Source organism: Aegilops tauschii, chromosome 4 (genome assembly GCF_002575655.3).
Source record: "Aegilops tauschii subsp. strangulata cultivar AL8/78 chromosome 4, Aet v6.0, whole genome shotgun sequence".
In the NCBI taxonomy this organism is placed as follows: Eukaryota; Viridiplantae; Streptophyta; class Magnoliopsida; order Poales; family Poaceae; genus Aegilops; species Aegilops tauschii.
In genome coordinates this window covers 510001110-510071416 of record NC_053038.3, presented here as the reverse complement: position 1 = coordinate 510071416, position 70307 = coordinate 510001110, and the positions used below count along the sequence as shown (strand labels likewise).

Here is a 70307-nt window from a genome sequence, read left to right as displayed (position 1 = left end):
TTAGCTTGCCCTTCCAGCAGCTAAGTTTTCTTTTCAAATCGATCGTCGATACATTTCCATTCTTTATTAGTCAGCTTTCGATGATGAATGGGAATGCCCAGATAACTAAAAGGCATAGATCCCAATTCACATCCAAACAATTGTTTATATGTCTCTTGTTCTTCTTTGGCTCTCCCAAAACAGAACAATTCGCTCTTATGGAAATTAATTTTTAATCCCGACAATTGTTCAAAAAGACATAGCACTAGTTTCATGTTTCTGGCCTTTGAGAGATCATGATCCATGAAAAGGATAGTATCGTCGGCATATTGTAAGATGGAAACTCCCCCATCAACGAGATGTGGTACTAGTCCACCTACGCGACCTTTCTCTTTGGCCCTTCCAATGAGAATGGCTAACATATCTGCTACTATATTGAATAGGAGCGGAGACATCGAATAACCTTGTCTCAGACCCTTATGAGTCTGAAAGTAGTGACCTATATCATCGTTAACCCTAACTCCGACACTACCTTTTTGGACTAGGGAATCCACCTAATTCCTCCACATGTCGTTGAAACCCTTCATGCGCATTGCCTGCTGAAGGAACGACCACTTGACTTTATCGTATGCCTTTTCAAAATCTACTTTGAAGATAACCCCATCTAGTTTCTTCGAGTGGATTTCGTTTAGAGTTTCGTGTAAGACAACCACCCCTTATAGGATATGTCGTCCTGGCATGAAAGCCGTCTGACTTGGTTGCACCACCGAGTGTGCGATCCGTGTCAATATATTAGTCCCCACTTTGGTGAAAATTTTGAAACTCACATTTAATAGGCATATCGGTCTGAACTGCTCAATGTGAATTGCTTCCGCTTTCTTCGGTAAGAGTGTAATTGATACGTCTCCAACGTATCTATAATTTTTGATTGCTCCATGCTATATTATCTTCTGTTTTGGACATTATTGGGCTTTGTTATCCACTTTTATATTATTTTTGGGACTAACCTATTAACTGGAGGCCCAGCCCAGAATTGCTGTTTTTTTGCCTACTTCAGAGTTTCGCAGAAAAAGAATATCAAACGGAGTCCAAACGGAATGAAACCTTCGGGAACGTAATTTCCGGAACGAATATGATCCAGGAGACTTGGACCCTACATCAAGGAATCTTCCAGGAAGCCACAAGGTAGGGGGCGCGCCTACCCCCCCTGGGCGCGACCTCCACCCTCGTGGGCCCCACGTTGCTCCACCGATGTACTTCTTCCTCCTATATATACCTACGTACCACCAAACGATCAGATACGGAGCCAAAAACCTAATTCCACCACCGCAACCTTCTGTACCCACGAGATCCCATCTTCGGGCCTGTTCCGGAGCTCCGCCGAAAGGGGCATCGATCACGGAGGGCTTCTACATCAACACCATAGCCTCTCCGATGAAGTGTGAGTAGTTTACCTCAGACCTTCGGGTCCATAATTATTAGCTAGATGGCTTCTTCTCTCTTTTTGGATCTCAATACAATGTTCTCCCCCTCTCTCGTGGAGATCTATTCGATGTAATCTTCTTTTGCAGTGTGTTTGTTGAGACCGATGAATTGTGGGTTTATGATCAAGTTTATCTATGAACAATATTTGAATCTTTTGAATTCTTTTATGTATGATTGGTTATCTTTGCAAGTCTCTTCGAATTATCAGTTTGGTTTGGCCTACTAGATTGATCTTTCTTGCAATGGGAGAAGTGCTTAGCTTTGGGTTCAATCTTGCGGTGTCCTTTCCCAGTGATAGTAGGGGCGGCACGTATTGTATTGTTGCCATCGAGGATAACAAGATGTTTTTTTATCATATTGCATGAATTTATCCCTCTACATCATGTCATCTTGCTTAAGGCGTTACTCTGTTCCTATGAACTTAATACTCTAGATGCATGCTGGATAGCGGTCGATGTGTGGAGTAATAGTAGTAGATGCAGGCAGGAGTCGGTCTACTTGTCTCGGACGTGATGCCTATATACATGATCATACCTAGATATTCTCATAACTATGCTCAATTGTGTCAATTGCTCAACAGTAATTTGTTCACCCACCGTAAAATACTTATGCTCTTGAGAGAAGCCACTAGTGAAACCTATGGCCCCCGGGTCTATCTTCATCATATTAATCTTCCAACACTTAGTTATTTCCGTTGCTTTTTACTTTGCTATTATTTTACTTTGCATCTTTATCATAAAAATACCAAAAATATTATCCTATCATATCTATCAGATCTCACTCTCGTAAGTGACCGTGTAGGGATTGACAACCCCTTATCGCGTTGGTTGCGAGGATTTATTTGTTTTGTGTAGGTGCGAGAGACTCGCGCGTAGCCTCCTACTGGACTGATACCTTGGTTCTCAAAAACTGAGGGAAATACTTATGCTACTTTGCTACATCACCCTTTCCTCTTCAAGGGAAAACCAATGCAGTGCTCAAGAGGTAGCAAGAAGGATTTCTGGCGCCGTTGCCGGGGAGGTCTACGCAAAAGTCAACATACCAAGTACCCATCACAAACCCTTATCTCCCGCATTACATTATTTGCCATTTGCCTCTCGTTTTCCTCTCTCCCACTTCACCTTTGCCGTTTTATTCACCCCTCTTCCGTTCGTCCTTCTGTTTGCTCGTGTTACCATGTGCCTTCTATTTGCTTGCATCTTTGCTTGCTAAAAATCTATTGACATGGATCCACTTAAAGTGTTCTACTTGGATCATCTTCGATCCTTATGCGCTCTTGCTGAAACCCCAACTAGCCTAGTTGATGTGAAATCTTTTGATGAGCATGCTCATTTTGTGCGTCACCGTTTGTCTGTAAGGGAGACTCTTATGGAATCAAATAAACAGATTGCTGTGTTATGCTTGGAATCTTTGTGAAATTTGTGATTTTACTTGTTGCTCTAAGAACCCTAAAAAACACCTTCCCTACCTATGTGAGTTTAATGAAAATGAAATCTTATCTTCTTATGCAAAGGGTGTTTATAGTTACTATGATATCGAACAAATTGAAGAATTTGTTGCTTTTAAGGGTGCTTATGAAGTTGCTTCTTTGATTGAAAAGTATGATATTACTCTCTACGAATCTGAAAATTTTGACATACTTAAATATTGCTACGAAAACTATGCTCATAATGTCTATGTCAAAGAATTTATTGAGAGAATGACCGTTGCTTTGGAAGAAAATAATGATATGCATGAATCTATAGATAATGATGATTAAGATGATTTGATTGAAATATCCCTTGATGAACGTGATGCTTGCTATTCTTGTGGCCATGATGCCAATATTTATGAAGATGAATTTGCTATAGTTCCTTATGTTAAAAATAAGATTGTTGCTATTGCACCCATGCTTGATAGTTCCCTCGATGAAAAGCATGATTTCAATGATTTTACTATAAATTCTCTTGATGTCAATTGTGCTAATAATATGCAAAACCCTAAGCTTGGGGATGCTAGTTTTGCTATGTCTACTACTTGTTGCAATGATCATGATTGGGGTGATTCTTCTTATGATCTTGAAAATTTATTTAATCCCCATGATGAATATGAGATTGATAATATTGTTTGCAATAGTATTGAAAGTGGGTTTCGAAGAGTGTCAACTTTAGATCCCACATATTTGGAGAATATTCAATCTTATGAAATTTTAGATAAAAGTGGGTTTGGAGAGGTCATGACTTTAGTTAATGTTAATCCCACTATTTCGGAAGAGTGCCAACTTTGCATGCATGTGGATCGTGTTGAAAATATTTTATGTGATAGCTATTTTGTTGAATTTGCTTATGATCCCACATGTAATTATTATGAGAGAGGAAAATATGGTCATAGAAATTTTCATGATAATAAATTACCTCTCGTTATGTTGAGATCGCTATTGTTTCTTTCTACTTCCTTGCATACGCTAGTTTTTGCTTGTTATGATCATTTGTTTGCCTATAAGATTCCTATGCATAGGAAGTATGTTAGACTTAGATGTGTTTGTCACGTGTTTCATGATGCTCTCTTTGTGCTTCAATTCTTGTCTTTCATGTGAGCATCGTTGAAATCTTATGCCTAGCTAGGGGCGTTAAACGATAGCGCTTGTTGGGAGGCAACCCAACTTTATTTTTAGTTTTTTGATTTTTGCTTCTGTTTAGGAATAAATATTTGTCATAGCCTCTGGTTAGATGTGTTTTTATGTTTTAATTAGTGTTTGTGCCAAGTTAAACCTATAGGATCTTCTTGGATGATAGTTATTTGATCTTGCAGAAAATTCCAGAAACTTTCTGTTCACGAAAACAATTGTTAAAAATCACCAGAACGTGATAAAATATTGATTCCAATTGCCACTGCTCAATAAACAAATTTTCTAGGTCTTCCTATTTTGGCTGATTTTTTGGAGTTCCAGAAGTTTGCGTTAGTTACAGATTACTACAGACTGTTCTGTTTTTGACAGATTCTGTTTTTCGTGTGTTGTTTGCTTATTTTGATGAATCTATAGCTAGTAAAAGAGTTTATAAACCATAGATAAGTTGGAATACAGTAGGTTTAACACCATTATAAATAAACAATGAGCTCATTACAGTACCTTGAAGTGGTGTTTTGTTTTCTTTCGCTAACGGAGCTCACGAGATTTTCTGCTAAGTTTTGTGTTGTGAAGTTTTCAAGTTTTGGGTGAAAGATTTGATGGATTATGGAACAAGGAGTGGCAAGAGCCTAAGCTTGGGGATGCCCATGACACCCCCAATATAATCTAAGGACACCAAAAAGCCAAAGCTTGGGGATGCCCCGGAAGGCATCCCCTCTTTCGTCTACTTCCATCTGTAACTTTACTTGGAGCTATATTTTTATTCACCACATGATATGTGTTTTGCTTGGAGCGTCTTGTATGATTTGAGTCTTTGTTTTTAGTTTACCACAATCATCCTTGATGTACACACCTTTTGAGAGACACACACATGATTCGGAAATTATTAGGATACTCTATGTGCTTCACTTATATCTTTTGAGTTATATAGTTTTTGCTCTAGTACTTCACTTATATCTTTTAGAGCACGGTGGTGGATTTGTTTTATAGAAGCTATTGATCTCTCATGCTTCACTTAGATTATTTTTAGAGTCTTAAATAGCATGGTAATTTGCTTAAATAATCCTAATGTGCTAGGTATTCAAGATTAGTAAAAACTTTCTTATGAGTGTGTTGAATACTAAGAGGAAGTTTGATGCTTGATGATTGTTTTGAGACATGGAGGTAGTGATATTAAAGTTGTGCTAGTTGAGTAGTTGTGAATTTGAGAAATACTTGTGTTGAAGTTTGCAAGTCCCGTAGCATGCACGTATGGTAAACGTTATGTAACAAATTTGAAACATGAGGTGTTCTTTGATTGTCCTCCTTATGAGTGGCGGTCGGGGACGAGCGATGGTCTTTTCCTACCAATCTATCCCCCTAGGAGCATGCGCGTAGTGCTTGGTTTTTGATGACTTGTAGATTTTTGCAATAAGTATGTGAGTTCTTTATGACTAATGTTGAGTCCATGGATTATACGCACTCTCACCTTTCCACCATTGCTAGCCTCTTCGATACCGTGCATTGCCCTTTCTCACATTGAGAGTTGGTGCAAACTTCGCCGGTGCATCCAAACCCCGTGATATGATACGCTCTTTCACACATAAACCTCCTTATATCTTCCTCAAAACAGCCACCATACCTACCTATTATAGCATTTCCATAGCCATTCCGAGATATATTGCCATGCAACTTTCCACCATCCCGTTTATCATGACACGCTCATCATTGTCATATTGCTTTGCATGATCATGTAGTTGACATAGTATTTGTGGCAAAGCCACCGTTCATAATTCTTTCATACATGTCACTCTTGGTTCATTGCATATCCCGGTACACCGCCGGAGGCATTCATATAGAGTCATACTTTGTTCTAGTATCGAGTTGTAATCATTGAGTTGTAAATAAATAGAAATGTGATGATCATCATTTTCTAGAGCATTGTCCCAAGTGAGGAATAAAAAAAGAGAGAGAGAAAGGCCATAAAAAAGAGAAGGCCCAAAAAAATGAGAGAAAAAGAGAGAAGGGACAATGTTACTATCCTTTTACCACACTTGTGCTTCAAAGTAGCACCATAATCTTCATGATAGAGAGTCTCTTGTTTTGTCACTTTCATACACTAGTGGGAATTTTTCATTATAGAACTTGGCTTGTATATTCCAACAATGGGCCTCCTCAAGTGCCCTAGGTCTTCGTGAGCAAGCAAGTTGGATGCACACCCACTTAGTTTCTTTTGTTGAGCTTTCATATATTTATAGCTCTAGTGCATCCGTTGCATGGCAATCCCTACTCCTTGCATTAACATCAATCGATGGGCATCTCCATAGCTCATTGATTAGCCTCGTTGATGTGAGACTTTCTCCTTTTTTGTCTTCTCCACATAACCCCCATCATCATATTCTATTCCACCCATAGTGATATGTCCATGGCTCGCGCTCATGTATTGCGTGAAGGTTTATAAAGTTTGAGATTACTAAAGTATGAAACAATTGCTTGGCTTGTCATCGGGGTTGTGCATGATGAGAGCATTCTTGTGTGACGAAAATGGAGCATGACTAAACTATGTGATTTTGTAGGGATGAACTTTCTTTGGCCATGTTATTTTGAGCGGACATAATTGCTTAGTTAGTATGCTTGAAGTATTATTATTTTTATGTCAATATGAACTTTTATCTTGAATCTTTCGGATCTGAATATTCATACCACAATTAAGAAGAATTATATTGAAATTATGCCAAGTAGCACTCCGCATCAAAAATTCTGTTTTTATCATTTACCTACTCGAGGACGAGCAGGAATTAAGCTTGGGGATGCTTGATACGTCTCCAATATAACTATAATTTTTGATTGCTCCATGCTATATTATCTTCTGTTTTGGACATTATTGGGCTTTATTATCTAATTTTATATTATTTTTGGGACTAACCTATTAACCGGAGGCCTAGCCCAGAATTGTTGTTTTTTGCCTATTTCAGAGTTTCGCAGAAAAAGAATATCAAACGGAGTCCAAACGGAATGAAACCTTCGGGAACGTGATTTTCGGAACGAACATGATCCAGGAGACTTGGACCCTACGTCAAGGAAGCTTCCAGGAAGCCACGAGGTAGGGGGCGCGCCTACCCCCCTGGGCGCGCCCTCCACCCTCGTGGGCCCCATGTTGCTCCACCGACGTACTTCTTCCTCCTATATATACATACGTACCCCCAAACGATCAGATACGGAGCCAAAAACCTAATTCCACCGCCGCAACCTTCTGTACCCACGAGATCCTATCTTGGGGCCTGTTCCGGAGCTCCGCCGGAAAGGGCATCGATCATGGAGGGCTTCTACATCAACACCATAGCCTCTCCGATGAAGTGTGAGTAGTTTACCTCAGACCTTCGGGTCCATAGTTATTAGCTAGATGGCTTCTTCTCTCTTTTTGGATCTCAATACAATGTTCTCCCCCTCTCTCGTGGAGATCTATTCGATGTAATCTTCTTTTGCGATGTCTTTGTTGAGACCGATGAATTGTGGGTTTATGATCAAGTTTATCTATGAACAATATTTGAATCTTCTGAATTCTTTTATGTATGATTGGTTATCTTTGCAAGTCTCTTCGAATCATCAGTTTGGTTTGGCCTACTAGATTGATCTTTCTTGCAATGGGAGAAGTGCTTAGCTTTGGGTTCAATCTTGCGGTGTCCTTTCCCAGTGATAGTAGGGGCGGCACGTATTGTATTGTTGCCATCGAGGATAACAAGATGTTTTTTTATCATATTGCATGAATTTATCCCTCTACATCATGTCATCTTGCTTAAGGCGTTACTCTGTTCTTATGAACTTAATACTCTAGATGCATGCTGGATAGCGGTCGATGTGTGGAGTAATAGTAGTAGATGCAGGCAGGAGTCGGTCTACTTGTCTCGGAGGTGATGCCTATATACATGATCATACCTAGATATTCTCATAACTATGCTCAATTGTGTCAATTGCTCAACAGTAATTTGTTCACCCACCGTAAAATACTTATGCTCTTGAGAGAAGCCACTAGTGAAACCTATGGCCCCCGGGTCTATCTTCATCATATTAATCTTCCAACACTTAGTTATTTCCGTTGCTTTTTACTTTGCTTTTATTTTACTTTGCATCTTTATCATAAAAATACCAAAAATATTATCCTATCATATCTATAAGATCTCACTCTCGTAAGTGACCGTGTAGGGATTGACAACCCCTTATCGCGTTGGTTGCGAGGATTTATTTGTTTTGTGTAGGTGCGAGGGACTCGCGCGTAGCCTCCTACTGGATTGATACCTTGGTTCTCAAAAAACTGAGGGAAATACTTACGCTACTTTGCTGCATCACCCTTTCCTCTTCAAGGGAAAACCAACACAGTGCTCAAGAGGTAGCAGTAATCATACCGAAGTTAAGGTGGAAAAGCTCAAGCTGCCCATTAAAGAAATCTTGAAACATCGGCATAAGATCTTTCTTTACAATATGCCAACATTTCTTATAGAACTCCGCAGGGAACCCATCTAGTCCCGATGCTTTATTCGGTTTCATTTGGGCGATAGCATCGAAAACCTCCTTTTCCGTAAACGGTGCGGATAAGATCTCATTGTCATCCGACCTTAGTTGAGGAATATCCTCTATAACCGACTCATCTAGGGTAACCGCATTAGCTACCGGAGACCCAAAGAGTTGTTTATAGTAGTTGGAAATGTATGCCTTGAGGTTCTCGTGCCCTACAATAGTCCCTTCATCCTGCTCAAGCTGGATTATCTTCTTCTTCCTATGTTTGCCATTTGCAATCATATGGAAAAACTGAGTGTTGTCATCCCCGTGGACAACTTTAAGCACTTTAGCGTGCAAGGCCCATTTCATCTCTTCTTCTCTAAGAAGATTACGTAAGCTCTGTTCAGCCTCAGCTTTAGCAGCCTGCTCAGACGCTTCAAGCAAGATCGATTCAGCTTTAAGATCTAAAGCCTCGATCAACTGTATCAGTCGTTCTTTCTCTTGTTTGTAAAACCCATTTTCATTTCTGGCCCAACCCCTTAGAAATTGTCTGAGATGTCTGATCTTATTTTGCCATCTTTCTAAATGTGATCACCCTTGAACGGGTTTCACCCATTCTCTTGCTACAATGTCAAGAAAGTTTTCTTTTTCAAACCAACTTAGTTCAAAAGAGAAGTTATTTTTGTTCCCAATGTGTGTCGCATCCCCTGAATCTAAAAGCAAGGGAGTGTGATCAGAAATCGCTCTCTGCATCGCGTGTATCGACACTAGTGGGTACTTCTGCTCCCATTCCACACTAGTGAGTACCCTGTCCAGCTTCTCGTATGTTGGAGTAGGCAACGAATTGGCCCATGTGAATTGTCTACCCGGTAGTTCAATCTCCCTCAGATTGAGACTCTCAATCATCATGTTGAACATTAATGACCAACGCTATCGAAGTTGTCATTATTCTTCTCTTCTCTTCTTCGGATAATATTAAAATCTCCTCCGACTAGAATTGGGAGTCTTTCATCCCCGCAGATCCTCACCAGATCAGCTAGGAAGTCAGGCTTAAGTTCAGGTTGGGCTGCTCCATATACAGCTACCAGAGACCAGCGGAAACCATCCACTTTTGACCTCACCCGAAATTTGACCGCAATTCCCCTTGAACCACATTAATCACCTCTAAAGTTTCACACTTAACCCCCACCAAAATCCCATCGGATCTTCCTCTGGGAGGTAACACGTGCCAATCAAAATCAACTCCACCAGTCAAATTTTGGAGGAACTGCGAGGTGAAATTATCTCTTCCCGTCTCAAGAAGTGCAATAAAGTCAAGTTTATGCTCTATATATGTTTCTCCAAGGAATCTTGTTTTAGCCAAGTCTTTAAGACCTCTGCTATTCCAGAAAATTCCTTTCATAGGTCATCATGGAATTTTTTCTTTAGCTTCACCCTAGCACTTCTACATACGGCCGATGTAGGATATACCTTCCTCTTCCAGGAACGCTTAGGTTTTTCCAACACCACCTGTACCCCATTTAAGCCGGTGGGATCCAACCCCGCCGACTGAATGCTTAATTTCGGTACCACACCCTCCGGCTCTGACTCTTCAACCTCACCTTCGACTTCCGAAGTAGGCAAGAGATCATTACAAAAACTCTCCAGGGCCATAATACCTAAGTTGTTAACCTCCTCATCATTCATTGGCCGTACTGCCGCCATATTACGAATAATTTCAGATGCCCGCTCGGCTTCTAAGTCTAACATGTCATTAACAGATTTGGCAACTTCCTTCCCATTAGAACCTAGTGAGACTCCTAGGTCGTTTGCGTTATTTATAATCTCAAGTTCAGTAAAATGCATAATGGAACAACTTTTATTAAATGACATACCTGTAGTCGGCTCGACATCTCGAAGCTTGGCTGCCCTCATAGCACGCCCTGACTGCAAGTCGTCCGCATCCGGTTGTTCCTGGATTCGGTTAAAGATACGCCTACCAGCCGATACCGGATCCACGATCCCACCGAACACAATAACCTCATCAGTAGTACTCTCCCGCGGCATATGCTCCATGGTCGGACTCCCCCCATCCTGGCGGGTGAAGATGCGGCCGCCGCCACCTCCGTCGGCGCAGCGGAGTGGTCGGCAGAGGGTGTCACTCGAGCCTCTTGCTCGTGAAACCCCGCCGAGGCGCTGAAGCTAGCAGGACCCGCAGGCGAGGGGCTCACCGGCCATGGGCTGTCAGCCGGCGAAGATGTGGCCGCCGCCACCTCCGTGGGCGCAGCGTAGTGGTCGGCAGAGGGTGTCACTCGAGCCTCCCGCTAGCAGGACCTGCCAGCGATGGGCTCACCGGCCGTGGGCCATCAGTCGGGATAGGGATCGGCCCCAAGACCTCCTGTCTCGGTGTGGCCCCCATCGTCGCGGTTCCTGGTGCATCAACGACGACATCCAGCCCCAAAGACTGCTGCCCCAAAACCCCCTCATCTGAAGGAGAAGACCCGTGTGTCGGTAGCGATGGCAACAAAGTTTCGGAAGGATCTTCAGACTCTACCTTGTGGCTCAAAAGGCGACTAGGTGCAGAAGATGCTCCAAAAGAACCAAACCGCAGTGAGTTCGTTTGCATCGGCGTTGAGGCACCTTTAGCAGGCTCAGGTGCCCTCTCAGACTGTCCATCATTACTCTTAGGCACGTCCCGGGGACCTAGGTCAGGCGTCTTATCCTTCCCCCCCGCTGCCCCGTCACCCTCTGTCGTGTCCATGTCCTGATGACCATCCTCCTTCTGGAACATAGGTACATCCTCAAACTCGACATCTAGGGTGTATGTGACTCCTTTATATGTCCATTTAACCACATCTAGTACATCCGCAATACTAACCACACTGACAAGAAGTCTCGCAACACCATTTGCGAGAGTGAAAGGCATGTCAACCTTCTCCGTCTTGCCAATCAGAGACCCAATGCTCCATGTTACAAGAAAATGATTAAGATGTTTAGGTGGTGCTAGTAAAGCGAACCCAAACCTGAGTCAAAGATGTTAAGTAGCAGTAGCGCCGGGCAAGAGCCCCACGCTACTGTTAAGTAGCAGTAGCGCCGGGCAAGAGCACACGCTACAGGTATGTTTTAGTAGCAGCGCCGGTTGACATAAAACACGTTGTTGCTAAGTGGGCCATACGGTAGCCTCGGGTCAAGCCATAGTAGCAGTGCGGGGTATACTACACGTGCTGCAACTAACCATGTAGCAGTAGTGCGGGTCATGTACTCATCGTTGCTACTATCTACACGTATAGCCATCCTGCTAGCCTCACTTACTAGTAGCACTTGTCACCTACCCGCGATGTAGGTAACTCGGTAGCAGTAGCGCGGGCCCATTTCCCCATGCTACCGCTAAACCACGTTATCCTCTTCCGCGTCAGCCCTCACTATCCCCCTCACTCTTCCTCTCCACTCTCTCTCGCCACCGGCCCTTCCCTCCCTCTCCCTCTCCACTCTCTCTCGCCACCGGCCCTCCCCCTCGCGGGTCTGCCCTTTCCCCCGCCGCCGGTCCTCAATCCGCCTTCCCTGAGCCCGTCGTCATCCTCGGTGGTGGTGGAGGACCTCTCTGCCGTCAGTCCTCACCCCCCCCCCCCCCCCCGCCGCCGCCAGGCCCCGCTGCCTCTCTCCGTCGTCCTCAACCCCCTCCGTCGTCACGCCGTTCCAAGTCCCCTCCGTCGTAGACAGTTAATAGGACATTGAACCCGAGTTAATTGGACATTGAACCCGAGTTAATTGATATAGCTAATTGCCTAAACTAGAAGAAATATTATTGCTACCGGTTCGGGTACATATCCTAATAGCTCAAGGCTAAACCATAACTAGAAGAAAACATAATAGCTCAAGGCTAAACCATAACTACTAATTGTTACCCTAGCTAATTGCCTAAATTAAGAACATCATCGCCTTTCAACTTTCCCTCACATGTTTAAACAAACCATCTTTTGACTTACCCACCACCGTTGGTAGGTCTAGATACTGTTCCGATAGGGTTTCCGAATCAATACCCACCACCACTTTGTACTATTTAGACATGTGTATGTGTATGGACATGTTGATCTTGAGCTGCTGTGTATGTGGTGCCAAAGATGGCCACATATGTCTCTTTCTATTGCAGGGAAACTCCGAGTGGCCTATGTTTTGCGGAATGTTGATTCATTTCCGTTCCGGTAAATTTCAGGCGCTCGATGTGTCCTGTTTTTAGCAAAGGTCGTGCCAAAATTTTCCGTGAATTTTGGCATGACTTGTGCTAGAAAGTAGGACATATCGAGTGCCCCTGATTTCCCAAAACCGGAATTAAACGACATTCCAGCAAAACATCAAACTCATGTATCTTTTTGAAGATTTCAATAATTTTTCACTAAGTTTATTCCAGAAAGACATAACATAAAACATGATGATTGAATCAAGTAACACAATGACGCAAACCAGCGCATGCCGAGGAGCGAGATGGAAAAGAGGAAGGCGAGACACAACTGACGCGCACACACATGGCATAGTTCCCTAGCACGGCTCGGCTAAAATCACGAAACACGACGTGCGGAGGCTGGAGGTGGAGGAGGAACACGCGTGTATGTGCTCTCTTCTTAAGCTTTTAGCTAGTGGTGCGTGGAACAACTCACCTTTTAAGTTGGTCTTACACATCCTTCACAAGCGTGGTGGGACTAAACTTTTTACTCAGCCATATGGGACTCTAAGATTTACTATGAATTATTGACAATATTCTGAAATATTAAACGGGCTACGCCTAATAATTTCGACATATCCTTTCAATACAAAATTTATATATCTGATTGAAGACAGAAACACTCATGTATTTATTTTATTTTTGAATTTTAGGCTCATGTATTTTCAGATAAAAATACTCATGTATTTTTTTCCTTTTGAGCGGAAGAAAACAATTGCAGTAAAATGAAGCAGATGTCTGGCTTGCAAAAGGCCAACACGGAGGCGGAGGCCTGCATGCACGCCGGCTTGTTGTTGTCCTCTCCCTTGGCGCCAAACAACCAAGAGAATAGAATGGAAGCTCCCTCCGAGCAGAGCACCAAAGCATTTCTTTCTTCCGATCCTCCAGCACTCATCTTCTACTGCCCATGGACATGGACGGTCCCGACGGCTGGGTCTGGGTGCGCCGGCCGGCGGAGGAGGAAGCGTGGCAGCCATGGACGTCCGAGGAGCGGCCGCTCAAGGTGGTGTTCTCGTCGCCGGCCGAGTACTTCACGGACGCGGCGCCCATCGGCAACGGCAGCCTCGGCGCCATGGTTTGGGGCGGGGTCTCCTCCGACAAGCTCCAGCTTAACCGTCCGTGATTCACTAACCCACTTGCTTCATGAGACGAAACTGTTATTGTGTGAGTTCAGAGTTGTAGATCAAGGGTGCCTTGTTTTCTGAAAAAATGTCAAACTGAGTGTGAAATGCATGAATTAGATTTACCTTTGGTATATTGCTCGTGCCCCCGTCTGGTCGCCCGCCAGGTGTTCGACAAAATGCACCGAGCGCTGCGCGGGGTCCCTGCATAACCCCCTCGCCTTAACGTTGTGAAATTCAATTCGGCTATGCCATGATTTGATGTTTTAAAGATAGGGGACAGAAATGATGTGCTAAACTCTTTCTACTGCCAGATGATACGCTATGGACCGGCGTGCCAGGGAACTACACTGACCCAAAGGGGCCGGGTGTTCTTGCCGAGGTGAGGCAATTGGTCGACCAAGGAAGGTTCGCAGACGCCACGGCTTCAGCCAAGGGCCTTTTCGGTGGACAGTCCGAGGTATGTTGCCTTTAGTTTTGCCTTTTAAAATATATATTCTTTTGCTGGCTAAATACAGTACCCCAATACATCTGAACTGTGAAACTGATGATATTGCTAATGATACATACTTGGGTTTACACTGCTTTATTGATACTTTGATTCTTGTTCTGAAGGTATACCAACCTCTTGGTGACTTAAACATCGAGTTCAGCACCTCGGATGGGGTGTATGATTCTTACAAAAGAGAGCTTGATCTACATACGGCGACTGCTCTGGTCACATACAACATCGGGGGAGTGCAGTACACTAGGGAGCACTTCTGCTCGAATCCACATCAAGTCATCGTCACCAGGTTCTCAGCAAGCACACCAGGCCATGTCTCCTGCACACTGTCCTTAAGCAGTCAGTTAAGCCACAGCGTCACTGTAACCAATGAAAACGAAATGATCATGGAAGGTATATGTCCAGGTCAGAGGCCTGCGATGAGAGAAAACGGCGGCGATAATGCAACTGGCATTAAGTTTACAGCTGCTCTGGGATTGCAGATGGGTGGGAGCACGGCAAAAGTTACAGTGCAGAATGACCAAAAGTTGAAGCTTGACAGTGCAGATTGGGTTGTTTTCATAGTTGCCGCTGCATCCTCTTTTGATGGGCCACTTGTTAATCCTGCAGACTCTAAACTAGACCCCACATCTCTAGCTCTCAGTACACTGAATAACAGCAGGAACTTCACATTTGATCAACTTAAAGCAGCCCATTTGGATGATTATCAGAGCCTTTTTAACCGCGTGACCTTGCAACTTTCACGAGGATTGAACGACGCATGCTCTTTGGTGACTCGGAAAGATAGACCAGAACAAGTTTCTGAAGACATCAGGGCATCAGCGGATAGGGTGAAAAGTTTTAGTAGTGATGAGGATCCTTCTCTGGTTGAACTCTTATTTCAGTATGGTCGCTATCTCCTCATTTCCTGTTCTCGGCCTGGAACTCAGGTTTCTAATCTGCAAGGAATCTGGAGCCAAGATATTGCACCTGAGTGGGAGTAAGAGCTTTCTGTGCCTTATTATTTTTCTATTGCCTCAAACGTTCATTTGTTGATCTTAGTTTTCTAAATTTTTTTCAGTTGGTTCTATGCTAAGTCAGAAGTATTTAATGTAGTCATTGCAGGGTACATAATGTGTACTATATGAATGTAGTATTGTATTGTTGGAAGTACTTACGTACTCAAATTTATGATGTTATTTTCATGAATCCTCTATTCCTGTAGTACACAAACTCTAGCTATAATTAGTACGGCTTGATCTCTATATATGGATTAAATATCTGAAGTAACAGGCTGGTTACTGACTTCCAAGCGGTACTGTAGTATTTATAATTCTGTATGCTGTTTTGGCCTGTTTTTTTATTGATTTAGCTAGCACCCCCCTCATATAAGTTACTGTGTGTAATAAATTCTATAAAATATAAAGAACATATGGACACTGTTTTTATTTGATAGATCAATTGCAATTCTGGACTGATCAAGTTCAACTTTAATTTCAAGGGTCAACATTAACACAATATGTTGAACACTTTACCTGCTTTTCTTTTCAGTGCAGCTCCTCATCTGAACATAAATCTACAGATGAATTACTGGCCAGCACTTCCTTGCAACCTTAGAGAATGCCAAGAACCATTATTTGATTTCCTGGGATCACTTGCGGTTAACGGGACTGAAACAGCAAAAGTAAGTCTGGCTCTGATTACCCAGGATTGGAGCTGATGAAACATGTTCAACATATTGACAGTTATTGCAACTTGTGCGAGAAGTGACTGTGCACAAAGTGTTAAGTTAGTCTAGATGTATATGTCATACTGTAATATCTTCATGTTATTCTTTTCTCGGTACTTTGGACCATGCTGCAGTAAAATCTGGTACTCTGTTCCGTTCAAACAATCAGTGCCATTTATTCCATTTCGTAGAAATATTGAAGTTAAATTTCAGAAGCCTATTTCCTTTGGCTTACTTACCGTGGGAGCTATGTCACTGTGGCAGGTCAATTACCAAGCAGGTGGATGGGTAACACATCATGTGTCGGATATATGGGCAAAATCGTCGGCGTTCCTTAAGAATCCAAAGCATGCTGTGTGGCCTATGGGTGGAGCCTGGCTTTGCACACACCTATGGGAGCACTACCAGTTTTCAATGGACAAAGTAGGCACCAAATCGTTGTACTACTCTCTTATTTTAGTTCACTCTCCAGTGATGTTGTTGTACCCCAAACTTTGGTCATACAGAATTAAAACAATAATCTTCAAACTTGTTAGGAAAAATAGTTATTTGGTGGTTCGAAGGTGTGAAATATTTACTGTCTTGTAAGATATTTTTCAGGACTTTTTGGAAAACACGGCATATCCATTGCTGGAAGGCTGTGCCAACTTTCTGGTTGACTGGCTGATTGAAGGACCTGGAGGTTATCTGGAAACCAATCCTTCAACTTCTCCGGAGCATGCTTTCGTAGCTCCTGATGGTAAGCCCGCAAGCGTGAGTTTCTCGACAACGATGGACATCTCAATCATCCGGGAGGTTTTCCTTGCAGTCCTTGAATCTGCGGAGGTAATTAAGCGACAGTCACTTGTAGTAACTAATTTGAGTACCATGGAGTAATTACACATGTATGTACTTTAACCGGTCAATTGTGTAGCTTCTCGGAAAATCTGATATTGATTTGGTTGAGAGAATCAAGAAAGCGCTCCCAAGACTTCCTCCCATACAAATTGCAAGAGATCGTACCGTGATGGAATGGGTAGGTGCTCATACTAAGCTGCCCTTTTTTCTCCGTTTTTACGTACTCTGTGTTGTAAAATGATTTGTGTCATACATGTTAATGCAGGCACTGGATTTTAAGGACCCAGAAGTCCAACATAGGCACCTGTCGCATCTCTTTGGACTTTACCCTGGACATACTATAGCCATGGATAATGACCCTGATGTTTGTGAAGCTGTTGCCAATAGCCTTTATAAAAGAGGTTAGCTCAGCTCATAAGTTGAACACATCTGACTACTATTTCTCAATTTCTCTCATCAAGTAGTACTAAGTTAGTCCCCCGTCTACTTGACAGGTGAAGATGGCCCCGGATGGTCAACTACATGGAAAATGGCCTTGTGGGCGCGTCTTCTGAACAGTGAAAATGCATACAGGATGGTTCTAAAGCTGATCACCCTGGTTCCTCCTGGTGGTAAGGTTGAGTTTGAAGGAGGACTGTATACCAATCTGTGGACAGCACACCCACCATTCCAAATCGACGCAAACTTCGGGTACGTCAACCTCCCAACGCCTTGCCATGGCATCTGATTCTGATCCGAGTCTTTCTAGAAACTGGAGAAGCATTTCTGATGCTGCACTTTCTGTTCTGACAGATTTGCAGCTGCCATTGCCGAGATGTTGATCCAGAGCACACAGAGTGACCTCTACTTGCTCCCCGCTCTGCCGCGAGACAAGTGGCCCATGGGCAGTGTCAAAGGGCTGAAGGCCCGCGGTGATGTGACCGTCGACATCCGCTGGAAGGAAGGGGAGCTCCATGAAGCACTGCTATGGTCGTCAAATAATCAAAATTTAGTCGCAAGGCTGCATTACGGCAAAGAGGTTGCCGCCGTGACGCTTCGCCATGGTATCGTTTACAAGTTTGGTAGCGGATTGCGATGTCTGGAAACATGGCCACTCTCCAGATGAATGTCCCGTCCGTGCATTTTATTTGTATTGGATATCTGCTACTGCTGCTGCTCCTTCTTCAGCTTTTATTTATACTTTTCCAGGAAGCAAGGTTAGAATTAGTTGAAGATTGTTAGGATGTGATATATCACACCACAAAGAGTTGTAATGAGAATATGAAATGGGGAGTTTCTTAAATGACTAATTTTTTTCTTCAATTTAAAGGTTTGTTTAATAATCTCAAGATTTTAGGAAAAATATTTGAGAGTCAAGTTTTCCCAACTCGAAGCACCCAAATCCAAGTCAAGGGGAAGGCTAACAACATCTACATGCATACTCTTCGTTCACACACACTTACTTTTGAAAATAATAGCTTTCGATTTAAGTGATTTTTTATGCGTAATACATCCAAAAAAAATATCACTTCCGCTTCGGTAGACCCCCTCTAACACAAGGACGGCTGAGATTGCCCAATACCTCTTCATAACAGAGGGTATTATGCCCGAGCGTATACGTATACGAATACAGGTCCATTTACTCCCGTCGCGTCTGGACGGTTGGTTTTTTTTTCCAGTCTGCTGGATCCCCGCCTGCCGCACGCCACCGCCTGCCGGCTCCTCGCCTGCCGCGCCTCTCACCTACCGTCGTTAATGCCCCTCCCCGCACCCGCTCCGCGCCCGCCGGCTATAAAATCTACTCCCGTCGCGCCCGCCCTGCCCACACCGCCCGTCGTCCACACCGCCCATCCATCTCACCCCTCTCTCGCCCCCCACCGCTGCGTCATCTCCACCGGCCTGCAAAAAAGGGGTCGAGCGACTCGGACAGCGACGGCGCGGCACCGGGCGGCGTCTGGCCTTCGAGCCTGACACAAGGGCAGACGGAAGATCTCTTCCGGTTCGGCCTGTTCGTGCCGCCGGCGGCGAAGGTGCCGTGGCCGTGGAGGATCTCCGCCGACGGCTACCCCATGCAGGGCCCGCCGGCAACGAACGCCGAGCTGAGCGCGCACCCTGGTGGGCGGTTCAACCGGAGGAACCGCCACCGATTTTGGAGGGGCAAGCGGTTCAACGACGTGATCGGCGCCTTCAAGCGCGCCGCCCGTGGGCTCCCCGTCGGCGACATCATAGGAGAAGTCGGGCCCTCCCGCCTGCGCGGTCGCGGGCGCGCCCCGCGCCTCCTGGCCCCGCCCCACCAGCCCCGGCCGAGGCCGTGATCCCGCCGGAGGTGGCGGCGCTCCGACAGGACGGCGACTCGGAGGACACGCCCAGACTGCTCACGGCCCTAGCGCGGTCATCGGAAGAAGCCGCCGCGGCGGCGGCGCGGGAGGCCGAGGAGCAGGCGGCGGCCTTGGCGGCTGTTGAGGCAGCGCTCAAGGCGGAGCAGAGCGACGACGGTAGCGACGATGATGACGGAGGCGACGGCGGCATGATGGAGGTCATCGACCTTTCCATGGAGGAGTAGTTTGTTTATGTTGTTTTTTATGTGTAATTTCAAATTCCGTTCAAGTTTATGTGAAATATCCTTAAAATATGAATGGAATTTGAAATGTTTGAATCAAAAAGACATGTGTGCTCTTATTTTTTACGAATTTTAATATGTGATAAATTAAAAAAAATCCTTAAACAGATGTAAAAAAAATTAATGTCTATCGAAACGGACCGTTCCGTCATAGCGGAATGACTTACGTTAAATTTCATGCAGCAAATGAAAAACTTTATGAGAGATTAGCTATATAAGCAGACCTGAATGTGTGGAAAAAAGTATGGGATTATCCGATTCACTTGCTAAAAACGTGAAAGAAACACATGAAATACTGAACGCGCGTCGCGTCACGTTCAGGCAGTGTTTTAATGTATCGGACGTCAAAAAATAACGAAAATACATTAAAACACTGCATCGGACGTCAAAAAATAACGAAAATTGTCGTGCGTGCTCCCGATGGTGCCTGGAGTACGTGGCAAAAATTGGGGGTCATTCGGTCTAGATGAAAAAAAACGTCTTTGAGAGTAGCGCGACCGGCACACCGGAACGGTGCTGGTTACACTAGGGATGCGTGATTGCATGCATGAAATTAAATATTTTTTTGCGAGGGTGTGTGCATGCCCAATGTAGGTCCCCGCGCAAGATATGAACGAAATCGGACACCGAACGCACGTCGCGTCACGTTCGGGTAGTGTTTTAGGGTATTTTCGCCCAAAAACCCTAGAAAAAGCATCGGACGTCAAAAAATAACGAAAATTGTCGTGTGTGCTCCCGATGATGCCTGGAGTACGTGAAAAAAGTTTGGGGTCGTTCGGTCGAGATTAAAAAAAGTCTTTGAGAGTAGCCCGACCGGCACACCGAAACGGTGCTGGTTGCACTACGGGAGCGTGATCGCATGCATGAAATGAAACCATTTTTTGTGAGGGTGTGTGCATGCCCAATGTAGGCCCCCACGCAAAATATGAACGAAATCGGAGACCGAACGCACGTCGCGTCACGTCCGGCCAGTGTTTTAGGGCATTTTCACCGGAAAAATCCTAGGAAATGCATCAACGCCGAAAAAATATGCAAACTGGCGTGGGTGCTGCCGACGGTGATGCCAACGTGTGGAAATAGTTGCGTGCCATTTGGCGGAGTAAAAAAAAGTAGTTGGGAACTCCCCTCCGGTAGACCGAAACGAACCTCGTTGCACTAGGGGTACGTGATCGCATGCATGCAATTGCACGAAAGTGGGCATACATGTGGGCATGGCTGACATAGGGCCCCATGCAAGGTTGGAACGAAAACGGACACAAAACGAACGTTGCGTCACGTCCCACGTCCGGCCAGTGTTTTAGGGCATTTTCACCTGAAAAAATCCTAGGAAATGCATCGAGCGCCCGAAAATATGCGAACTGGCGTGGGTGCTGTCGACAGTGATGCCAAAGTGTGGAAAAAAGGTTCGTGCCATTTGGCGGAGTCAAAAAAAAGTAGTTGGGAACCCCCCTCCGGTAGACCGAAACGGGGCTCGTTGCACAAAGTCCACGTGATCGCATGCATGCAATTACACGAAAGTGTGCGTACATGTGGGCACGGCCGACTAGGGCCCACGCAAGGTTGGAACGAAAACGGAGACAAAACGAACGTTGCGTCACGTCCGGCCAGTGTTTTAGGGGTTTTTCACCGGGAAAATCCTAGGAAATGTATCGTGTGTCGGAAAAATATGAAAATTGGCATGGGTGCTGTTAACGGTGATGCCAACGTGTGGAAAAAGTATCGTGCCATTTGGCGGAGTAAAAAAAAGTAGTTGGGAACCCCCCTGGAAGAGCGAAACGAAGCTCGTTGCACTAGGGGTACGTGATCGCATGCATGCAATTGCATCAAAGTGGGCAGACATGTGGGCACGGCTGAATTGGGGACCCACCCAAGGTTTGAACGGAAACGGACACAAAACGCACGTTGCGTCACGTCCGGCCAGTGTTTTAGGGCATTTTTCCTGGGAAAATCCTAGGAAATGCATCGAGCGCCGGAAAAATATGCAAACTGCCGTGGGTGCTGTCGATGGTGATGCCAACGTTGTGGAAAAAGTCTCGTGGCATTTGGCGGAGTCAAAAAAACGTAGTGTGGAACCCCCCTCCGGTAGACAGAAACTAACCTCGTTGCACTAGGGTTACGTGATCGCATGCATGCAATTGCATCAAAGTGGGTAGACATGTGGGCACAGCTGACGTGGGGACCCACACAAGGTTGGAACAAAAACGGACACAAAACGAACGTTGCGTCACGTCCGGCCCGTGTTTCAGGGCATTTTCACCGGGAAAATCCTAGGAAATGCATCGAGCGTCGGAAAAATATGCGAAATGGCGTGGGTGCTGCCAACGGTGATGCCAACGTGTGAAAAAAGTTGCGTGCCATTTGGCGGAGTAAAAAAAAACATAGTGGCCTCGCGTCTTTTGTCTGACGTAAAAAAATACACGAATTAACAATATTATAGAAAAAATAAAAAACATATTTAATAATGTGATAACGTTACATAACCGCCCGGGCACTGCGCGGACAGTGCACCGCCCGGGCAGGTAAGTAACGTTACATCATATTGTCAAATATGACCATGCATGGGTTAACTGACGCGGCTATTTAAGCTGGTCGCGGCGTTCTTCCGCGGCTGAGGTGGGACTAAAATGCATGGCGTCGGCCGCCCGCCCGCAAGGGAAAAAAATTAAACCGTCCGTCCGCACACGCCTGGTGACGTGGCAGGCATGCAGACGTGCCCGCGCGGCCCGCCCGCGATCAACGCGGCAGCCCCGCAGTCAACGGGCATGCGCGCCATCCGCGCCGCGTCGCACCCGTCGCGGATCCACCCCCCACGTCCCCCGCCCCACGCCAGCCCGCACCCGTCGCAGCCCCACCCCCCACATCCCCCGCACCAATCACGCCGCCCGAGGTGCGCATGCACGCAGGCGGTTTCACGCGCGTGCCCCGGCGTCCCACCCGCCATCTCCCCTCCCCCGCATCGCTGCCGCCTGCCGCCGCTGTCGGCTCCTCGCTTGCCGAGCGACCGCTGCCGCCTGCCGCTGCACCTGCCGGACGCCACCGCTGCCGCCTGCCGCCGCTGTCGGCTCCTCGTCTACCCGACGCCACCGCTGCCGCCTCCTCGCCTGCCAGCCGACAGCCCCGCCGCCTGGCATGCCCCCTCCAGACGCGTCGTTCGCGGCGGCCGAGGGTCAAAGCGCCTGCACGCCTGCCGCGCGGTCATTAACATGCCGACGTTAATAGCCCCGGCGTCCCGCCCGCCACCTCCCCTCCCCCGCATCGCTCCGCCCGCAGCCCGCCGCTTTATAAAGGCCCAGCTCGTCCCTCCGACGCCCACACCGTCCTTCCCACGCCCACACCCGCACCCATCCCACCGACGACCACCGTCGATGGCGTTCTTCCGCGGCAGCAGCAGCACCGTTGGCGGCGACGACGACGACGACAAACCCGGTGCATGGCCGACGAGCATCGGAGTGTCGTAGATGGTGGAGCTCCACCGCTACTGCCTCCCCGTGCCGTCGGGCTGTCGTCTTCCCCGCAACTGGAAGATCGACGCGGACGGCTACGCGACGCCGGGTCCCGGCGCGACGGAGAAGGAGCTCCACAACCACAGCGGCGGCCGACACAACATCGAAGGCCGCAAGAATTTTTGGCACGGGAAAGACTATTGGGAGGTCATGGCAGCCTTCCGCCATGCGGCGGCCGGCGTGACCCCCCGACCTGACGGGCCGCAGCGGCCGTCTTCGCGCACCGCCTCCACCGCACGATCGCTGTAGACGTGGCGGCGGCCACGGTGCGCAGCCGGCACCGGCGCCCGCGCCGGCCGGCCCTCCCTCGCCGCCGGAGATAGAGCTGCCGCCGGAGCAGGTCATCGTCCGCGAGGACGGCGATCCGGATGACACCCCGGGGTACCACGTGGCCGTACGGGCGTCGGAGGCTGCGGCGGCGGCGGCGGTGAAGGAAGCCGCCGAGATTGCGGCCGCAATCCAGGCGGCCGAGGCGATGGCGGCGCAGCAGGCGGCGATGGCGCCACCGGAGTGGCAGCAGGTGCCGCCGGAGTGGCAGCAGGCGCCAGCGGCGGAGGAGGAAGAGGATTCGGACGACGTCCCGGTGGACTGGGACGACGTCGCGAACCGGTCCAGCAGCGACGATGACGGCGGCAACGGCCCGGCCATGATTGACCTCGTTGATAGCGACGCCGAGTAGTTTTTTTAGTGTGTTGTTTAGTTAATTTGGTTATGTCGTTCTAAGCCTAAGTACTAGACTTTATGTACGAACTAGACTTTATGTATGAACTTATCATCATCGAGTTCGCTCGAGTATGTAAAATATCTTATCTATGTTGAATGAAATTTAAGTGAAATTTGTTTTGTCCATTTCATTTGAGAGTATTGATTTGATGATGCATTTGTACACGAATATATGGTAAAACATAAGAAATTAGTAACGATGCTCAATGTAAAGGTACGTGATTGAATGCATGTAATGAAACGAAATTTTGCGAGTGTGTGCGCATCCCGAATTTAGTCTTGCACGCATGATATGAACGAAATCACACAAGAAACACACGTCGCGGCACGTCCGGACAGCGGTTTAGGGTACTTTCGCCTAGAAAACCCTAGAAAATGCATCGGACGTAAAAAAATACCGAAAATTGCCGTGCGTTCTGTGGATGGTCAAGCCAACGTGTGGAAAAAGTTACGTGACGTTTGACGGAGTAGAAAAAAAACCGTAGTTGGGAACCCCCTCTCCGGCAGACCGAAAAGTAGCTGGTTGCACGGCTACGTGATCGCATGCATGCAAGTGCACCAAAGTGTGCGTGCACGTGGGCACGGCCAACGTAGGCCCCCACGCAAGGTTGGAATGAAAACGGATACAAAACGAACCTTGCGTCACGTCCGGCCAGTGTTTTATTGATTTTTGACCGAGAAAACCCTAGAAAATGCATCGAGCGTTGGAAAAATATGCAAATTGGCGTGGGTGCTGTGGATGGTGATGCCATCGTGTAGAAAAAGTTTCGTGACGTTTGACGGAGTAGGAAAAAACCGTAGTTGGGAACCCCTCTCCGGCAGACCGAAAAGTAGTTGGTTGCACTGGGGCTACGTGATCGCATGCATGCAAGTGCACCAAAGTGTGGGTGCACGTGGGCACGGCCAACATAGGCCCCCACGCAAGGTTGGAACGAAAACGGATACAAAACGAACGTTGCGTCACGTCCGGCCAGTGTTTTGTTGATTTTTGACCGAGAAAACCCTAGAAAATGCATCGAGCATCGGAAAAATATGCAAATTGGCGTGGGTGCTGTGGATGGTGAAGCCATCGTGTGGAAAAAGTTTCGTGGCATTTGACGGAGTAGGAAAAAAACCGTAGTTGGGAACCCCCTCTCCGGCAGACCGAAAAGTAGCTGGTTGCACTGGGGCTACGTGATCGCATGCATGCAAGTGCACCAAAGTGTGCGTACACGTGGGCACGGCCAACTTAGGCCCCCACGCAAGGTTGGAACGAAAACGGATACAAAACGAACGTTGCGTCATGTCCGGCCAGTGTTTTATTGATTTTTGACCGGGAAAACCCTAGAAAATGCATCGAGCGTCGAAAAAATATGCAAATTGGCGTGGGTGCTATGGATGGTGATGCCATCGTGTGGAAAAAGTTTCATGACGTTTGACGGAGTAGAAAAAAAACCGTAGTTGGGAACCCCCTCTCCGGCAGACCGAAAAGTAGCTGGTTGCACTGGGGCTACATGATCGCATGCATGCAAGTGCACCAAAGTGTGCGTGCACGTGGGCACGGCCAACGTAGGCCCCCACGCAAGGTTGGAACGAAAACGGATACAAAACGAACGTTGCGTCACGTCCGGCTAGTGTTTTATTGATTTTTGACCGGGAAAACCCTAGAAAATGCATCGAGCATCCGAAAAATATGAAAATTGGCGTGGGTGCTGTCGACTGTGATGCCAACGTGTGGAACTGGCAGAGTGAAAAAAAAGTACCTATCAATCAATGTATTTTCGATAATGGTTGTTTTAAAAAACGAACGCAAGTAATGATTGGGAAAAAAAACTAATGAATGGGTTCTTAGAAAAAAAATTAATAGATAGGCCCCGCGTATACATGCATATCCATCGGGGGTCAAAGCCCAAGTGGACGCCGCCTCCACGCCTCCACGATCGCTAGTCCACGCCGCCTCAACGCCTCCACGCCGCCTCCACGATCGCCTCCCCCGACGCCATCTGCGGCCGACGCTGCCCCCGACGCCACCTCACGCCGCCTCCACGATCGCCTCCCCCGACGCCATCTGCAGCCGACGCCGCCCCCGACGCCACCTCACGCCGACGCCATCTGCCACCGACGCCAGCTCACACCGACGCACCAGACAGCGACTGCCCCGACACGATCTGCCCCGATGCCATCTGCGGCCGACGCCGTCGCCCCCGTCACCACGTAACGCCGACGCCCCCAAGTTGGTAAACACAGATTCGGACCTACTTGCATGTTTCATGTGCTTTATCATGGATAACCTTGATCCTAGAATTTTTTATCCTAGATCATTAGAGTGTGTAGTTAGTGCACTAAGTACTGCGTAAGTACATGCATGCATGAGTGGCTGATACATGCACTGTAGATACCATAGTTTTTCTTAGTTCTGTCAAAACCACCTAAGTGTTTGGCTATAGTGTAGTTTTCCCAAACACACCCTAAGTTGCACCTTAGAATATGTAATGTGAATGAGGTTATATATCTATGAATTTTATTTGCAGGTTGCGACCGACGCCATCTGCCACCAACGCCACCGTGCCGTCGTCCCCCAGGGCCGGCCCTGATCCCATGGCACGAGGTACTATGCATTCATCATGTTTATCATGTATCCATATAAAGTAGCTAACATTATTTTTGCTCCTATTCCTAGCGACGGTGGAGTACGGAGATATTTTTTGTTCGGTTGAGAAGTGGTGTCTCTTGGTCAGCAAACTAAACTCTAGGCAGAAAAAGCGTTTTGCAAGCACTAGTCTGGAAAAAATGCTGATGATTCCTAGTGTGCTCATGCGAAAATGTTTGCTCAAGTTCATTATTAAATCATATGCATTGGACAAAAAAGGTTCATCATGCCATCAAAAAATGGTGCGATATCATTGCGCACCGAAGATGTGTTTGACATTTTCGGGCTACAGAACAAGGGCAAAGATGCCATGAAAGCGCTAGGAAAAGGGGGGTTAAAGGCGAAGGTGAAGGTGCCTAGTCGCTTTCTAGATTCCAATACGGGGGAAATGATGATAGACGAGCTGATTGAGAACATCGTTGCCAGTGGCACGTACGATGATGATTTCCTCCGTAGAATTGTTCTGGTTCTTCTAGGCACGGTTCTTGCACCGCAGTCCACGAAAGAAGTTCCTAATGCTTATTACAAGTTAGTGCACGATGTGGAGGCCATCAAAGCATTTAATTGGAACGCGTTTACTTTACGCGTTTGCGTTGAAGGCTTCACAAAGACCTTATCAGATCTTACAAAATTTACTTGGCCGATCGGAAACCTTGCCCTCCTACAGGTAAATCTTATGTTATATTTGTTTCTTTCGAACTATAGTTTGTGAAAAAAATTGCTAATATACTTCATGTTCATGCAGTACTTGTTTTGGGAGAAAGTGCAGCCACTGGATGATGAGGTATTTGATCCATTGGCTCATGAATATCCGTTGATGCTTAATTGGTCAGAAGATGAGGCTAAGAAGTGTGGCGCGTACGACACGTCATACGGCCGTGGTAATGGGACGGTAAGTTACTATTAATATGTTACTATCTCGTACTGCATGCACTTATGTTACTATTTATATGTTGAGAAATTTATATTGATTTTACCTGTCACAGATTGATGATGTGATAAGTGAGAAGTACAGGCAGACATTAATTGGTCAACAAGGAAGAAAGGCGGAGGAAGAATTAGAGCAAGAAGATCGTGCCCAAAAAAAGAAAGATAATAGAGATGAGGCTTCATCGAGCAGGGATAGTACATTAGATCAAGTGATGAAATGCATCAAAGATATGCAAAAAGAAATTAGACTTCTCCCTCAAAAATGTGCTGAGGTAATATGAGTGATGTTCAGTTTACATTGGATTATTCATAATTTATGCATGTAGTTAATGCTTTCGATGTGTCATTGCAGATAGTAGTGGAGAAGCTGGAGAAGAAAGGTCTTGTATTCAAGCCAAACAAGGGGTCTGATGATGACATTGAGTTTGTGGAGCGTAGTGAAGACTGGGTGGGGAAGTATGGTCCATCAAAATACAAATCATCAAAATATTGGACAGATGTAAAATCAACTCCTGCAAAAGAAGATATGGACAATAGGGTGGACGCATCCTTCACCACTGGGAACGGGAATAAATTGGCGCGTGAGAAAGGTGTGCATCACAACACACCTGGTACAGGAGATGAAGGAGACCCCTTCGTTATTGAGGACAATGGTAATTCACCCAACCCATCTCCTGTGACGGTAGACACGAATGACTTTCCGGCTATTACTTCAACCCCCAAGAATATGAATGAAGTGTCAGACGGGTCTAGCGCCGATAAATCTGAGGAGATTAGTATGGATAGTCTGAACACCCGTATTAAAAATGCGAAAGAAAATGGCACTCCGGAGAATGATGGGAAGGAGAATGATGGGAAATGCAAGAGGAAACAGTCAAAATATTGTCTTTCACCTTACCAGCAGAACGGTGGACGTAAACGTGCAAAGAAAAGTAAGTGCTAGGTAATTTATTCTTGCAACATACTTCTGTCCTTGCATGCACACTTTATTAACTCATTGTTTCTTACTATTTTAGGTCTGTTTGGTATAAGAGCTGCTATGATTAATACTGATTACATTAATGAGGATCACATAGAGGCCGCGAAGGTTTATATCCGGACACTGGCAGACTCGGAGAAGCTTTGCAGCAAAACTGTCGTGCACATGACGGGAATTGGTGGGGAAACATGTACACCTGAAATGCTTGAAGCCATCATTTCGAAAAAGTGGTTGCATGGCGGTGTAAGTATTAGCAATAATTTATTAAGTTGTACATGTCATTTACATAAATTATCTAATAGGCGTATTGATGTTATGTTATTTTGTAGGTCATCAATATTGCAACCATATGCAGACCCATAATCCTCGTGCTGACCGTCACATATTATCATCTTGGGTGTCCCACTGGCTTATTCTTCGTGCTGATGGAAAGGTTAACAACTCTAAGAGGCATTTTATGGATCACTTCACAAACCAAACTAAAATGGTGTCTAGAGTTACTGAAGAGTATTTCATCAAAGATAAGGTACTTCAGTTTAGTATGATCATTCGTAGTACATCTGTGTGTACACCAACATGAATAAACTTTGTTGTAGGCATACTTTCCTTTTAATATGGAAGAAAATCATTGGATAACAGTTCTTATGCACAACAAGAAAAAAGAGTTTCAAGTTTTAAACTCTACTGGTAAATGCAGCAAAAGAGTTCTTGCAAAGATTGCTAAGCTGGTAAGCTTGCAACGTTACATAAAACAATATATAGTTATTCGAAACGTACTTCATATGGATTTGTCATTTTTATTTCAGAGGGCAGAAATAGCAAATGATACAAAGGAGGTGAATGCTCTTATTGAAACGGAACATCCTGACGTATCATCCTGGCCAATAAGGGAGTACGATATGCCGTCACAAACAGACGGGTATGTTGCAAATGTTGAATTAGTATGTACTTGTCTGATCCATCAATAATTGACTTGTGGTTTCTTGCAGAGTCTCTTGTGGTCTTTTCGTGGTGAAATGCGTTCAAAACTGGGACGGAGATGATTGGACATTTGAGTTTGATCAAGATGAGGTTAATGCTTCAAGGGGACGCATTCTAGCTGAAATACTTTTTTCAGAGTGCAACACGAAGGAAGTAGTGTAAGAGAAGATCCTCAAGATCATGGAGAAGAAATGAGTCGGAGGATGGGGCGTTGGCTATTATCTCCACTAAATAAACGTGCCGTTGTCGGTACTTGATACAATTTTCATAATAAGACATCTCTATATTGTAATGCGGCATGGTTTAGCATGTTCCACAACTAAATAAATGTGCCGTGGTCGGTATTTGCTACAATATCTATTTTTCAATGTCACTCTTATTTGCATTATTGTCGGTGACACTCTTATTTGCATCATTGTGGGTGATGATTTTTCAACTTGTTATATAGTGTGATGATTACGCCGCCGTGGCCGGCCTGGCGCTGCTTTTTTATAATGTTTTGTATTTTGTACTGTGATGTAATGCGGACGCCGGCTGCTTTACTTTCTGCTAAAAAAACTTAGAAAAACTGCCCAACCACCGCAGCCGGGCCCATAGTAGCGAACAGATCATACCCAAATCAAGCCCGAAGGGGGCGACTCGGGCGGCTGATAGAGCCCACTAATGGGCCTGGCAACGGGGTCCAACGGGGCTGCGGGCGTGGATAAGAAAGGAGCTTGGTGGAGGGGGCGGAGGCAGCTATTTAAGCCGCTCCTCGCGCCCCCCGGCTTCCGAGGTGGTACTAAAGATGGCGCCCCCATTGCGCCCCACGCTGCACGCGGTCGCCGCAAGGCTCAGGAAGCCTAATTTGCGTTGTCTCGGGCCGGCCCAGTTTGGCCCAATGAAGGCACGCCCCCACTCGCCCCCTCCCCCGGCCCACGCCCACTCCCCTCCCCCGCGCGCCGTTGAACTCAGTGTTTAGTCCCACCTCGGAAGCGGGGGCCGTCGAGGACCGGCTTAAATACCTGCCTCCGCCCCCTCCACCGAGCTCCTCTCTACTTAGTACCCACAGCCCCGTTCGACTCCGTGTATGGGCCCATCAGTGGGCTGAATCGGCCGCCCTAGTCGCCTTCGAGCTAGATTTGGGCAGGTTCTGCCTGCTACTATGGGCCTGGCAGAGGTATTTGGGCATTTTTTTCGAACTTGCTATTTTGGACAGAAGCAGCGGACGGCCGCATACATTTCATAACAGTACAAAGGGAATCACAGTACAAAATAGCAGCGTCCAGCCGCATTTTATCACAGTACAAGAAGTACAAATCAGGTGTACAAATCATCATAAAAAAATAAACAGAATTTCAAAACTGCATATATAAACAGTACAAATCAAGTTTTCTGGCACACATGTGCGAATAAACATAGCATAGGTTATTTAGACATGACTCGTGCGACCACTTTTATTCTTCTAACCAACCAAGCTGCTTCTCTACGCCCGATTCCTGAACAAAATATAAAAAAATTGGGTGAGAAAAATATAGTCGGTAGAATCAAATTGGCAACATAACAAAACAAAAAGGTAGCAACTCACTTCTCGTTCAGACTACATGTAGCCTTGTTATGACCTGGGTGAAGGAAATATGCCCTAGAGGCAATAATAAAGTATTATATATTTTCTTATATCATGATAAATGTTTATTATTCATGCTAGAATTGTATTAACCGGAAACATAATACATGTGTGAATACATAGACAAACAGAGTGTCACTAGTATGCCTCTACTTGACTAGCTCGTTAATCAAAGATGGTTATGTTTCCTAGCCATAGACATGAGTTGTCATTTGATTAACGGGATCACCTCATTAGGAGAATGACGTGATTGACTTGACCCATTCCATTAGCTTAGCATCCGATCGTTTAGTATGTTGCTATTGCTTTCTTCATGACTTATACATGTTCCTATGACTATGAGATTATGCAACTCCCGTTTACCGGAGGAACACTTTGTGTGCTACCAAACGTCACAACGTAACTGGGTGATTATAAAGGTGCTCTACAGGTGTCTCCAAAGGTACTTGTTGGGTTGGCGTATTTCGAGATTAGGATTTGTCACTCCGATTGTCGGAGAGGTATCTCTGGGCCCACTCAGTAATGCACATCACTATAAGCCTTGCAAGCATTGTGACTAATGAGTTAGTTGCGGGATGATGTATTATGGAACAAGTAAAGAGACTTGCCGGTAACGAGATTGAACTAGGTATCGAGATACCGACGATCGAATCTCGGGCAAGTAACATACCGATGACAAAGGGAACAACGTATGTTGTTATGCGGTCTGACCGATAAAGATCTTCGTAGAATATGTGGGAGCCAATATGGGCATCCAGGTCCCGCTATTGGTTATTGACCGGAGAGGTGTCTCGGTCATGTCTACATAGTTCTCGAACCCAAAGGGTCCGCACGCTTAAAGTTACGATGACAGTTTTATTATGAGTTTATGTATGTTGATGTACCGAAGGAGTTCGGAGTCCCGGATGAGATCGGGGACATGACGAGGAGTCTCGAAATGGTCGAGACGTAAAGATCGATATATTGGACGACTATATTCAGACTTCGGAAAGGTTCCGAGTGATTCGGGTATTTTTTGGAGTACCGGAGAGTTACGGGAATACGTATTGGGCCTTATTGGGCCATACGGGAAAGAAGGAAAAGGGCCTCAAGGGTGGCCGCACCCCTCCCCTTGGTCTGGTCCGAATTGGACTAGGGAAGGGGGGCGCCCCCTTCCTTCCTTCTCTTTTTCCCTTCCTCTTTTCCTATTCCATATGGGAGGTGGAATCCTACTAGGACTAGGGAGTCCTAGTAGGACTCCACACTTGGTGCGCCCCCTCCTAGGGCCGGCCTCCTCCTCCCTTGCTCCTTTATATACGGGGGCAGGGGCACCCCATGGACACACTTGATATACGATATTTTTGCCGTGTGCGGTGCCCCCCTCCACCAGATTACACCTCGATAATACCGTCGCGGAGCTTAGGCGAAGCCCTGCGTCGGTGGAACATCATCATCGTCACCACGCCGTCGTGCTGACGAAACTCTCCCTCAACACTCGGCTGGATCGGAGTTCGAGGGATGTCATCGAGCTGAACGTGTGTAGAACTCGGAGGTGCCATACGTTCGGTACTTGATCGGTCGGATCGTGAAGACGTACGACTACATCAACCGCGTTGTGATAACGCTTCCGCTGTCGGTCTACGAGGGTACGTGGACAACACTCTCCCCTCTCGTTGCTATGCATCACCATGATCTTGCGTGTGGGTAGGAAATTTTTTGAAATTACTACGTTCCCCAACAGTGGCATCCGAGCCAGGTTTTATGCGTTGATGCTATGCACGAATAGAACACAAGTGATTTGTGGGCGATATAAGTCATACTGCTTACCAGCATGTCATACTTTGGTTCAGCGGTATTGTGAGATGAAGCGGCCCGGACCGACATTACGCGTACGCTTACGCGAGACTGGTTTCACCGTTCGGAGCACTCGTTGCTTAAAGGTGACTGGCGGGTGTCTGTCTCTCTCACTTTAGTTGAACCGAGTGTGGCTACGCCCGGTCCTTGCGAAGGTTAAAACAGCACCAACTTGACAAACTATCGTTGTGGTTTTGATGCGTAGGTAAGAACGGTTCTTGCTAAGCCCGTAGCAGCCACGTAAAACATGCAACAACAAAGTAGAGGACGTCTAACTTGTTTTTGCAGGGCATGTTGTGATGTGATATGGTCAAGACATGATGTGATATAATGTGTTGTATGAGATGATCATGTTTTGTAACCGAGTTATCGGCAACTGGCAGGAGCCATATAGTTGTCGCTTTATTGTATGAGATGCAATCACCATGTAATAGTTTTACTTTATCACTAAGCGGTAGCGATAGTCGTAAAAGCAATTATTTGGCGAGACGACAACGATACTACGATGGAGATCAAGGTGTCGTGCCGGTGACGATGGTGATCATGACGGTGCTTCGGAGATGGAGATCACGAGCACGGTGCTTCGGGGATGGAGATCACAAGCACAAGATGATGATGGCCATACATATCACTTATATTGATTGCATGTGATGTTAATCCTTTATGCATCTTATCTTGCTTTGATTGACGGTAGCATTATAAGATGATCTCTCACTAAAATTTCAAGATAAAAGTGTTCTCCCTGAGTATGCACCATTGCAAAAGTTCTTCGTGCTGAGACACCACGTGATGATCGGGTGTGATAAGCTCTACGTTCAAATACAACGGGTGCAAAACAGTTGCACACGCGGAATACTCAGGTTAAACTTGACGAGCCTAGCATATGTACAGATATGGCCTTGGAACACAGAGACCGAAAGGTCGAGCGTGAATCATATAGTAGATATGATCAACATAGTGATGTTCACCATTGAAACTACTCCATCTCACGTGATGATCGGACATGGTTTAGTTGCTTTGGATCACGTAATCACTTAGATGATTAGAGAGATGTCTATCTAAGTGGGAGTTCTTAAGTAATATGATTAATTAAACTTAAATTTATCATGAACTTAGTCCTGATAGTATTTTGCAAATTATGTTGTAGATCAATAGCTCGCGTTGTTGCTTCCCTATGTTTATTTTGATATGTTCCTAGAGGAAATTATGTTGAAAGATGTTAGTAGCAAAGATGCGGATTGGATCCGTGATCTGAGGATTATCCTCATTGCTGCACAAAAGAATTATCTCCTTAATGCACCGCTAGGTGACAGACCTATTGCAGGAGCAGATGCAGACGTTATGAACGTTTGGCTAGCTCAATATGATGACTACTTGATAGTTTAGTGCACCATGCTTAACGGCTTAGAATCGGGACTTCAAAGACGTTTTGAACGTCATGGACCATATGAGATGTTCCAGGAGTTGAAGTTAATATTTCAAGCAAATACCCGAGTTGAGAGATATGAAGTCTCCAACAAGTTCTATAGCTAAAAGATGGAGGAGAATCGCTCAACTAGTGAGCATGTGCTCAGATTGTCTGGGTACTACAATCGCTTGAATCAAGTGGGAGTTTATCTTCCAGATAAAATAGTGATTGACAGAATTCTCTAGTCACCATCACCAAGTTAGTAGAACTTCGTGATGAACTATAGTATGCAAGGGATGACGAAAGTAATTCCCGAGCTCTTCGTGATGCTGAAATCGACGAAGGTAGAAATAAAAAAAAACATCAAGTGTTGATGGTTGACGAGACCACTTCAAGTGTTGATGGTTGACGAGACCACTTCAAGTGTTGATGGTTGACGAGACCACTAGTCTCAAGAAAAGGGCAAAGGGAAGAAGGGGAACTTCAAAAAGAACAGCAAGCAAGTTGCTACTCAAGTGAAGAAGCCCAAGTCTGTACCTAAGCCTGAGACTAAGTGCTTCTACTGCAAAGGGACTAGTCAACTGGAAGCGGAACTACCCCAACTATTTGGTGGATAAGAAGGATGGCAAAGTGAACAAAGGTATATTGGATATACATGTTATTGATGTGTACTTTACTAGTGTTTATAGCAACCCCTCGGTATTTGATACTGGTTCAGTTGCTAAGAGTAGTAACTCGAAATGGGAGTTGCAGAATAAACAAAGACTAGTAAAAGGCGAGGTGACGATGTTTGTTGGAAGTAGTTCCAAGATTGATATGATCATCATCGCACACTCCTTGTACTTTCGGGATTAATGTTGAAACTAAATAAGTGTTATTTGGTGTTTGCGTTGAGCATTAATATGATTTGATCATGTTTATTGCAATACGGTTATTCATTTAAGTTAGAGAACAATTGTTGTTCTGTTTATATGAATAAAAACCTTTTATGGTCATACACACCAACAAAAATGGTTTGTTGGATCTCGATCGTAGTGATACACATATTCATAATATTGAAGCCAAAAGATGCAAAGTTAATAATGATAGTGCAACTTATTTGTGGCACTGCTGTTTAGGTCATATTGGTGTAAAGCGCATGAAGAAACTCCATACTGATGGATTTTGGAATCACTTGATTATGAATCACTTGATGCTTGCGAACCGTGCCTCACGGGCAAGATGACTAAAACGCCGTTCTCCGGAACTATGGAGAGAGCAACAGATTTGTTGGAAATCATACATACAGATGTATGTGGTCCGATGAATATTGAGGCTCGTGGCGGATATCGTTATTTTCTCACCTTCACAGATGATTTGAGCAGATATGGGTATATCTACTTAATGAAACATAAGTCTGAAACATTTGAAAAGTTCATATAATTTCAGAGTGAAGCGAAAAATCATCGTAACAAGAAAATGAAGTTTCTACGATTTGATCGTGGAGAAGAGTATTTTAGTTATGAGTTTGGCCTTCAGTTAAAACAATGTGAAATAGTTTCACTACTCACGCCACCTGGAACACCACAGCATAATGGTGTGTCCGAACGTCATAACCGTACTTTATTGGATATAGTGCAATCTATGATGTCTCTTACCAATTTACCACTATCGTTTTGGGGTTATGCATTAGAGACAGCTACATTCACGTTAAATAGGGCACCATCAAAATCCGTTGAGACGACGCCTTATGAACTGTGGTTTGGCAAGAAACCAAAGTTGTCGTTTCTTAAAGTTTGGGGTTGCGATGCTTATGTGAAAAGGTTTCATCCTGATAAGCTCAAACCCAAATCGGAGAAATGTGTCTTCATAGGATACCCAAAGGAGACAGTTGGGTACACCTTCTATCATAGATCCGAAGGCAAGACATTCGTTGCTTAGTATGGATCCTTTCTAGAGAAGGAGTTTCTCTCGAAAGAAGTGAGTGGGAGGAAAGTAGAACTTGATGAGGTAACTGTACCTGCTCCCTTATTGGAAAGTAGTTCATCACAGAAATCTGTTCTTGTGACTCCTACACCAATTAGTGAGGAAGTTAATGATGATGATCATGGAACTTCAGATCAAGTTATTACTGAACCTTGTAGGTCAACCAGAGTAAGATCCGCACCAGAGTGGTACGGTAATCCTGTTCTGGAGGTCATGTTACTAGACCATGACGAACCTACGAACTATGAAGAAGCGATGGTGAGCCCAGATTCCGAGAAATGGCTTGAGGCCATGAAATCTGAGATGAGATCCATGTATGAAGAACAAAGTATGGACTTTGATTGACTTGCCCAATGATCGGCGAGCCATTGAGATTAAATGGATCTTCAAGAGGAAGACGGATGCTGATAGTAGTGTCACTATCTACAAAGCTAGAATTGTCGCAAAAAGGTTTTTGACAAGTTCAAGATGTTGACTACGATGAGAGTTTCCCACTCGTATCTATGCTTAAGTCTGTCCGAATCATGTTAGCAATTGCCGCATTTTATGAAATCTGGCAAAGCGATAAACAAAAACTGCATTCCTTGATGGATTTATTAAATAAGAGTTGTATATGATACAACCAGAAGGTTTTGTCAATCCTAAAGGTGCTAACAAAATATGCAAGCTCCAGCGATCCATCAATGGACTGGTGCAAGCATCTCGGAGTTGGAATATACACTTTGATAAGTTGATCAAAGGATATAGTGTTATACAGACTTGCGGTGAAGCCTGTATTTACAAGAAAGTGAGTGGGAGCACTACAGCATTTCTGATAAGTATATGTGAATGACATATTGTTGATCGGAAATAATGTAGAATTATTCTGCAAAGCATAAAGGAGTGTTTGAAAGGAGTTTTTCAAAAAAAAAGACCTCGGTGAAGCTGCTTACATATTGAGCATCAAGATCTATAGAGATAGATGAAGACGCTTGATAAGTTTTTCAATGAGTACATACCTTAACAAGATTTTGAAGTAGTTCAAAATAGAACAATCAAACAAAGAGTTCTTGCCTGTGTTACAAGGTGTGAAATTGAGTAAAGACTCAAAGCCCGACCACGGCAAAAGATAGAAAGAGAATGAAAGTCATTCCCTATGCCTTGGCCATAGGTTCTATAAAGTATGCCATGCTGTGTACCAGATCTATTGTATACCCTACACTGATTTTGGCAAGGGAGTACAATAGTGATCTAGGAGTAGATCACTGGACAGCGGTCAAAATTATCCTTAGTGGAATAAGGACATGTTTCTCGATTATGGAAGTGACAAAAGGTTCGTCGTAAAGGGTTACGTCGATGCAAGTTTTGACACTAATCTAGATGACTCTAAGTCTCGGTCTAGATACATATTGAAAGTGGGAGCAATTAGCTAGAGTAGCTCCGTGCAGAGCATTGCAGACATAGAGATTTGCAAATATACTTACGGATCTGAATGTGACAGACCCGTTGACTAAAATTATCTCACAATCAAAACATGATCACACCTTAGTACTCTTTGGGTGTTAATCACATAGCAATGCGAACTAGATTATTGACTCTAGTAAACCCTTTGAGTGTTGGTCACATAGAGATGTGAACTATGGGTGTTAATCACATGGTGATGTGAATTATTGATGTTAAATCACATGGCGATGTGAACTAGATTATTGACTCTAGTGCAAGTGGGAGACTGAAGGAAATATGCTCTAGAGGCAATAATAAAGTATTATATATTTCCTTATATCATGATAAATGTTTATTATTCATGCTAGAATTGTATTAACCGGAAACATAATACATGTGTGAATACATAGACAAACAGAGTGTCACTAGTATGCCTCTACTTGACTAGCTCGTTAATCAAAGATGGTTATGTTTCCTAGCCATAGACATGAGTTGTCATTTGATTAACGGGATCACCTCATTAGGAGAATGACGTGATTGACTTGACCCATTCCGTTAGCTTAGCATCCGATCGTTTAGTATGTTGCTATTGCTTTCTTCATGACTTATACATGTTCCTATGACTATGAGATTATGCAACTCCCGTTTACCGGAGGAACACTTTGTGTGCTACCAAACGTCACAACGTAACTAGGTGATTATAAAGGTGCTCTACAGGTGTCTCCAAAGGTACTTGTTGGGTTGGCGTATTTCGAGATTAGGATTTGTCACTCCGATTGTCGGAGAGGTATCTCTGGGCCCACTCAGTAATGCACATCACTATAAGCCTTGCAAGCATTGTGACTAATGAGTTAGTTGCGGGATGATGTATTATGGAACAAGTAAAGAGACTTGCCGGTAACGAGATTGAACTAGGTATCGAGATACCGACGATCGAATCTCGGGCAAGTAACATACCGATGACAAAGGGAACAACGTATGTTGTTATGCGGTCTGACCGATAAAGATCTTCGTAGAATATGTGGGAGCCAATATGGGCATCCAGGTCCCGCTATTGGTTATTGACCGGAGAGGTGTCTCGGTCATGTCTACATAGTTCTCGAACCCAAAGGGTCCGCACGCTTAAAGTTACGATGACAGTTTTATTATGAGTTTATGTATGTTGATGTACCGAAGGAGTTCGAAGTCCCGGATGAGATCGGGGACATGACGAGGAGTCTCGAAATGGTCGAGACGTAAAGATCGATATATTGGACGACTATATTCGGACTTCGGAAAGGTTCCGAGTGATTCGGGTATTTTTTGGAGTACCGGAGAGTTACGGGAATACGTATTGGGCCTTATTGGGCCATACGGGAAAGAAGGAAAAGGGCCTCAAGGGTGGCTGCACCCCTCCCCTTGGTCTGGTCCGAATTGGACTAGGGAAGGGGGGCGCCCCCTTCCTTCCTTCTCTTTTCCCTTCCTCTTTTCCTATTCCATATGGGAGGTGGAATCCTACTAGGACTATTGAGTCCTAGTAGGACTCCACACTTGGTGCGCCCCCTCCTAGGGCCGGCTTCCTCCTCCCTTGCTCCTTTATATACGGGGGCAGGGGCACCCCATGGACACACTTGATATACGATATTTTAGCCGTGTGCGGTGCCCCCCTCCACCAGATTACACCTCGATAATACCGTCGCGGAGCTTAGGCGAAGCCCTGCGTCGGTGGAACATCATCATCGTCATCACGCCGTCGTGCTGACGAAACTCTCCCTCAACACTTGGCTGGATCGGAGTTCGAGGGACGTCATCGAGCTGAACGTGTGTAGAACTCGGAGGTGCCATACGTTCGGTACTTGATCGGTCGGATCGTGAAGACGTACGACTACATCAACCGCGTTGTGATAACGCTTCCGCTGTCGGTCTACGAGGGTACGTGGACAACACTCTCCCCTCTCGTTGCTATGCATCACCATGATCTTGCGTGTGCGTAGGAAATTTTTTGAAATTACTACGTTCCCCAACACTGGGAGACTACACAGACTGCACAAAGGACCACTTTTCTTCTTTGTAAAATCTTTTGGCCTACCATTATTTGTAACGTCGGGGCCACCCTTCGACCGCCCCTTCTTAGGTGCACCCTTCGTCGAAACTTTCTGAGGATCACCAATACCAGGCTCAACTTGTTGTGCCTGACTTGCCTCCTTCTTAAGCATAGCATACCTTCTACTTCCTATAAGTTCCTCCTCTGAAATCTTTTTCTGTGCTATTATGTTGTCCAGACACTTCATCAACTCGTCGAACAAGAAGGGATCATTTGCTGCAACATGAGCAGCTTCTGCGGTTTTAATGGTTATTGCACTATACCGTTCTCTCTCCAATGGCCCAGACCAACCCCATCCAAACATATCACTCTTCCGCTGCAGAGGCAACCCATCTCTCGCATGTTTGGACAACCGATGCAGGACACAACATTTTGGTATTTCAGTTAAGTTCAGATGATGGAGAACAAACAGAATGTGTTTGCATGGCAGCCCTTTCCGAACCATCCTAAGACAACTGCATGTAATAGTTTCTTCTGAGTTACCTGGTTCATGAACAACATTTTACCTGAACTTGTGGTTATCCTTCCATGTCACCATGAATGTCTGACGCCCAATTCCCACGAGCGTCTCAAATATCTCCAGCTGACCCATCTTATGCAAATCATCTTGGAGGATGTAGAAATTAGCAGGTGTGAATACTTTGGCGGCATGCTCCTCAAGGGCCTTATATTCAGTAACCGACGGTGGTTCCTTCTGGAATGCCTCGCAGTCATCGTACGCCTCGTTCTCACGCAGGCGAACTATACAGTTCTCATAATGCACCACCAAATCAACAATTGTCATACCGTAGTCCAGGTGAAGGTGAAGGCAGGAGTTGAGGCTTTCACTCCTCTGGTTACTTCGCATACCAAGGAAAAAACCATCGGAAAGATATGAAGCTGCCCAAAGTCTCCTCTTCCTATACATCCTGTCAAGCCACTCTTCAGTTCTATCCGTATTCCACTTATCATAGAAAGCTTTCCATCTCTGCTCAAAGTTCGCTTGAGAGGTGGCATAGTACAGGAGCGATCTGAACTCATCCAGTGACTTGTAATGCAGGTGCCTCTGCATATTTTTCTCGATATGCCAGGAGCAAAGATGATGGAAAACATCTGAAAGGACAGTCCGAAAAGCCCGGATCATTGCAGCGTCACCGTCTGTGATTATTGACTTTGGCTTCACCTGACAGTTTGCCTTCATAAATGTCTGCAGTAGCCACACGTATGTCCCTTCCGTCTCGTCAGCAATGATGGCACAACCAAACACTATGGTGCAACGGTGGTTGTTAACTCCGACAAAGGGGAAGAACGGCATACCGTATCTATTCATCTTATACGTGCTATCAAACACGACAACATCTCCGTAGTCCTGATAGTCCCTCCGCGACTGTGCATCGCACCAGAACATACTCTTCAGTCGCCCTTCCTTGTCACGCACATACTCAAAAAAAACTTAGGGTCCTTTTCCTTCCTGCTCCTCATAATGCCAACTGCCGTCTCTGCATCACCCTTTGCAATGAGCTTCATTTTTTCTCTGCAACAAAGATTGTAAATGTCCCTCCTGATAAGCCCGCACTTATCATACGAACCGTATCTGCTGATGAAGTTGTCCATTATAATATGCTTTCTTATCTCGGCCGCTTCCATCGCCAATATCTCGGCCCTCTGGCCATCTCCAATCCGTCTGTGTGACCACAAAAAACAAACCTCGTCGGGCCGAGCCATCGCGTGGTTGTGATCATCCACGAATGATGCGACGAACCAAACGTCACGTTCTCTGTCCAGCTTCACCACCATATGTGCCAGCTTCACCACCATATGTGCACCGCAGTCGCAACGAGTCTCCGGTCTAAGCCTGCGCTTGCGGCCCTCCATGGTTATGAACTTGCTCTGCCTTCTCCCTGCCCTGGAGCAAAGAAACCGCCGGTACCGTATCATTCCCGAAGCACCTCGTTTCACCTTCTGTTTCCTGATGCTAAACCCGTGCTCTCTGGCGTGATTGTTGTAGAATATGTATGCATCCCCTTGCGACCGAAAGGTCATAGCCATGACCTTCCAATGTGTCTCAAGCATCTTCTGCTGCCTTTGAGCCTCCTCAATATCGATATCTCCCTCATCGTGATCAACGCTAGGACCATCTGACTCCTCCTACAACATTCATTTGAAAATATATATGTCAATTACTATCATTCAAATCATAGTATTGATCGATGTACAACATCTATCAACTAACCTGGCTCAAGTTATCTGCAAATGATTCCTGCCAACTATGTTGCACATTGTCAACATCCACATCTTCTTGCAAATTTGTACACAAAGATATATAGTTAGCCATGCCATACTTTGCAAATTCAAAAATAAAATTAAAATATATGCCACTTACGTTTTCACTATTTGCGCCATGTTCATTATTATGAAAATCATCCGGAGGTAAGATATCATATGACGAGACGGAATCATTGTCGCTGTTGTCATCATCTTCGTTCAAATTTTCGTTATCAGTCTTAGTCACCTTATCAGTATCATTCTCGTCCCTCCCGAATGCGGATTCTTTCTCCATGTCAACACGCCTAACTCACAGAACTGCAAAACATTTGAAGTGTTGATTACAACAAGGACAAAAACTCATGTTGGTTTGCAAAAAAAGAGAAAGACGTGTAATCCATGAACCCAGCAGCTACCATGAATTTTTTCTTAATGCAATGGTTCAAACAACACTTTTTAGTGTTGTGTGAAACAACTAGTTGAGGTTGCCCAGCGGTGTGTGCATATTGTATGATGCCGTCATGAAAAAAATATAGCGTTCTTTAAATTAAGCCTGCCCTCCACTTACATCCTAGATTCGCCACTTAACTAGCCCTAACTTCCATCCATCATGCCCGCTAGGTTTAGATGACAAACCTTGCCCCGCGGTGTAGGCGTCGCCGGCGTTCGACGACGGCAGCTGTCCCCGCCTTGAATCTAGCAGCCGGCGACGTGCACGACGAGCCACCGGCCGGATGTTTGGCAGGATCCGCGACGGGGGGTGGGGAGAGTGGTGCGGAGGCGGCGTGGCACGTCGGGCCCTTCACGTCCGGGCGGTGGATGATGACGGTGAGATGCGGCGACGCACACCGTTGGGACGGCGACGGCGGCGTCTGACGGAGTCGGACGGCGGCGGCGGACGGGGTCGGAGGGCGGCGATCCGCGGCGGCGGCGATCGGATGGGGCGGGCGAGTAGACGGGGCGGGCGGGCGAGTACACGGGCCTTCACGTCCGGGCGGTGGACGATGACGGTGAGATGCGGCGACGCACGCTGTTGGGACGGCGACGGCAGCGTCGGACGGGCTCGGACGGCGGCGTCGGACGGGGTCGGAGGGCGGCGATCCGCGGCGGCGGCGATCGGATGGGCCGGGCGAGTAGACGGGGTGGGCGGGCGAGTAGATCGTGCTGGCAGTTTGTTTGTGTTTTTTTTGCATGCAAGCGGTCTACGTACGTCATCCACAACTGTATAATATGAGGTGGGCATACCCTTCTTTCGTATGCCCATTCTGCCCTTCTACGTTTTGTTGGGGGGGTCTACGGAAGCAAGCCCAAAAAAATATTTTAAGTTTCCGCAGCAACGCACGGGGAAATCATCTAGTTTATAGGAAGTGCACATCAAGATAAACTTATTTCTCACGCAGCTGCGTATGACACTAGCAGCAGTGAAGACTGACAACAGACTGATAGGAAAAGCACAAGGCAAGGCAGCAGTGTAGCATCAGCAGCAAATACATGCATTACACATAGACTGCTCAGCTCCTTCCTTCCTCCTGTCCCCTAAGACTGATGGAGTTCGCGCCGCTCGCACTGGTTCTTGCGCCGCTATTTCGTTGCGCCAACATCTGCACTCCAGCAACAGCAAACCAAAGCTTGTTAACAAGTCTTTGTGCATGGATTCAGAGGATACAGTAGTATCCTCTCCTGCTTTGCACACCAAATAGCCTTGTGAGTAGTCTTTGTATTGATAATTGATTGAACTCGCATGCCAGGTTCTGTTCCAAGACTTAATTTCCTGTTTGCAAGTAACTCACATAACCTATTCTGATGTCCCCATTTTGTCTGTCATTTCAGTAGTAAGCCTGCAATGCAAACAGGCTTACTACTGATACAATTCTCAGAGAAAGTGAAAACGCAACCCACTTGTTGCCGATTCTTGTGTAGCCAGAACATCTGTTGACTTCGGCTATGTTCACATCACAGGACAGTTCGTCCAAGTATAGTTCCACACAATCAAGGTTTAAACCACAGTAGCACATCTAGCTTAATGCTGAATTTAAAAAATGTACTAGCCGCTGTGAAAATATCAAAGACAGCCACATGCACTGTGAAGTAGCCAACGAGTTTTTCATTCTATCTATTTTACCTATCATTTACCAAGATATAGGAACTAACACATTCAGGACCATTGTCTCAAGAGTCAATATGCAACTACATCATCGAACTATCTCTAGTGCTTACGAATAGCCAATCGAAATGAAAAGTACTTACCTTACACCATTACGTAGGAGGATTTTTTGTTAAGGAATCAGTGATGATTGCTTATGTGTAGTTAGATCATCCAGAGTGAACTAAGATCATGCTATGCTAAAGCCACGAGCTGTTGAATTAGTTGAAATGGCCGAAAACAGAGCCATTTTCCTGATGGCGCAAGGGTGCAACAGGAACCAGAAACTTGATTCTTGGCTACAAAAGTTGATTAGAAACATCAACAGAGCCATTTAGGTGTACCTTCTTGGATTTTGTATTCTCCAAAGCATCTGTGAGTAGTTTCTCCAGTTTCTCTAGCTCATTAGCATCTGCGTCATCAGCATTGTTTTGAAGAGACCTTCAGGATTGCACATAATCAGCATTGAGCTAGACATATTAAATAACATACTAGGATATATATGTTGTGAAAGGTGTCTGAGGGCTACCAGGAAGCAATCTCTTTAAGCCTTGACTGTATATTTGAAGGATCTCCATCCTGGTACAGGACCAACATATCATGTCAGAGATATGTGGGTATATAGACAATCTTGCTTGAAAAGTGTATATAAATAGTTATACAATTTGGTTATCCTGGATACAGAATGGTGTAATTACAACCTAGACCTGGATTATAGAGAACATAGATGACTTGTTCAGATAAGCCAGTGCTAGTACATTATGAAAATGATCATCCTTGCATTCGTTTTGCTGGTCATGTGCATAGGCAACATAATCCATGATTACAAGCGTACACTTCATCATGCGTAGTGCATTTCCATGGTAAATTCAGAAATATAGACCAATTAAATCTGCAGAATGATACTACGTACTTGGCAGCTTCCACTCCTAAACTAGCTCTAAGGTGTATGCAATAAGAAAAGCTATATATAGAGAGATAAATTTACACTGTTGGTGCTTGCACCGCCTTCATTCAGGTTCTTTCCGGCTCCTCCAAATGCCTGATAGCGGTCGTATGTATCTTCTATGCTGAAAACAAATGGATACCGTTAACGTTTGGAAATGGTACATTCAAAGATTTACGCGGGCTTGACTGACAATTTCATACACAGTTCTATCTAAATACAGTGAGAAAAATGTACTCCCTCCAATCCATATTAATTGTTGCTTATTTACTACTCCCTTTGTGGAGAAGTATAAGAGCGTGATCTAAACGCTCTTATATTTCTTGACTGAGGAAGTAGTGCAAATATAGCAACAGATTTGTCACAGGCAATTGTCTACTGTATATAACAATGATTGGAGCGGAGATATACATAGGTAAATAAATAAATAAACAAAGCACACCCTGCATATACCTGGAGGAGGCGTACTCGTAGAGCCTGCCGGCGGGGGAGAAGACGAGCAACGCGACCTCGGCGTCGCAGAGGAGGCCGAGCTCGAAGGCCTTCTTGAAGAGGCCCGAGCGGCGCTTGGAGAAGCGCACCTGCCGGCTCGTCCGGTCCTCGATACGCCGCAGCTCAACCGGCCCGCGCCGCGCCATCCCTCGCCTCGCCTCCTCCTCCTCGGGCTGCCGCTCGCTCGCTGGCGTACGTCTCTCGATGATTGGATGGAGAGGGGAGCGGGCGAAAATGAGCGAGAGGGACGGGACGGGTCCCTCCATGACGTTGACGAACCACCAAGCAGCAAATATCTGCGTGAGCCCCTCCAATGGGCCGAGAGTGGTTAAATTCCGTCAGGATAAGGATGCCGTTCAGGGGCAATCAGGGGTTGCCGGCTTGCATGCCCCATGGCGCGATCGGATCTGAAACGGCCCCACTCCCTCCTTGGTGCATCTCATGGTCACGTGCCAAGCCAACAAAATCTCGTCGCCTCCATCTTTCACCTGGTATTTTCTCCCATGTTCTCACCCTCCTGCATTAATAACTCAATCAAATCAAATAAATCTTATCAAATCTCAGCTAATTCAAAACTTTCCTTACCTTCCTCTACGCATACTCCATCAAAATAAATATTACCAACATTGATGTAAGTTATATGTCAGATAAAATTGATATTTTTTTTGGCGGGTGGACAACATTGGTGTTGAACCATTAGAGTACGCGTTGCACGGGCAATTAGCTAGTGAGTTTGATGGCTCTACTATCTATCACACGAACACAAAGGACAACAGCAACCACACCCATGCATTTTCATGGGGCGTCTCCACTCTCCCTCCCCAAATTATAATGTTTCTCCAACTTTATGTTTAATCCTTTTGTTTCGCAAACCATCAATCCAACCGACGACCCGGTTTCACCATTGCTTCCATCGATCGAAAAAGAAACTCCGTCCATTTATGGCATGACATGCATCATGATGTCAAAGAGAATTGCATGTTGCATCTCGCAAACCACAAATTATGTTTCTCTATGGGCTCGACACCATAAGAACATAGAGGGAATAGTTTGTATTTTTTTAAATGATTTATCTCACACGGTTGCTCCATCGCATTCCTGGAAAAAGAAAAGGGCATTGCTAGGGATCAGACTAACGATCAGAAGCATCACATCAGACTAGTGCGGCTTCGTTCATGAGACCATCCAAGATTAATGCTTCCTTTTCTTTGCATGATTTCTTTCTCCGTGTATGCTTCTATCATGTATACTCCAAGATTACATGGGGTCATCCTCCTTTACGAAAAAAATACTCTAAGATTACAGAATCAACACCGGCAAAACTATTTTACTTTATTTAGTGCACAAATCATGAGCCTCAGTAACTAGTATCGGAAAGCACAACATAACAGAGTAACTTAGTGGCGAGACTCCAATCCTTAGGGACACTATATATTGGGACACACATCCATGACATGGGGTCCACGACAAATGCATACACACCATCGCCGAGGGGTCGACGACCGCCGAGACGTGGGCTCAACAATCAGAGTAAGTAAATAAGGTAGCCAACCATCACAGAGTTTATACAAACGTCAAATGCATGGGCACAACAAGTAAGGTAGCACACATCGTTCTAGGGTTTATACAATGCCAAAGGCATGGGGCACAACAAGTAAGGTAGCCAAACCATCCCAGGATTTCTACAAGCAAGGTTGCCAGACCATCCAGGATTTATACAAACGCCACAAAGGCATGGGGCACAACAAGTTCGGGAATGTGTATAAAGTAATCAGTCCCATCCTGAATGTCTCAACGCTCAGGGTCCGAAGCACAACCAGTGCATAAAGTAAAACAATTGTGGCAAAGAAAATTCGTCTATTTAAGGTCACATGAGCCACCATTATTTCAATTTTCTCGGCATTGAAAATAGAGTTTTGGGCCTCACTCCGCCTGATCACCTCATGATCCTTTATTTCATTTCCCTTCACCCAGTTATTAATTTTACTTGAGGTTTGCTCTCTTATACATCCATTTGAGAGACAAGTTTTTTCGGATGGAGGGAGTACTCGACATTGACCGTATATTGTGACTTATCTCAAACTGTGCCCATATCGCCGCAGACACGGCTGTTCAAAGAATTTTTTTTACGCTCTGCAGAATTTTTACACTTTACCTACACTATGAAGCTCTCCCTTGTGTCCCGTGCCTCCGCCCATGAGGGGCCGTCTAGGGTTACTCCAACAAATTAAAGCCGCATTTTACCATCATGCCAATCTTATTACACCACCGACAAACACTTGCCATTGGGGGGGGGGGGGGGGGGGGGGTTTAACATCTCGTGGCACTACTTGCCTCGTCAAACATAGTAATCTGAGCTCAAAATAACAATCTGGTCTAGGCTCCCATACTTTAGACCTCGGTCACCTAACCTAGGTAACACAACCCACCTAACTCTTTCCATAGGGATGATAACAATAAAAGGGCATATGATGGTATAACGAGCTAGGGCCTTCCCATAAAGGCCAATATGGTTGCACTTTTTATAGTTCAATTAGGCGACACTATGGCTTGATCACGTTAATGAAGAAGATTATGTTACATTTTACTCATGTTAGACTTATTTATAATAATTATCCGGGTGAAAATAAGTAATTCTTCACATGGGTCGATCAACCGAGCACAGAGCTAGTTTAAGCAAACCTCAACCAATATAAAAGCAGGCTCTATCACTATAATTTTACGTTGATGGAAAACGATCAGGATCTGGCGGTCGATCCAGCACATACATCACTCAGATGCGCAATCGTTCTCAACATATACTACATGATGTTTAGGGCATCTCCAACGCTAACCCCTAAAACGTACATTGTATTTGTCTACAGGCGTCACCAGACACGTCCGCGAACAGTGATACCGGAGCCGGCCATCCAACTGTGCCGGCATACATTTCAAAGCGGATTTGAACAAACTGAACGATTTTCAAGTAAACACGATGGAATTCACTAAAGTTCAGACGAAATTTACATAAAAGAAACAATATTCGTCTGTTCAACTAAAACCTAAAAGAAAAACTAAAATAGCTTGTAGCGGATGGTGACCTCGTACTCCATCCGGGCTAGCCAGCGGCACCTCCTTCTTTGTCTGTGCCGCCGCCGACGTCTTGTCATTGTCGGAGTAGTCCTTCCAATGGCGGAAGGGCATGGGTAATGGCTTGATACTTTGTCACTTTTGTAAGAGGGTTTTGATGTGGTTTTCACAAGGTTTTTGATATTTCTCACATCTTTCTAACATCAATCCTTCGAGAAAAAAGAAAACTTGTATTTATGTAGGAAAGAACATATTTGAAAGGAAATCAATCAATAACATGTCAAATAAAGATATTTGGAGCAACTTCTCTTTTGGGCAAAAAGTCAACAGGGCCAACAAAGCGCGGGTCCCATTCATACCAATGATCGTACAACTTGGCGCTGCCACCACCTCATCTACAAATGCCACTTTCGTGAAGGCACAACATACTTCAGAGACAGAGGCGCCGCCCCGACATCCAGAACAAAGAGAGAAGAGAATTCGAGAAGAAAAACCACCGGGGATCCATTCCTTCTCTTCCACCCATATTCATTTCCATTCATAGCAACACCACCATAGGGAGAGGAATTCCAAGTTGTAAGTTAAGCTTTGTTACTCTATTTGTACTAATCTTGAGATAAATACTTATTTAATCATTCATCTTATTGCGGATGTTTGCGATATTATCGATATGATTTTCCTTGGCTTTATCTCTGTGATATTTGGTTATCCCCTCTCATGTGTGAGTAATTTTCCTTAGACGTGGGAAATATAAGGACTTGATATGATTCATTTATGCATATTCTTTATGTCGTCATGTGGGATTGGCAAGAGTTTCTACCCAAATCTGAGTCAACGGGACTTGATCTCTAGTCCAACGGTCAATTATGATGTTTTATATCAAACTACATTAAACACAGTAATATGCGGTAGAAAGGTGGCCATGTGGCGCATGCTGGTTGGTCATGGTGAGAAAGTTTTTAACCTTTTAAGATTATTTTTGAAGATGGAAGTGAGAATTTTTTATCTTTTTGAGAAAAGTTTTTCTAGTATTTTTCTTTTTCTTTTTCTTTTTGAGATGGATACGATGTCCACGTGACGCGAGGATATTTTTTTACTTTCGAGATGAAGGTGAGGTGCGCACAGCTTTCTCTCAAGCGGCTCGCAAGAACGGTGCTATACACACGATATATTGCGACCGATGCATGCACGATCGCAGTGCCAACTGCGAGGCTGTAGGCAGGAGAGGAATTGTTTTTTCCTTACTGATGCTATCGTCTGCAGGTCGTGCGAGTAGTGTCGCGTGTGAAACAATTTCGGGCTCGCAATGGCGGGCCCTAACCACTAGTAAGTGTTTAAATGACAAGTAGGAAGGGTGAGTTTTTTTTTGAACCAACGATGGATAGAATTTTTTTTTGTGTGTTTCGAGATCTATTCAATGTTTGAGGTAATTGGGAAAAGTTAAAATCTGAGTCAACAGGAGTTGATATCTGGTCCAAAGGTGCATTATGGTATTTTATATCACACCATATAAGTGTTTCAAATGACAAGTAGGAACGGTGGGTTTTTTTTTAACCAACTGTGGATAGAATTTTTTTTTCCTGTTTGGAGATCTATTCAATGTTCTAGGTAATTGGGAAAAGTTAAAATTAAGCTTCTACATTTCAAAAATAGGAAAAATATTTCAAAGTCAAGTCTTGGAGACTATGGTGACCTAATGGCCACTGGCACTTCTTTCTTTTTTACCTTTTTTTTACATGGACTAAACTGTAGCTTTGAACACATGTTCTAATTAAACATATCCTCAACTTGCCACTGAGCTGAACGTTTGCTTGTTGCTGGTTATGCTTTCTAAATTCTCATTTTCCACAGCCAAAAAAAATAAATCTCATTTTCGTAGCTAATTTTCAAAGTGCCATAGGAACCGTTCGGCCAGCCATTCACGGCCCAGATTGGCCCATCAATCTCAGTTGCCACTGGCGTTTCAAGCAGTCCAGTTCCACCCCTCAAAAAAAAAAAAAAAAAAACAGTCCAGTTCCAGTTCCAGCCAGACTCGGAGCACACCAATGTCTCGTCTCATCCCCCGGCGGCTCCACCGCGCAGTCTCTGCCGGCGGCGCGACCTTCTCCTCCTCGAGACCCTCCTCAAATCTCCGCAGCAGCGACCCCACCACCGCCGCCACCTCGAATGCGATCGTCAGCCTCGTCGCGGCAGGCGGCGATGGCGGCAGCCTGGAGGCGGACCTGGACCGCCTCGGCCCGCCCCTCTCCGACGCCGCTGTGTCGGCGGCGCTCCGCGCGCTCACGGAGCGCGGCGTCCCCTCGTTCCGCTTCTTCGCCTGGCTCTCCCGGCACAGGGGCGTCCCCCCGAGCGCCCGCGCCCACAACCTGCTCGTCCAGAACGCCGGCAGGCTGGCCGACTACCCCGCCATGGCCCGCGCCCTCGGGCAAGCGTCGGCGCGGCGGCTCTCCCTTACCGAGCAAGCGTTCGCGTTCCTGGAGGCCGCGGCGAGGTCGTCGAGCAGCGTGGATGACGCGGTGAGGGCGACTCTGACGACTCTGGACGGTGTTGGCGGCCCGTGCCGCGCGTCCGGCGTGTTCTCGCTGGTCAAGGCGTTGGCCTCGATCGGCGAGCTCGACGCGGCCGTGTGGGTGATCGAGGAGACGGCGAGGAGGGCGAGCTACTACAACGTCCTCTTGGCTGCCAAGTGCAAGGCCGGCGACTTCCGGGGCGCCCACGAGCTGTTCGACGAAATGAGGAAGGGGAGCTGCGGCCCGAATGCCAACTCCTGGAACTACCTCCTCGGGTGCCTGCTGAAGAATGGCAGGGCTACCGAAGCGTGCGACCTTGTTGAGACCATGGAGAGGTCGGACCACGACGACATCCCGAACTCACTGACGTACGAGATCCTCACATACCATGCCTGCAAGGCGGGGAAGATGGATTCGGCAAGGCAGATTCTCGATCAGTTGTTCTCAGAAAATCTGACGCCGAGGATTACAATCCACACAGCCTTCATCAAAGGGTACTTCTATGCTGGGAGAATTGACGATGCTTGCGATTATGTGAGGGCTATGAGCACCAGGGATTCACACTCCACGAACAGGAACTACAGCCTGCTCGCCAAGCTGTTGCACAGGTCGGGGAGGATCGTCGAGGCTGGAAGTGTCCTGTATGAGTTGATGGAGAAGGGCCTCAGGCCTGACCATTCTGCTTATGTTACAGTGTCCAAAGGTTTGCACAAGATGGGAAGGGGAGATCTGTGTGCTGAACTGAAGTCCTTGTTTCAGAAATTCATTGCACAGTCAGGTTTGGAACACTGATTTATTTTTTAGCTCTTGTTGAGTCATCTACTTGAGTGAAACTTGCTTGTCCACATAAGATATTTAGGTGCCATTTATGCCCTTCACTCCTCTCTCCGCCATGTATGAGTAGATAACTTTGCTGTAAATTAAAACTTAAAAGGACATGTTTCCTACTTTGTATAGATATGAAAAACATACATTAGCAGAAACAAAACTGTGCAAAGCCATTTGACATGGATGCATTAGCTACCTCTGAAATGACTCAAACTGGATTCAGAAAACGAAAAAACAAGATAGTACATTACTATTCTTCTTTACATGAACTTCTGTTGCTAGCTACTTTCCTGCCAATTCTTTGCTTCATCTGACATGCATGTGTATGAGGCCATGTGCTTTATTCTAAGGATCTCAGTAGAAACTCGTCTCATATCTGGCCGCTCTTTGGGTGATTTCATGGAGCAAGAGAGGCCTATTCTTAAAAGTGGAATAACGCAATTCTTCATCATGTCAGTTGCACTGCTGTTATCATGTAGCATTGTGGGGTCAACAACCTCGTGAATATTCTTTCTAAATGCTTTATCAACAAATTCATGAAGGCTTATACCATCATTAAATTTTTCTTCAGTTGGACTGCACCCTGTTATCAGTTGCAACAGAAGCACCCCGAAACTATAGACATCACCCTTGGTTGATATCTCTTCGCTCATTCCATACTCTGCATTTACATTTAAAAACACAATAAAATTAAACAATCATCATTATTTGTACAACTCCATAAGGAACAAACAGAACCAGTATCTTGCAAATAAGCTTATCTCACCTGGTGGGATGTATCCTATGGTTCCTTTTAAGCGGCTCAAAGTTGCTGAACTATCTTGATGTGCATTCTCTGTCCTGAACAAGAATCTTGCTAGGCCAAAGTCAATGACGTATGCAACCATGTCAAGACCCAAAAGAATATTGGTTGGCTTCAAGTCGCAATGTATAACTGGAGGTGCACATTGGTTGTGAAGATAATCCAAAGCAAGTGCTACATCCAAGGCTATGTTAGTCCTTTGGCTTAAAGTCAGAATACTCCTTTCACCATTTTCAGGGTCTTTTAGATGTAGCCACATTTCTAGGTTCCCATTTGGCATGTATGGGAACACTAGGGCCTTGAAATCCGCCCCAGTATGATCCACTGAAGAGCATAAGGTAATTATTTTTACAAGATTCCGGTGGCGAACATTTCTTAGGGCTTCACACTCTGCTATGAAGCTCCGATGTGCCCCATTAATGTCAAGATCAAAAATCTTGATGGCAACTTGATCTTCTTGAAACTGCAGACTGCCCTTATAAACCCTTCCAAATGATCCAGAACCAATTAAGTTTGCTGAAGAAAATCTATCAGTTGCCCTTACCAAGTCTTTATATGATACCTTTTCATATGATATCTTCTCTATCTTTATCTGCTCATTGTCATGTTGCAAATGGGGATTGGTTTTCATCCTTTTCCTCAAACAAATTGTTGCAATAAATGAGAAAAGGATTGCAGTGGCAACAACAGTTGGCAGTAGAACTAGAATCAGTAGCTTCTGCTTTCTTTTCTTGTCAACCACTGCTGAACAAAGAGACACCCCTCTTGTTGGAATGCTTGTACACAGATGATAATTTCCTTCGATTGACACTGCACCAGCGATGTCAAAAACACCGCCTGTTGGAACTGCTCCATCAAAATGGTTGAAGGATAAATTGAGGTCTTGCAGTGATTTCATGGATTTGAGGAACTCTGGAATTTTTCCAGACAAATTGTTCCTAGAAACATCCATCTGTTTTATGCTGACTAAGTTGGCAAATGATTGTGGAATGCTTCCTGCAAACAAGTTGCTTTGCATCCCAAGATACTCCAGAACAACACACTGGCTGAGAGTTGATGGGATGTTACCAGACAACCTGTTATTTGACATGTTGATTTTCTGCAGATGAACGAGATTGCCAACTTCATCTGGCATTCCTCCAGACAAGTTGTTGTCTGACAAGTCCAACTCTTCAGAAAGCGTAGAGAGTTTGAAGATTTCTCTTGGTATATGCCCATCTAGTGAGTTGTGAGCAAGGTTGAGTGTGGTGAGTTGAGTGCACTGTGCTATACTTGCAGGTATTCTTCCACTAAAGTTGTTATGATCCATTTCCAGCATACTCAGCTGAACAAAATTGCCAAAAGTATCTGGAATCTGACCTGAAAGCCTGTTTTGCGCAAAGGATAGTAAGATCAAGTTCTGCAGTTTCCCAATTGTTGGCGGTATATTACCGGTGAGAAGATTGTAATTCATGTACAAGCTATTGAGGCTCTTAAGATTTCCAATCTCTGGTGGTATAGGTCCAGAAATTTGGTTACTACTTAGGTACAGACACTCGAGACTGTTCGAAAGGTTGCCAATAGAACTTGGCAATTTCCCTTTGAGATTGTTCCCATCCAGGGCCAGCATGCTCAGTCTGGAGCAATTAGATAGTGAAGAGACAAAGCCCCAGTCATCTGCTTCTAGCTTGTTGTGTCCCAAATCGAGTTCCTCCAAATTTGGCAATGAGCCGAAAAATGGTATGGATCCAGTAAAGCTATTACCATTCAGGTAAAGCCAGCGTAGGTGGTAAGCTTTGAGAAGAGAGGCTGGGATTGGTCCATCAAAACTATTTTCTGAGAGTAGTAGGTTCTGGATATTGGGGAGTGTGTAGCCAATGTCGAAGGGTAATCTTCCGACAAGTGTGTTATTTGCTATGGCGAGACTTCTCAGAGATGACATGTTGAAGATACATGGTGGAACCGGCCCAGATAAGTTGTTTATATGCAAGGTCAATGTCTCTAGTGTTGGAATATAACCTAAGCTCTCCGGGATGCTCCCAACTAAATGGTTGTTTGTAAGACGAAGATAAACTAAGGAGGAAAGGTTCCCTACTGAGGAAGGTATTCTTCCTGAAAGATTGTTATTCGCTAAATCAAGATGCTTAATAGGGGAAGATGTGACAGTAACAGAGGGTATTGAACCAACAAAACTGTTCTCTTCGAGGCTAATGGTACCAAGTGACAAAGTGTTGAGAAGATCCTTTGGGAGTTCACCAGTAAGACTATTGCTCATAAGCCTAAGTACTTGAAGGGATGAGCTATTTGCCAAGGACTCCGGGATTACCCCTCCGAGACCATTGATCCCGAGATCGACGTATGTGAGATGACAGCTACTGCCCAAAGACGGTGGTATGGTGCCGGTAAGCATGTTTTTGGCGAGAACTAGTATGCGCAGCGCAGGAAGGTCTCCGAAAGCAGGAGGGATGCTTCCTTGGAGCTTGTTGTTGCTAAGGTCAATCTCTTGAAGGTGCTTGCATTGGCTAAGGGTAGGTGGGATCTCTCCACGGAAGGAATTATTCCACAAGCCCAGGATTTGGAGCTGGGAACACTCAGAGAGCTCAGGCGGGATGTTACCTTCCAAAGCGTTGATGCTAAGGTTGAGGTTGGTGAGCCGGCTCAGGAGGCCAAGCTCCGGTGGTAGGCCGCCACTGAAGCTGTTGTTGGACAGCTGGAGCCTTGCCAGCCAAGTGAGGTTGGCGATGCAAGATGCTATGGAGCCCGAGATGCCTTCGGATTCAAGGTCCAGCGCAACAACACGCCTGGGTGGTGTCGCGCTGCAGGTGATCCCATGCCAGTCACAGAATCCCATGGACGCGTTGCTCCATGAAGCTAGAACTCCGGCGGGTGCCAAGAGCCCGGACTTGAAGCAGAGGAGGGCTTGCCTGTCACTCTCTGATTCATCGCAGATGCCTAGTAATGGTAGGCTGCAGAAGAAACCCAAGAAGAGGCAGAGAAATTGACAGAGGCCCGGAAACAAGAAGGCACCCGAAGACACCATTGCTCAGCTATCGAGATTGATGGAAGCTCTCGCTTTGCAAGATGATGTTTAAGTATGGTGTGTAGCAGTACCTCACCCACTTTAAATTGTAGGGGATTGGAGCAACAAGCTATGATATCATAATGGGCGGCAATGCGACCATGCTGGATGCTACGGACGGAGGAGCAGGTAAGGTACACAACACCGGAACGTAATGGATTTTGGACCTTGTGGAAAATCTGCCTGAACCTCAATAACAATATCTGCAAGTCATTGTTCCAGGATTCCAGCAATGATATCTGCGAGTCATTGTTGCAAGTCATGAGCTAGCTTCCAGGATATAGAACAATGGTTTGGTTGGGGTCCTGTCCAGCCAAAGTAGATGATATCTGCAACTTGGAGTGTACTATCCCTGGCAATTAATATATTAGCACACATGCTTCCAGTTTAACGGTAATGTGGAAATCAACAGGGCAGGTGTATATGAGCGCGTGATTAATTTGGAGTATGTGCCTGCTTGCGACCCTTGAATCAGCTGGAAGCGGTTGTTGGCACTCCACTTGGACTTACAATATGGGATTCCTAGCAAGTTGTCCCTTGTCAGGTTGCTGTTGGATTATTTGGGAAAGGTAGTATAAGACGCATTGGATGATAGTATATCTCAAGGTGCTAATGATCGTCGTTACATGGATGGGCATCGAGCGATTTGAAAGAAGTACACTGAAAGGAGAAGATTGTTCTTCAGAGTCAACTAGAGAAACGCGGGGTCCTGACGATTGCTAAATGGTCGCTTCATCCTTGTAAATCGCCTATGGACTCCTTTTGACTCGAGGTTTCAGACTGAGAAAGTAACAGATACTCCTGCTAATTAACAACCTTTTTATAAAGCCGGCTGAAAGCGACATAGTTTTGCTGGGGATACCGGCTTACAAGGAAGAAACATAGTTTTTCTGTCAGTTGTTTCTAACATTCCAAAGAGCCCAAGCCATAGCAGCAAATCCCATCCAAGCATGTCTTGGACGCTGTCCTAGAAGAACACTGAGCCATAACGCAAGTAAAGAAGCATATAGGCCATCCTCTGTCTCATGTCTCTGCTATACTTTGATGAGGCCGCCTCTCTTTGCTCTGTCTCCGTCCTCAACTTGTTTTGCCAGCAAAAGGAAACATAAATATGAGTCCGGTAGGTTAAGCTCGGATGATTGAGACCTTGAAAATATTCTTATGGAGTGAGCAATGGCTAGCAACTCTGAAAACGACATCCGTCTTAATCTGCACGGTCACCCCAGTGCCCACCAGTGAGCAAAACTGTGCTAGTGCCACAATTCTTTTTACTCCTTGATTGAATGGCGTGGTCTGAAGTAGTACAGTCTTTGTCTCCGCGTGCACATGGTGGTATGAACGGACGCGTTCCTCTCTTTTTGCCTCTCTAGTTATTTACTATTTTTTCGTCCTTTTGACTCTTGTTGAAGGCGTGTGGTACTCCCTCCGTTCGGAAATATTTATCGGAGAGATGGATGTATGTAGACGTATTTTAGTTCTAGATACATCCATTTTCATCCATTTCCGCGACAAGTAATTCCGGACGGAGGAAACTAAGCTGGGTTCCTGGTTGAGCTTAACTTGCATAAATAAGCGGCTAGTTTGTGGGCAGTCATCAGTGCAGAACCACGTACTATTGCTCGATCGACTAATTAAGCTGTTCTTTGCCTAAGCTAGGTAGCTGGTAGCGAGAATCAATGGCACCCGCTGGTGCTACTCAAGCCAGGAACTGTCGATGATGCTCCGGCTTCTCCAGCTGCTCAAGCCGTGGTTTGGCAGCCTCCACCCGCTCCTGCAGGTATGCAGTGCACTCAACTATCTACTCTCAGCATGCATGTTCTCCTTGCTATTGATCATATCCGTGAGCGCTAACATACTCATGGCGTTGCAGTTTCGGATGGTGCTGAGCACCTCCTCCAAGGCCCTGAACACCTAGGAGGAGGACGTCCAGATGGTTCATGGAGCACACTTGAGCCCACTTTGGCCGACAACATGGTTGGCGGAAACCAGATGCTTACCAGTTCCTCCAAAAGCTTCCCTGGGCACGTAATTCGTGAACCTCCCCGCAGATTAATGGCGTCCATGCCACGGTCCCAGCTGCTGCTGCTCGTATCGCAGCAGGGGAAACGACCCTAGAACTATCTTGGGAGATCAAGAATGTTTCCTAAGCACCGGACTCATGAACCCGGACATCCTTCTGGAAGAAAGGCGCAGCCTGCAAGATCCTGATACGGTGGGCTGGAATCAAGATCTCGGCTGTTGCGTAGTACTACCACTGTCATAAATAGGGGTATTCATTTTGTATGCTGCTCCAGTCGAATTGGTCAAGAAATGTGCACGTTCAAAACAAAGGTGTGCTGTGTTATTGAACTTTGCTGCTTTGCATCGCACTCCTAGATGTTTGTTGACCATTACCGGATCAATATCATATCAAACTTGTAAGGCTGTAACTCACATATGTTCTCTGTAAATCAGCCTGGGTAAAAGAGGATCAGTGATGTGGGTGATGGCCCGATGGATGTGCCTATGTGAAGCTCTTAACTTTCACCCACCCGTGTTCGGTTCGGCTTTTTTTTAAAACCGATGAACCCCTTTCCATTATAATTGCTTAACGGAAACAACATTGTTTTCTAACATTAGCCAACTGAGAAGCAAACTAAGGAGACAAGGAAAGGGGAAAGCGAGTTGGGGCAATAGAAGTACAACCCTCTGCGAGTGCTCGCCATCAAAACACCCGGGCAAAAACCTTCTACCCTAGTTCTAAACTCAAAAGCGTCATAACAGAACCCACGCAGGGGTATACAAACCAAAACTCCAAAAGTATAACAAGGATCAGGGAAACTACAGCGTGCAAGGTTCCAGGAGTGAGGAGAAGCCACCAAGCATCAGGCATCGGCAATGCGAAGAACGCTTCCTCGTGCCACGCTCTGGCCAGCAAGCACTTCCGCAGTCTGCATCACCCTCTGTATTGCACCTTGTACGTTCTCACGGCCTTCGATCTTCAGCAGCCTTGTCCAGTACATAAGAAAAGAACACACAGTGTACACTATCTCGAGCGGAGTTCGAAGAATATGAGCATCAAAGGACAAAGGTTACTTTGTTCCTGGCTGTCAACTGGGAAGTAAACAACCAGCCCAAACACCCCCAAACTGAACGTGCAACAGGGCAAAAGAAAAAAGAAGAAGATGATTGTCAGTTTCCACTTCATGGAAAAAGGAGCATGCGGAATTACCCGGCCACTGCCGTTTTTTTTTCCTTCATATTGTCTCTTATCAGAATAGCATTTTGGAATGATTGCCACATAATGTTTTTGATCTTGAGCGGTACAGGAGCCTCCCAATTCAGTTTGTTATTCAGTCCCGTGATGTTTCGTTCTAACCACCTGTACATAGATTTTGTAGAGAAAACTTGATTTCTAGATAACGGCCTCCAAGAAATCTCTAGCCAGCCTTCCCACAAGAGGCAAATATAGGTTCGATCAAGATTTGCAAGGGTCATCAGTAAGCTGCAAGTTCCTGGCCCGAGCAACAACTTCTGCCCATTGCTCAGGCATAGCACCAATCAATCTACGTCTAAACGGACAAAATTTATCAATGGTACAATCCTGACTTTGACAAATACTCCCTCCGTAAAGAAATATAAGAGCGTTTCGATCACTAAAGTAGTGATCAAACATACCAGGAAACAAATCTTTCAGAGGTGTCAGGTGTGTACTCAACATAACGGACAAATTGGAGTTTAACCAGGCACCAAAACTTGAATTGCCATCGTTAGAACACACAATTAACCAGGCACCAAAACTTGAATTGCCACATAGGGGTAAAACCATGAGTTAAACCCCATTTTTTCCATCTGATACTCATGTAAATTACCTACACTCCGTCTTATGAACTTAACCACTCGGACGAGGTCCCCACTTTCTGCTCCGCGTCTCCATTCACGAACTCGACACTACTTGAATTTTTCCCTTTGCCGAGTGTTAGGCCCTTTGCCGAGTGCATTATGTCGGGCACTCGGCAATAGTATCTTTACCGAGTGCTACACTCGGCAAAAATATGAAACTCGGCAAACAGATACTTTGCCGAGTGTCGTGGAAAAACGCTCGGTAAAACAACAAAACTCGGCAAACAGGACTTTACCGAGTGCTACACTCGGCAAAAGGGGGTCTTTACCGAGTGTCACACTCGGCAAAAGGAGGTCTTCACTACGCCGAATGGTTTTGGCTGTACAGATTGCATACGGCCTCGGATGAAGATGGTCCAAAAATAAAAGTTGTTCATTTTCACGAGACGGATAACTTTGATGTTGACAACTTTTTCATTTGAGACCATATTAATTGCACTTTTTGCCATGTAAAAATTTAGTCTTAAATGACTTAGGCGATGATCATATTCATTGCATCGTTTGTTATAATGTTCCCAAATTAGACACATAGGTGTGTCTTGACATTACAAACAATGTTGCCAAATAGAGTTCCCTAATTTTTTGAAAAAAAATATTTTTTCCATTTTCTAAGTGTCAACAATGAGTAGTTTTTGTGAAGCAAGTACAAAAAACAGGCTGCAAAATGGCACCACTTCAATTTTCACAATAAGTAGACCTTATTTTATGAACAATGCCCAAGTTTCATGGATTTTCTGGATCTCTAGCTACTTTCACGCATTTAAATGACTTTATGTTGATTTCTCAAATGTAATTCAAATTTGAACTACAAGTGTGTGATAGCTCCGTCCTAAAAGTTAGAAAAATATATTTTTAGATACACAAATAGGCATTATATGGGAGAACCACTTAGAGTTTTGAGAGATTCAAGCCCTTGCAATGAATAGCCATGCTGCCCATTTTGACCCCATTTTGAAGAAAATGAATACAAGTTCAAAAAAATGCAATCATTTTGCATGGAGTCCTTTTATGTGTACTAGTTGCGAGGAAAAATACCAAACTTTCAATACTCCCAAATTAGACACCTAGGTGCATACTGACATTAGAAACAATGTGGGCAAATAGAGTTTCCAACTTTTTTGTACAAAAAATTCATTTTTCATTTTCTAAGTGTTAAAAATGGTTATTTATTGTGAAGCAAGTACAAAAAATAGGATGCAAAATGGTACCACTCCAATTATCACAGTAAGTAGACCATATTTTATGCACAATTCCCCGGTTTCATGGATTTTCTAGTTTTCTAGATACTTTCGCACATTTAAATGACTTTATGTCAATTTTCCCGAAAGTAATTCAAATATGAACTGCAAGTGTGTGATAGCTCAATCATAAAAATTACCAAAAAATATTTTTAGATACACGAGTAGTCATTATATGGCAGAACCACTTAGTGTTTTGAGACATTCAACTCCTTGTGATGAATAGTCATGTCAACCATTTTGACCCGGTTTTAGAAAAAATGAAAGAAAAAGAATACAGGTTTAAAAATGCAATCCTTTCGCATTGAGTCCTTTTATGTGTACTAATTGCGAGGAAAAACAACAAAGTTTAAATATAACAAATTTGAAAAAAAAAGTTCACAAATCGGACTATCGTGTATGAACATTCATGGCTTTCGAGTCAAAGGACCAAGGTGATGGGCATATTCATTGCATAGTTTATTTTAATGTTCCCAAAATAGACACATAGGTGCATCTTGACATTACAACCAATGTTTCCAAATAGACTTTCTAACTTTTTTGTACAAAAAAAATCATTTTCATTTTTGAAGTGTCAAAAAATGGGGTTTTTTTTTGTGAAGCAAGTACAAAAAACAGGGTGCAAAATGGCACCACCCCAATTATCACAGTAAGTAGACCATATTTTATGCACAGTTCCCCATTTTCATGGATTTTCTAGTTTTCTAGCAAATTTCGCACATTTAATTGACTTTATGCCGATTTTCTGAAAGTAATTCAAATTTGAACTACAAGTATGTGATAGCTCTATCGTGAAATTAGGAAAAAATTATTTTTAGGTAGACAAGTATCATTATATGGGATAACCACTTAGAGTTTTGATAGATTCAACCCCTTGCCATGAATAGAGATGCCGGCCATTTTGACCCCATTTTAGAAAAAATGAAAGAAAAGGAATACAAGTTCAAAAAATGTAATCCTTTCGCGTGGAGTCCTTTTACATGTTCTAGTTGCAAGGAAAAATACCAAACTATCAATATGACAAATTTGAAAAAAAATCTTCACAAAACGGCTTATCGTGTATGAACGTTCGTGGCTTTCAAGTGAAATGACCAAGGTGATGATATATTCATTACATAGTTTATTATAATATGCCCAAATTAGACACATAGGTGTATATTGACATTATAAACAATGTTGCCAATAGAGTTTTCAACCTTTTTGTATAAAAATATCATTTTCTATTTTCTAAGTGTAAAAAAAGGTGTATTTTGTAATTTTCTATATATTAAATATACACATCCGTTGGGCTTGAAATTTTTTGTACACTCAATATACTTCATTACACGATCCGTGACAAAATTTGATATTTTTCAGTGGTTGTTTGCTATATTTAAAGTATATTCAAAACATAGCAAAGAAGCACATAATCTACCAATGAGCACATAGCACACAGATCAGTGATGTGGCGTCCAAGGTTTTGGTTACCGGTCGAAATTTCAAGATTTCCCATGGTTACCGCGTATTTCCGTACCCCTGGGTAAATCGCCATACCGAGCAAAAAATACTAGTTTTTTGAAATTTTTGAATTTAAACACTCGATTTACAGTAAAGTACGTAGGATCTAATTAATACCATGAGAGTTGGTTCTGGCATGTTGGTAGCAACCTAGTTCCTGTTTTGAGAGGTCTCTGGTTTGAATATTCGTTCATTCACTTATTTGAATTCAAAATTCAACTATAAAATTCGCTCAAAATATTCTCGGTATTTCTCGGTAACCGTGGTAACCACATTTATCCGCCCCCCTCGGTAAAATTGCCCCATTCGGTAACCAAAACCTTGGTGGCGTCATGGGATAGGCCAAACTCCTCTCTCTCTCCCCCCGCATGCACTCGCCTTATCTCCTCTCAATTCCAGCCGCACAAACCTCATCGCATCTCTGTCCCCTCTGTCTTCACGCACGCACCTCACGCCTCAGCTAGCAGCCTAGCACCGCCGTCTGCCGTCTTGCAGGCCACCGGCCAACGACCTCCCTCGTGCGCGCCATGGAGGACGGGGACCTCCCCGTGACTGGTGACCCCAGCTTCCTTCCAAGCTCTGTTGGCGGACGCCATGGAGGACGGCGACGAACTCACCTTCCTGAGCGCGGTTGGCCTCTTTTTCTCCCCGAGCGGTGGTGGCGTCCTCTTCTCCCCGAACACGGCGGCCTCCTCTTCTCCCCGAGCACGGCGGCGACCTCCTCTTCTCCCCAAGCACGGCGGCGGCCTCCTCTTCTCCCTGAGCGCGGCGGCAGCCTCCTCTTCTCCCCAAGCGCGGTGGCCTCCTCTTCTCCCCGAGCACGGCGGCGGCCTCCTCTTCTCCCCGAGCACGGCGGCGGCCTCCTCTTCTCCCCGAGCACGGCGGCGGCCTCCTCTTCTCCCCGAGCACGGCGGCAGCCTCCGCTTCTACCCAAGCGCGGCGGCAGCCTCCTCGTCTCGGCGAGGCACGATGCGGCGGCTGGGACAGGGTCGCCGGCTTGAATCACTGTCGCCATTGATGATGACGCCTATTTTGTGCTCGCCGGCGACGCGCTCATGCAGTCCGGCGAGGCATTTTTTTTTGTTCACGCTCACAAGCTTTACCGAGTGCACATGCTAGAGAACTCGGCAAATAGAGCGCCCGTTCGTTCCGTTCTGTCCCGTCGCTTTTTTTTGCCGTGAACCAGATTTGATACTCGGTAAAGACATAGCCGAGTGCCCGACGAAAGGAACTCGGCAAACATCTGTTTGCCGGAAGGGTATAAGCCGGGTACGCTTTGCCGAGTACAACACTCGGCAAAACCATTGCCGAGTGTTTTAGGGCCTTTGCCGAGTTTTTTCAGCACTCGGCAAACAAGTGAATTCCAGTAGTGCGCCATTGCAGTTTTTGTTTTACCAGAAAGTCAAAATCTGAATATATCCGGTAGGTTAAGAGCTGTAGCTAGGACGACCGAGACTTTGAAAACTCTTTATGGACCGAGCAATAGCTAGCAACTCTGAAAACGAGATCCGTCCCGATCTACTGTACGTGTGGTATCTCTCTGCCCAGGGCCACAATTTTTGTCTGGAGTACATGCGGTCGTCTTTTTATTCTTTGACGGGTGTGGTCTGAAGCAGAGTCTTCGTTTTCTCACACGGTGGTTTGAACGGCCGCGTATTCCTCTCCATCTCTGTCTTAAATTATTAAGTTATTTATTCATCCTTTTCACTCGGCAATTAAACGCACGCAGTACTCGGTGAGATTTGGACATTATAAGTATCGACACAAGAACCTGCAGTTTGAAGGAAGTCATTAGTTCATCACACATCAAGCTCCTCTTGACCAAGAACCACGTACGTACACTACTGATCAACTAATTAAGCTGTCCTTTGCCTAGCTGGCTAGTGACTCAGTGAGGATCAATGGCATCCCAGCTGGTCTCACTCATGAAGCGACTGTGGAGCTATCTTCCCTCTTCTCTTAGCAGTTCCAGGAGCGACCCTCCGCAGCAGATTCCTGATCCTACCGGTGACGGTGATCATCCTCCAGACGCTCAAGCCGGGCACACTCCCCCCGTTCAGCAGCCTTCACCCCCTCTTCCAGGTATGCACTCAGCCACTACTCCCTTCGATCACAAATATAAGACGTTTTTGTAGGCTAAAATAGACTACCAAAACGTCTTATATTTTGATACAGAGGCAATACTTATCTACTCTCCCCATGCATGCATACATCATGCACATCTTTTGGCTAATGATGTCCCCCGAACGGCGGTGTGATAATAATCCGTGGTGTTGCAGTTTCAGATCTTGAGCACCTCCCAAGTTCTAACCACATAGAATGCCTTGATGGTGCACTTGAGCCCGATCTGGCCGGCAACATGAAGCTCGGCAGTTCCACCAGTTTCCCACGACACAAAATTTATGATCCTGACGGCGGCAATTAATCCTTTCACGAAGAATCCTGAAGGCTTGTAAAACACCATTATATTTCTTTATTCTCCGGCATCCTCTGCCGAACGCGGAATTCATTGCCAAATTTTAGCAATATCACCACCATGTTGTTCCCAATGAGGTTCGAGTGGTCCCAGCTGATGGGCTATGGGTTTATAGTACTAGATATGTAGAATCTCCTTTTGTGTGTTTTATATGTGTTCATTATGTGAGCTAGCTCCAACATACAGCTCCAACATACGAGTATGATTATCTAGGTGGTTTTTGTGGTGGATGTTTTGTCATGAGTTGAATAATTTCATATATTTTTTTAGGGAAATTCCATACATTGTTGTTCATTTTGACTGTAAGATTAGCTTGCGGATGTCTATTTGATATCTGCTCTACTAGTCTAATTATGGACAAATTACAGTGAGGGGTTACTAATGAGAACAGTGTTTTCGCAAAAGAAAAGAGAGAATAATGTGTATTAGATGAAATAGATGGAGGGGAACGATTAGCCTGGTGACAGGAACATTAAAGAACTTGTACCCGTTGGTATACTTTCTTGGTTCGTCTCACTGAGGATAAAAAGGGAGTTTCTAGCTATCTTGGTCCAATGTGGAAAGATGTTAATATAAGATCTGGCATTTAAGAAATTTCTTGCGGGGTTGGACTAAAAAATGCGAGTGAGATTTAGGAAGTGGAAAAAGAAAGGCTTCTCAATCTCATCAACGAGTTAGACATCAAAGGATAGATGAATACATCCTCTTGATATGGCCAACAACATGACTAAAAGAGAGGCTAAGGAGAAGTTTGCGAAGCTTCTCAGAGAAGGGGAGATAAAATGAGCTCAAAGATCTAAGGTACAACAGGTTGGTCAAGGGACAGTAATACTCAGTTTTTTTCACCTAATCACGAAACTGCCCTTTGCCTAGCTGGATAGCGAGAGTGAAAAGTAATGGCTTCCAAACTGGAGCTACTCATGTCGCAGGGGAGGCGACTGTGGAGCTACCTTACCTCTTCATCCTCCGTTGCTCTTGCCAGCTCCAGAAGCCAGCCTAAGCACCGGATTCGTGACCCCCCCTAGAAACAGGGCAAACTCCGGGAGTGCTCACGAGGCAGACAAAACGAGAGCCTTGCAGTTTAGAGAGGATTCTTTGACGCGCAGCCGCCTGTAAGATCCTGACAAGCTGAGCAGCTAGAATCAAGATCGACATTGTGTACAGTTTTGTCTTTGACGCAACATGTCATAGTATGCTCCCATCAATTGATCAAGAAATGTGCAGTTCAGAATTTTATTTTGAAAGGGAGGTGTAAGTTGGCTATTGAACTTTGCCGCTTTGCATCCTGTGTTGATTGTCTGTTACATGCTCGTATCAAGCCTGTATTTACTCATATATATGTTCTTCTTTATCACAAAAAAAAAAACTCATATATGTCCTCTCTAAATCAGCCTCTCAGTTGGAGGAACGATCCTGTGTTAGAACTAATCTGAGGCGTACAGTCTATCTACCGAGAACCAAGCAATCACACGAGCACGACAATGAGATTTGTTAACAATGTTCATTGATATGGCTACAACCCGGGGACTAGCTACGGGAGCTCCTCCCCGTGACACTGTCACAATACTGCAACTTGGCCGTCCGGCCGCCAGCACACGCCGCCGGCTTCCCTGCGGGCCTGTGCCATTATGTTGGCTTCGGTCACATCGTGTGTCTACCCCTTAATATATAAAAGGCCTAGGATATAGGTGTCGGGCACGACTCCTACCCTGTTTACACAAAGTTTAAATTTAAGTCCAATTGTAACCTAGCTTGTACAAATATATTCGACATAATTCTATCAAACTCCACCTTGACGAATATTCTCCTTCACCTCAGATTCATCCATGCGTCGAAGCTTCATGTACATTGGACTTGAGATTATAACCATGAGCATCGCTACTACTCCCAGACTCCATGTGACTCCACCTGCAATTGTAGTTTCTTTTCGTCTTCTTCACGGTCAACTCTTAAGCAAAATTAAGTTACTCTTTTACTCGAGTTTGCGCTCCCGACTTCCGGAGTATCCGTTCAACGCCATCATACATCGTCCGCTATCTGCGTGAAAATGAAAAACTCACATATTGGATGCATATAAGAGTTACCTGAACTCATGATCCTCGCCCGTTCTTGACTGTCTGTCTGAAACTTGAAGGAATTTCACTGTTGCCCCGTGTCACCCCGAGTTAAATTCGTAGTTGTCTCACCCTTTTCCGAATAGTCTTTGACATGTCCCACGCTATAGCACTCCGCCTCCTTCTCTCTTGTCATCCGCACTTTGTCATATGCACAGAATATCACAGAATATACAGCCATGCACACTCTCAACTTTTGATAATTTCAGACTTTCCTGTCACTTTGTTAGATTCCCCATGGTCAACTCCCGTCCACTAACTAGCACCGATAGACACAGTCACCAACTTGAATCTGGTACTTGTCAACACTGCTTCAGCACCATCTGCACACTTTGTTTGACCACCAGTGCCTTGTACTATCGATGTGTCCCGTGCTCACCGCACACCTTGCCGCTATCACTGCCTTGACCCTCTACTGTCTTGGTTGATCAAGTCTCCAGAGTCGTGAACCCGCACCACTCAACCCCCACTGCAGAGAACCACCGATCATCACCAACCGATGCCGAGTATCACGTCTCCATCAGACCACCGTGCCCTAGTTCGAGCCATGTGTCCCTCGCCATCCCATTGAAATAGGCTTCGATTCTCCGGCATCTTACATCGTAGCCCCTCTAGCAGCACAGAGTGAAGTCTTTCGCTAGACTCTAGCTCCAACTTCAACATGACTCCATGTAGCCGGCCATGCTACCCCGCGCCCCGTCGACTTCAAGCTCTCTCGTGTGCACACTGCCTTGAATCAACCCTGCGTCATAGTCTTGTCGAAGCCGCACAAGCCCTCAAGCTTGTACCACATGTTTCCACGCCCCAGAAGTCGGTCACCACCAGCATCACGCTCTTATGTCATCGTCGCTGAAATCACCGTCATCTTCTACTCTGACCAACATCCATCTCGATCCATCAGACTGTCTAGTCCCACACAGCCGAAATTATTCGACTGCAACCATGCTCCACCCTGCGTCTTGTCCGTCTGCACATCTGCATTGTTTGACGCCATGTGTTTGCATGATCCATGTCATGACGCGCTCCAGACTGCTCTGAGCCTTATATACACACTAGTAGAAAACGAAGCTTTATCACCGGTTCGTAAGGGCCTTTAGTGCCGGTTCTGCAACCGGCACTAAAGAGTGGAGACTAAAGCCCCCCCCCCCCCTTTAGTACCAGTTCGGCACGAACCGTCACTAAAGGCCCACCACGTGGCGTGAGCTCGCGCTGTGGTATGGGGGACCTTACACCAACCGGTACTAAAGGTTTTTTTTTTGAAATTTTTGGGAAAAAAATTTGAATTTTTTTTCAATTTTCTAAATTATTTGATGATTTAGTCTCTAATCACCCCTCTTAACTACTCAAGTGTGGATCACTCATTCCAAATCGTCTAACTTCCCCCGGCCGGTCACCCATCCTCTCACTCCCCCAGCCTGAGCACGCTTAACTTTGGAGTTCTATTCCCTCTACTTTTCAAGTCTGCACTTGTTGTTTTCCTGACAAATGTAAGCTGACAATCCTATTAACCCTCAGCAGTTTAGCTTGAGCATTAGGTCACACGTTTCACCGTTTGAGTTTGAAACTATTATTCTAAAAAACAGTAATTATTTAGTAACACTAATATTTTTTGAATAAGTTTGACCACAGTTTGACCAGATTTGACCAAAATTCAAAAAATTGAAATATTTATTTAGTAACACTAATATTCTTGAATAATTATGTAGTAACATTAATACTTCTTGAATAAGTAGTTTGACCAGATTTAACCAAAAAAACTGAAATTTGAGCATATCTTTTTTTCCTTTTGGAATTTGAGGATTCTAAAAAATTGCAAACAGGCCATAGGCGGTCAAAATCGTATGCGGATTTTCGTGCTGAATTTTTTGATATATTATACGTTTTCTTTTGACATCGTATGCAAAAGTTATAGCCGTTTTACATTTTCCCTACACTTTTTTGCAAAACATGTCCAAATTGAAGTTTTCAAATTTTCCTAACTAGTAGATGTAGTAATATAACTACCTCTTGAAGGATTTTATTTTTTGAAGTTTGTATCATTTTCTTTTGATTTTTTCAAAACTGAAATGGCGATACACAGGGGGGGGGGGGTAGAGTTTGAAAATTGCCCTATAGTCCCGGTTTGTGTCTACAACCGGGACTATAGGTCAGACCCCTTTAGTCCCGGTTCATGGAACGAACCGGTACTAAAGGTTAGCCCTTTAGTACCGGTTTGTGCCACGAACCGGTACTAAAGGTGATCGTGGGGCCCCGGCCTGACGCCAGCCTGCCACCACCCCTTTAGTACCGGTTCGTGGCACGAACCGGTACTAAATGTTCAACACGAACCGGCATTAATGGATAGCCGTTCGAACCGGCACTAATGGTACCATTAGTATCGGGCCAAAATCAAACCGGGACTAATGTGTCTCACATTAGGTCCTTTTTCTACTAGTGACACGTCACCATCCTTGAAACTTGCCCTTAGCCAAGATGCAGAATTACCCTCGTGTGGTCTGAGGACGTAGTTGTAATTTTATGTACTGCTGGTGTCCTTTCTACTATGGATGAACCTTCAATATAATCCAGAGTTTTTTGTTTTGGCTAAAAAAACCAGGCACCAAAACTTGAATTGCCACTTAAATTAGGGGTAAAACCATGAGTTAAACCCCATTTTCTTTCATGATACTCATGTAAATGACCAACGCTCCGCGTCGTATGAACTTAACCACTCGAACGAGGTCCACTTTTTCTCCTCCGCGTCTCGGTTCCTGAACTCGTCATTGCAGTTTTTGTTTTGTTTTACCGGAAAGTCAAAACCTGAATATATATCCGGTAGGTTAAGCTAGCTGGCACGACCGAGACTTTGAAAAATGTTACGGAGCGAGCAATAGCTAGAAACTCTGAAAACGAGATCCGTCCCACTCCCGATCTACGTGGTATCTCTCCGGCTCTCCGGCTCGGGCCACAATTTTTGTCTGAAGTACATATATACGGTCGTATTTTTATTCTTTGACCGGTGTGGTCTGAAGAAGAGTCTTCGTTTTCTCACACGGTGGTTTGAACGGCCGCGTATTCCTCTCCTTCATTTCTCTGTCTTAAACTATTTTATTTATTCGTCATTTTCACTCGACAATTAAACGGACGTAGTTCTCGGTGAGAGTTGGACATTATAAGTATCCACACAAGAACCCGCAGTTTGGAGGCAGTCATCACACATCAAGCTCCTCTTGACAGAACCACGTACGTACACTACTGATCGACTAATCAAGCTCCTCTTTGCCTAGCTAGCTAGCTAGCGAGAAGAGAACTAATGGCGGCATCTATGCGCTCTCAGCTGAAGCTACTCGTGTCGCAGGGGAGGCGACCGTGGAGCTATCCTATTCTTAACTCTTCTCTTAGCAGTACCAGGAGCGACCCTCCGCACAAGATTCATGATCCCACCGGTGGT

At 45.2% G+C, this 70307-nt stretch overlaps 7 protein-coding genes across 8 annotated transcripts; 3 read left to right on the top strand and 4 right to left on the bottom strand.

Moving 5' to 3' along the window:
- Positions 1–13155: 13155 nt before the first annotated feature.
- On the top strand, positions 13156–18387 carry LOC109735074 (alpha-L-fucosidase 2-like). Its single transcript, XM_020294274.3, has 10 exons — positions 13156–13861; positions 14182–14327; positions 14483–15351; positions 15903–16035; positions 16345–16503; positions 16681–16905; positions 16994–17095; positions 17183–17318; positions 17412–17607; positions 17710–18387. The coding sequence occupies exons 1-10, from the start codon at positions 13654–13656 to the stop codon at positions 18020–18022; spliced, it is 2487 nt and encodes an 828-aa protein (XP_020149863.1). The 5' UTR covers positions 13156–13653; the 3' UTR covers positions 18023–18387.
- Positions 18388–25897: 7510 nt separating this feature from the next.
- LOC141022035 (uncharacterized) lies at positions 25898–29423 on the top strand. The gene is made up of 11 exons (XM_073497914.1): positions 25898–25935; positions 26253–26329; positions 26971–27038; positions 27117–27263; positions 27358–27573; positions 27654–28233; positions 28318–28523; positions 28636–28806; positions 28877–29008; positions 29087–29199; positions 29270–29423. The coding sequence occupies exons 1-11, from the start codon at positions 25898–25900 to the stop codon at positions 29421–29423; spliced, it is 1902 nt and encodes a 633-aa protein (XP_073354015.1).
- Positions 29424–39609: 10186 nt separating this feature from the next.
- LOC109735085 (protein FAR1-RELATED SEQUENCE 11-like) lies at positions 39610–42321 on the bottom strand. The gene is made up of 2 exons (XM_020294285.4): positions 41791–42321; positions 39610–41705 (listed from the first exon to the last, which is right to left on the bottom strand). Exons 1-2 carry the CDS (start codon positions 42115–42117, stop codon positions 40971–40973), a joined length of 1062 nt encoding a protein of 353 aa, XP_020149874.1. The 5' UTR covers positions 42118–42321; the 3' UTR covers positions 39610–40970.
- On the bottom strand, positions 40081–40701 carry LOC109735086 (protein FAR-RED ELONGATED HYPOCOTYL 3-like). Its single transcript, XM_020294286.2, has one exon. It carries the CDS (start codon positions 40699–40701, stop codon positions 40081–40083), a length of 621 nt encoding a protein of 206 aa, XP_020149875.2.
- An 819-nt stretch (positions 42322–43140) lies between the features above and the next one.
- Positions 43141–45802, bottom strand: LOC109735073 (MADS-box transcription factor 51). The gene is made up of 5 exons (XM_020294272.4): positions 45365–45802; positions 44954–45035; positions 44495–44544; positions 44310–44406; positions 43141–43423 (listed from the first exon to the last, which is right to left on the bottom strand). Exons 1-5 carry the CDS (start codon positions 45667–45669, stop codon positions 43334–43336), a joined length of 624 nt encoding a protein of 207 aa, XP_020149861.1. The 5' UTR covers positions 45670–45802; the 3' UTR covers positions 43141–43333.
- A 4656-nt stretch (positions 45803–50458) lies between these two features.
- On the top strand, positions 50459–58147 carry LOC109735072 (uncharacterized). Of its 2 annotated transcripts, XR_002226034.4 has the most exons (3): positions 50461–51760; positions 57327–57447; positions 57541–58147. XR_002226034.4 is itself a non-coding variant. In XM_020294270.4 (2 exons), exons 1-2 carry the CDS (start codon positions 50518–50520, stop codon positions 53795–53797), a joined length of 1323 nt encoding a protein of 440 aa, XP_020149859.1. In that variant the 5' UTR covers positions 50459–50517; the 3' UTR covers positions 53798–54008. The 2 variants fall into 2 exon arrangements, 1 of the variants encoding a protein (XP_020149859.1); XM_020294270.4 differs by lacking the exons at positions 57327–57447; positions 57541–58147 and adding an exon at positions 53718–54008 and having other exon boundaries at positions 50459–51760.
- On the bottom strand, positions 52188–53710 carry LOC141021397 (probable LRR receptor-like serine/threonine-protein kinase At3g47570). The gene has a single exon (XM_073497164.1). It carries the CDS (start codon positions 53700–53702, stop codon positions 52515–52517), a length of 1188 nt encoding a protein of 395 aa, XP_073353265.1. The 5' UTR covers positions 53703–53710; the 3' UTR covers positions 52188–52514.
- Positions 58148–70307: the final 12160 nt, after the last annotated feature.

Coding starts and splice junctions, on each gene's coding strand:
- LOC109735072 (XM_020294270.4), top strand. CDS start 50,518: ATGTCTCGTCTCATCCCCCGGCGGCTCCACCGCGCAGTCTCTGCCGGC. Junction 51,761..53,717: donor GAAATTCATTGCACAGTCAG/GTTTGGAACACT, acceptor GATTTTCTGCAG/ATGAACGAGATTGCCAACTT.
- LOC109735073 (XM_020294272.4), bottom strand. CDS start 45,669: ATGGAGGGACCCGTCCCGTCCCTCTCGCTCATTTTCGCCCGCTCCCCT. Junction 45,036..45,364: donor TACGAGTACGCCTCCTCCAG/GTATATGCAGGG, acceptor ATTTGTTTTCAG/CATAGAAGATACATACGACC. Junction 43,424..44,309: donor AGAATACAAAATCCAAGAAG/GTACACCTAAAT, acceptor GCTGGAGTGCAG/ATGTTGGCGCAACGAAATAG.
- LOC141022035 (XM_073497914.1), top strand. CDS start 25,898: ATGCCATCTGCGGCCGACGCCGTCGCCCCCGTCACCAC. Junction 27,039..27,116: donor GAAACCTTGCCCTCCTACAG/GTAAATCTTATG, acceptor ATGTTCATGCAG/TACTTGTTTTGGGAGAAAGT. Junction 27,574..27,653: donor TCCCTCAAAAATGTGCTGAG/GTAATATGAGTG, acceptor GTGTCATTGCAG/ATAGTAGTGGAGAAGCTGGA.
- LOC109735086 (XM_020294286.2), bottom strand. CDS start 40,701: ATGATCCGGGCTTTTCGGACTGTCCTTTCAGATGTTTTCCATCATCTT.
- LOC141021397 (XM_073497164.1), bottom strand. CDS start 53,702: ATGTCAAATAACAGGTTGTCTGGTAACATCCCATCAACTCTCAGCCAG.
- LOC109735085 (XM_020294285.4), bottom strand. CDS start 42,117: ATGGAGAAAGAATCCGCATTCGGGAGGGACGAGAATGATACTGATAAG. Junction 41,706..41,790: donor TTGCAGATAACTTGAGCCAG/GTTAGTTGATAG, acceptor TGAATGTTGTAG/GAGGAGTCAGATGGTCCTAG.
- LOC109735074 (XM_020294274.3), top strand. CDS start 13,654: ATGGACATGGACGGTCCCGACGGCTGGGTCTGGGTGCGCCGGCCGGCG. Junction 16,504..16,680: donor ACCAGTTTTCAATGGACAAA/GTAGGCACCAAA, acceptor GATATTTTTCAG/GACTTTTTGGAAAACACGGC. Junction 16,906..16,993: donor CAGTCCTTGAATCTGCGGAG/GTAATTAAGCGA, acceptor TCAATTGTGTAG/CTTCTCGGAAAATCTGATAT.